Source organism: Manihot esculenta, chromosome 6 (genome assembly GCF_001659605.2).
Source record: "Manihot esculenta cultivar AM560-2 chromosome 6, M.esculenta_v8, whole genome shotgun sequence".
Classification (NCBI taxonomy): domain Eukaryota; kingdom Viridiplantae; phylum Streptophyta; class Magnoliopsida; order Malpighiales; family Euphorbiaceae; genus Manihot; species Manihot esculenta.
In genome coordinates this window covers 23,233,220-23,288,904 of record NC_035166.2, presented here as the reverse complement: position 1 = coordinate 23,288,904, position 55,685 = coordinate 23,233,220, and the positions used below count along the sequence as shown (strand labels likewise).

At 34.1% G+C, this 55,685-nt stretch overlaps 5 protein-coding genes across 10 annotated transcripts; 3 read left to right on the top strand and 2 right to left on the bottom strand.

Annotated features, from left to right (window-relative positions):
- Positions 1 to 353: 353 nt before the first annotated feature.
- On the bottom strand, positions 354 to 18,355 carry LOC110617434 (transportin MOS14). Of its 3 annotated transcripts, XM_021760193.2 has the most exons (27): positions 18,008 to 18,355; positions 16,735 to 16,812; positions 16,496 to 16,558; positions 15,426 to 15,473; positions 15,191 to 15,337; positions 13,863 to 13,994; positions 12,924 to 12,964; positions 12,137 to 12,228; positions 10,746 to 10,873; positions 10,325 to 10,400; positions 10,037 to 10,157; positions 9,862 to 9,961; positions 8,184 to 8,265; positions 7,846 to 7,928; positions 7,077 to 7,193; positions 5,606 to 5,657; positions 5,239 to 5,394; positions 4,090 to 4,213; positions 3,907 to 3,988; positions 3,741 to 3,829; positions 3,592 to 3,666; positions 3,443 to 3,497; positions 2,964 to 3,083; positions 2,786 to 2,878; positions 2,547 to 2,692; positions 1,140 to 1,317; positions 354 to 1,029 (listed from the first exon to the last, which is right to left on the bottom strand). In XM_021760193.2, the coding sequence occupies exons 1-27, from the start codon at positions 18,128 to 18,130 to the stop codon at positions 751 to 753; spliced, it is 2,880 nt and encodes a 959-aa protein (XP_021615885.1). In that variant the 5' UTR covers positions 18,131 to 18,355; the 3' UTR covers positions 354 to 750. The 3 variants fall into 3 exon arrangements, with proteins under 3 accessions (XP_021615885.1, XP_043813517.1, XP_043813518.1); XM_043957582.1 differs by lacking the exon at positions 2,786 to 2,878; XM_043957583.1 differs by lacking the exons at positions 16,735 to 16,812; positions 18,008 to 18,355 and having other exon boundaries at positions 16,489 to 16,558.
- A 4,164-nt stretch (positions 18,356 to 22,519) lies between these two features.
- On the top strand, positions 22,520 to 28,396 carry LOC110617052 (probable myosin-binding protein 5). Of its 3 annotated transcripts, XM_021759634.2 has the most exons (6): positions 22,520 to 22,782; positions 23,235 to 23,332; positions 23,771 to 23,793; positions 25,704 to 26,299; positions 27,043 to 27,921; positions 28,005 to 28,396. In XM_021759634.2, the coding sequence occupies exons 4-6, from the start codon at positions 25,873 to 25,875 to the stop codon at positions 28,208 to 28,210; spliced, it is 1,512 nt and encodes a 503-aa protein (XP_021615326.1). In that variant the 5' UTR covers positions 22,520 to 22,782; positions 23,235 to 23,332; positions 23,771 to 23,793; positions 25,704 to 25,872; the 3' UTR covers positions 28,211 to 28,396. The 3 variants fall into 3 exon arrangements, with proteins under 3 accessions (XP_021615326.1, XP_021615325.1, XP_021615323.1); XM_021759633.2 differs by lacking the exons at positions 22,520 to 22,782; positions 23,235 to 23,332; positions 23,771 to 23,793 and having other exon boundaries at positions 24,579 to 26,290; XM_021759631.2 differs by lacking the exons at positions 22,520 to 22,782; positions 23,235 to 23,332; positions 23,771 to 23,793 and having other exon boundaries at positions 24,581 to 26,299.
- Positions 28,397 to 38,574: 10,178 nt separating this feature from the next.
- Positions 38,575 to 39,390, top strand: LOC110617924. The gene has a single exon (XM_021760922.1). The coding sequence runs from the start codon at positions 38,575 to 38,577 to the stop codon at positions 39,388 to 39,390; it is 816 nt and encodes a 271-aa protein (XP_021616614.1).
- Positions 39,391 to 40,650: 1,260 nt separating this feature from the next.
- LOC110616576 (5-formyltetrahydrofolate cyclo-ligase, mitochondrial) lies at positions 40,651 to 43,542 on the top strand. Of its 2 annotated transcripts, none has more exons than XM_021758993.2 (8): positions 40,651 to 41,088; positions 41,167 to 41,307; positions 41,387 to 41,551; positions 42,233 to 42,274; positions 42,395 to 42,440; positions 42,812 to 42,882; positions 42,999 to 43,122; positions 43,216 to 43,542. In XM_021758993.2, the coding sequence occupies exons 1-8, from the start codon at positions 40,836 to 40,838 to the stop codon at positions 43,232 to 43,234; spliced, it is 861 nt and encodes a 286-aa protein (XP_021614685.1). In that variant the 5' UTR covers positions 40,651 to 40,835; the 3' UTR covers positions 43,235 to 43,542. The 2 variants fall into 2 exon arrangements, with proteins under 2 accessions (XP_021614685.1, XP_021614686.1); XM_021758994.2 differs by having other exon boundaries at positions 43,209 to 43,542.
- A 1,986-nt stretch (positions 43,543 to 45,528) lies between these two features.
- On the bottom strand, positions 45,529 to 48,851 carry LOC110616602 (transcription factor bHLH79). The gene is made up of 6 exons (XM_021759027.2): positions 48,363 to 48,851; positions 47,564 to 47,767; positions 47,288 to 47,353; positions 46,980 to 47,048; positions 46,786 to 46,863; positions 45,529 to 45,893 (listed from the first exon to the last, which is right to left on the bottom strand). The coding sequence occupies exons 1-6, from the start codon at positions 48,660 to 48,662 to the stop codon at positions 45,768 to 45,770; spliced, it is 843 nt and encodes a 280-aa protein (XP_021614719.1). The 5' UTR covers positions 48,663 to 48,851; the 3' UTR covers positions 45,529 to 45,767.
- Positions 48,852 to 55,685: the final 6,834 nt, after the last annotated feature.

Genomic DNA, 55,685 nt, shown 5'->3' with positions numbered 1-55,685 from the left:
TAAAATACTGGACCGATCAACTAAAGAAGGCTCCATGAGCTTTGGGTCAGCACTGTTTTCTTGGCCTCAGCCAAGGTGGTGAGACCGACGGTCATCACTATTTAAATAAAATTATAAGTAAATATAATATCACATCAAAACAAACTTGGCTCAAAGAACTCCATATCCCTAAAGACAACTATTACTCGAAATTAAAAATTGATCCAAAATCATAAGTTGGACTAAGAACTTAAATTTGAAATAAAATTAATCATAGCAGGCAAAGATGGAATTTCATCCAATTAAGCATGCCGATAAACGGTTCAACTCATTTATAGCTCTTCATATGATTCATGACCGCCCAAAAACCTCAATAAGATCTGAAAATATTGAGAAATAACTTCTCAAAGTAAAAAATAAAATAAAATAAATAAGCAATGTGTGTAGTGTGTGTAATTTTTCTTCCCTTTTTTTCCCAACCATTGCACGCTAAAATTACATCTTCATACTGAAACTTCACCCCAAAAATTGAAGCCAGTGCGGTTCAAACCACTCGAGACATCCAACATCTCATCAATCAAAGATACAACAATCACCCATCGTTCTCTCCCAACCAATGGAAACAATTCTCCTAAAAAAATTGGAGAATGATATAAATAATACACCATGAAAAATGAATGAAACAGCTATTATACCTTCAAATAACTCGCATGAACTCATGACTAATAGATGGACCCCCTAAGCAAGAATGCACGTTCGTATAGATCTCCACTATGATACAGTAATCAAATTCAACTCATGCGGCCTCAATGCTCCTTGAACAATCTCTTGCACTGTTCGGTTTCTCCGACAAACATCAGAAAGCTCTTCAACAGGAACCATCAGCGCATTGATATCAATCCCAGATGCTGCATCTGACAACGCTTGAAAAAATCTAGCACGCTCCACCTCCGTGACAGCTGTCAATGGAATTAGTGAAACACTCTCCTTGGCCCACTCCAATGCATTCGCTCCATATGCACGAGTTAGTGCCAGTAAAGCATACATAACCTGGGGAAGAATGGGAAAAAAAAAAGGAAAAGGAAAGAAAGAGAGCTTCATTAAATTTCTTAACGTCATTGTCACAATCCACTATGTACTGAGTTGAGTGTAAGAGCTACCGTTTCTAATCGAGAACTAGGAAGCGCTCCAGTTAATGATGCAATCAAAATTCTACTAATGCTGGCACCTCGGGGAATAATAACACTATCTCTGATGGATAAGTATTGTTCCCCCACACTAGATTTTGCGATGTCAAAGATGTCAGACAAGAAGGTCAGTATGGAATTGGAAGCCTCTCTGCAAAATTAAACAACAAAGTCAGAACAGAATGAACATTTTAAACAAAATAGCTGATCTGTAATTTAAACATTTGGTTGAAATTTTAAATAATTTCATACAGATTTTCAAATATGTAGAGCATATACAAATTTTTTTGCGAGCGTATGTAAAGCATATATTATACACACAAATTAACAACTATTACAAGGTCACGAAATAGCTAGATCATGTTTTTGTCTCTTTCCCCCCTTGAACTAAATGAAACATTTGTTACTAGGAAGCATCAATATTTCAACTCTAAAAGTCTGCTTGCACATCTTTTTGGCATATAGCGCATAGAAGTACCACATTTAATACCGTTGAATCCCACATAGTGAGAAAGGGGAAATGTGCCTCCTGCATATACACTCCTCTCTTTTGAGCTGGCTAGTTTTTAGAGTGAGTTAGGCCTGACTCAGATTTAATATGATATGAGAGCCTCCTACTCATATTGAGCCTCTCAATTCTAGGGGTGAGAGGTATGTTAAATCCCACGTCGGTTTTATGAGCCATAGGCACTACTCCTCCCCTTGAGTTAGCTTGGAATGAGTTAGACCTTACCCAAATTTAACAAATACAATCCATATGTCTCGGTGAATAGTAAACACAGGGATATGGTTAGATGCAATTAGGATATACAAAGGATCTCCTAGTGGACATAATTTTTGGTATTATCAAGTAAATTTATAGTCACATTTTCAGTTCCCAATATCAAACCCAAAAAAAATAGTTTTAGGCATCAAGGAATATAAAAATTAGGGTGATGATGTGTCTTGTGGCAAATGTCAATAGATAAATTATTCATGTGTATGCCGATTTTTGTTAAAAAGGAAAAATATTCACTTTGTACCTCAGTATGCCTTTCTGTTATCTTTGCCCTTTAATTGGTTTATTTTCTATCTTCTTGAACCTATTTGATACTTAAAAATGTTTATGCAAACTGTGGCAGAGCATATGCACCCATCTTGATTATTTTTTCATGTCATACAAAGTAAAAATATGCTTATTTATCATAACCACCCTATCTTATCCACACTTTTCAAAAAAACAGTAAAAATTATCTGTGCTTGTATTTATATCTGCAATTCTATCCATGCTTTCCCAGCATGTCTTGAACTGGTTTGCATTTCATAGAATATTTCTATTTACCACTGAAATTCAAAGAATGAAATTAATGTGGACGTTAAAGAAATGATAATAAATAATACCTGTGCTGTACGGTAATACCAATCATAGAGCAATCAACTAACATTGGAAATACAGCAGATGGAATAAAAAGTTGAGGGCAATAACGAATGCATCTTGATGCCAATAAAAAACAATCATCTGCTATGTCTGGTCTGGCAGTGAACTCCTGAATATGATAAATATAAAGGGTGATTGGAAGTCATGAGACGTAACAGAAATCCAAACAATAAAACACATGCATTGCTTGTAGAACTGAGACCTTGATATTGGTAAGGAGACATATTGTACGCTTGAAAAGAGCTTCAATCAAATTTTTCAAGTAGTATGCACAAGACGGGTCAGAACCAAATATCTGCAGCCCCAAGAAAATTAAACACTCAATTTTGAAATAAACCAATACAAGAAAAAATTGCTCATATTTAGTAAGAAATACCTACCTTTATAACTTCACTAGAGAGATAAAGGAAGCAAGGCTGATGGTGCTGTTGATATAGGGCTTGAATCTCTTCTAGCATTGCTCCAATGGTGATTCCCATGAACCTCCCAGAAGTTCTCACCTAAAGAAATCTCAAATGCATTAGCATCTGGAACTAATGTAGATTACTTGAGAACATGTTCGCCTACAAAACACTAAATCTTTGGTCGATAGAACTTTGCAAATAAAATCATATACAGACTTTGCCAAACCCATGTTCCCCCCACCCCCACCCCTCCTTCATTTGGGTTGACCTTCATGAAGAGCACCTAGGCGAGCCTTGCGCCTTGGTGCACCTCCTGTAGGTCCTCTGCCTTTGGGTTCTTCATATACTGGTGCCCCGCTGAATCTTTGATAACTATGGTTAAGGGTAACTATGTAGTCAAGTACTCTGAAGTTCAGCTATTTAAAATTGCATAAGATCCAACTTTTCAAACTCACAGCATATTTACAAGCTCGACAAAGAGACTCCATTGTCCGCATGTCCCAAGCACGACTACAGCAGAAAAACACAGATCAATAAAAATGGGAGAACCCAGGAATATTCACATAGCAATAAACCTATTTTACAATAGACTGCATAAACTTACATGTCAAAGATTGCTTTAAAGAGTGGCCAAAGCCTTTGAATTGCATCTGCCACAGCTTCAGGATGATTAACATATCTGAATTGGCTTTTTAGTTACACTCTGAGAATACAAATATATTTACAGCTAAAACAGAAGGATGTCAGGCAAACCTAAAGATGTAAGCAAGTCGATCAATATGAACTGTTAACTCTCGAGCAGGTCTCTTCTCCAATATTTCTGGACCTTGATTGATAACTCCCTGGTTGTTCACATTATCAGCTAGCATCAAAAACAATCAAAGAATGAATGAATAAATCTACTAGTAATAAACCTCACTTGTAAAGAATTAACAACTGGCATGCATAATTTCTCCAAAGCCTGCTTAGCCTGGTCTGGAGGAAGTTCTGTTATGACCATGCTGCAAAATAATTTACAACACATCCAAATCAAGTACTCTCTGCAAATTTAATCTCATCATGTAACAAAGCAATTCCCAACGAAATAAGGTAAAACAGATACCTTAAGGCTTCAACCACATGCAAAGAATCTTCAGCAGAAATTCTAAAGCTACCTTCCCCAATTACTGCCCTATGGTATATGGGGAAGAGATCATCGAAATATCCACAAAGCTTTCTCCGACAATCTACAATCAACATAAACCAAATTAATCCAAACTTAAGATGTTGAAAAAATAGCATTGCACCATGGAATTCAGTCACCAAGGGAGAACAGGGTGGGTGGCACCTGTCAGGGCAAGTAGAACATCACAAATACCACACCAAAAATAACAATCTTTAGGTATATCATTTAAAGACATGGTATCAAATCCACCAGCAACAAAATTTGAAGGAACAAAAATCATATGGAAGAAAACGAGTCATGAACAGCTTTGGAGGAAATCATGTATTTAGGAGAACTTTTATCTTCAACTTGGTGGTTTTCTAGATTCATTAAAGTGTCGATCCTGAATGTTGTAGCTTATTTTAAGCATATTCAAATTCTATCAGTTTACTGCTCTGTGCTGTTAGACAACAAAACTGATGTAGAACAAGATCTGATACCAAATGGATGAAGAACCAATAGATCAAACAGAGAAAAACAAATTCTCATTTGGTAGAAAAACACATTCTCAATTTTATTAGCACAAATCATCTGACAAACATGGCAAAATCTACTTAAATATGTAGAGAAACTAGGCCAATATATGAAGTATTCATAATCCTTCTAAAATTAGGAATAGGAACCTAAATCCAACACTAAATTGGAATCATAAATCACTCAAAATCATAAATAAAATCCAAATACAAGTAGTCCTAATAGCTTTAGTATTTCCTACATCAGAAATTAGGAGCTTATCAATTGATTGCAAGCATAAGACGTGTATTCACATCCTTTAAACAACACAAATGAATTAAACTCTGTACATTAAAATGGTACTGCACCCAAACAATCCCACTAATGAAAAGATATGTGTTAATAGTGGATCAAAATCAAGGGTAGAATTCAGGTTATCCTCGAGAGCTAGCAGTTCATATATTCAACTTCAGCAAAGAATCATGGAAGTTTACAATTTCCTTAAAATTATAAGCAGATTATTAGTAGTTACTAAATTCTAAGATTCTGCATCTAAAAAAAGTGCAAATAATCACTCAACCAAGAATTAAGTACCATTGCAGATATGTCTGAATGCCACAGCTGCAGCAGCTGCAGAATCTTCTGATGTCCCCATGCCATGCATGAGAATTTTCATGACTGAAGATAATAAAGGCAATCCATCTGATGCAGCATCAAGCCACTTTGAATATGCTCCAATTGTTAAGCACACTGAAAATGTTGTCATAAATATCAAGCCCAGATTTCACATCAAGAGGAACCGCACTGAGGCAGGTATGAAGCTTTGGGACTCAAAAGACATGAACCACTGTTTTGAGCAGAGATGGTAGTTCAAAATCTCTGCTTCACACTGACATTCATGATCCTCTTAAGGGAAGTATAAGTATAAGCTTAAACAAATATATGATAGAAGATAAATCACCTGTCTGAAGCAGTTGGGGTTGATGTGGAAGCTCTAGCAGTAAAGACATAACCTGTGGAAGCAAACCAACCCACAAAAAGTTATTTCAAATAGTTTGAGCCAAAACAATCTGAACCAATTAAAAAATTTACCAATCACAAAGTATCCCATCAATAACATACATAAAAAGGATTCCAGGAAAGGGCTGGAAAGCTTATCTATAATGGATATCCTACAACTTACGCATGGTCACTATAATGGATAACGACAATGGATATCATAATTTCTACTCATGGTACTCTCTCCCTCTTTTATATATCCTTTGTGTTGAAATTTATAGATGATTATTCAATAACGAAAATATTTTCTTTTAATAAACTGTATTAAGATTTTAATTATATAACTTTGTTATTGAATTTGAATTTTATTTTTTGCACAAATTTAGATTTTAGAAGGTCAATCCCTTTGTTACAAAATAAAAAAATTAAAGTTTACAATTAGCAAAGCTTAAGGATTAATCATTAATCTGCATTTTATGAATTTTTTAAATGATATCATGAAAGATAATATAATAAATCATTTTTAAAATTATAAATTTTTTATTTTAATTTTAGTTAAATAAAGAAAAGATTTCAAAGTTTGATAAAAACAAAGTTGATGAAAATTTTCAATGCTAAATATTCAAATTTTATAGACGATGTTAGATTTTTTCCTTTTGAAATCTTTGATTTGGATAATTGATTTTGCTAATAATTTAATAATATAGAGAAATCACGTTTTTCACCTTAATTATTAGGCATTTTAAATATAGGTATTATTAAGCTCATTTTGTTCACATCATAGAAAATATTTCATTTTTTTTATTATTGAGATATTTAAGTTTTCAATTAATTTACTTTTTTATCTCATGACTATTGACCAAAACTTAAATTAATTTAATTTAATATCAATTTGCTTTGATTAATTTAGTAAAATTTAAATTAATATAAATAAATAATAAATAAAAATAAACATAAAATAATAACTAATCTATTATCAAATTGTTAAATAAAAAAATATTTGATCATTAATTGATTTGACCATCAAAGATGAGAAAATAGAGAAAATAAGTGAGAGAAGTAGAAAGATAATGGAGAGAGGTCTAGACTGATTATTTTTATTTTGGTAGCATGAAGCTCATTAACAAGTTCAAAGTTCCTGAGTGATTTTATTGAAACAAAATTAAATTTGAGCAATGGAAATGAAACAGATTTGAAATTTAGTGACCGCCGGTGAAAATTATCGACCGAAATCTATAATTTTATATTACCATCTCTCTCTCTCTCAAATGGTAACAATAAACTTGATATATGAGCAAAAGGTTGCCCACAGAGATGAATTAAAGCCACAACTTGAAACCAGATCTGCAGCAACAACTCTACACTATCACCTTAGAAAATTGCAAAAAAGAAAATGGTGCTCATATAGGAACTTTTGACAAAAAATTCTATACCTTGGGCATTACTTCAGCTTCAACATCTGAAACATAATTTGATACAGCCTTGATGCAAAATAAAGCAGCTTCTGCTGGACGCCACTCGCTATGTCCATTCCCCCAGCAAGCTTGAGCCTTGAACAGTACACAACAATTGCTCATAATTATAACATACACGTGATAACTACAGAATCACAGAATATTCTCTTGAGCTGATATGAAGCTCAGAAATCCCAATCCTATGCTAAAATAGTTCGGCTCACTAGCATGTGACCAGTTCTTAGAAATATGGTAGTCCACCAAAAGCAACAAGATGTCTGCAAATGGTACAGGTACTCCAGAAATTGTATTCATATTTAAAAGAAAATGAGCATGGTTATTGAGAAAAGCAGATCTTGCATGCTAATGCAGGATTAATGGAAGGAAACTGTAGCAATCTGGCTTTAAAGATATTGTTTCTGCTTCAGCTAAAGCTGTTTCTGCTTCCAATAGCAACGCCGAACTTCATAGTGGAGTATGCATGAAGCAATATCCAATATATTCAAAACCCACCCAAATTTCATGTTTTAAGAAAGAGAGCACTTGGCCATAGAAGCCAAGAGTAAGAATTCTGCTACTGTGACTAGACAACTCTAGAATTAAGCAATTTCCAAATGAAAAACTACTAGATGGTTCTACAGCAGATTAACCCAATGCAAAATTGCAACTCAAGATTTTATAAGGATGGTGCCAAAGGCAATATGAAGGCAACTTAAATTAGTAATGTTAACCATAATGTAATACGCACCTCAGCAAGTTTCACATAAAGAATCTTTAAAGTTGCATCACCACCTAGAACTGATGCAGCGTCAATTAACACATCCGCAACAGCTAGCAACATCACAGAAACAATTAGTGCTGAAGCAGTGGAAGAAAGATGGGAGGTCTCATCAAGGTGAATATATATAAAGGCAGAAAATTGTCTTCACAATTGATAGAAACAACTAATAGTGATTGAGCAATCAGACAATAAAAGCCTTGGCAACAAAAGCAAGTACAAAAAATACTACCAGGCTTGCTAATTAATGTGTACGAAGGGCAAATTCAGCAACAATGTCTGTTTCAACTAATTTGAGAACTGCTCACCATATCTAGTCTGTTTAAAATCCTTGAGGTCTTCAATTGAAAGATTTTGATAATCTTGGGGATACTGAACTCGAAAGCTAACCTGTAAGGAAAAATCATTGCTCTTCAATTTTTTCTATAAAAGAAAATTATACATGATGAGATGGGAAATCATATTTATCTACATGCATATTTTATAGTTAAATATGCACTAGTCTTAACCCTTTTGTACATATGCTTGAGATGACAAATCCCATTTCTTAAAAGGATATATTTATCAGGAAAAGCACATGGTAGCAACCAGAAAGCAAAGCAGCACCAAACAGGGATATTGTGGAAATTTATGGTGACTGATACTGCTGGAAACACACTTAAGCGGGCAAATAAAGCAAAAGCCTGTTTCATGGCATTAAATCACAATCATTTTTCCCAAAGTAATCCTAAGAGGCTAAACATGAGTCCACCGTATATCCATCCATTTCACTGGGCCTTGCACTAAACTATTAAGTGTTTGCCATCACTTAGTCTAGCAAGTATGAGTTATGCTAGGCTAGCAAGTTACAAATTCTGCTCATTGCAATTGCCTCCAGGTTAACTGCTCAGTATCAAACTATCAATGATATGGCTACTTAGTGGAGAATCATGGGGGTGGATCAACAAAACAGCTGACCCACATGTTGAATTGCGCTGGAATTTGGCTTTCCATCACCAAAAGCTTAGGCCATTTTGGTGGCGTACCAATCAAACCCAATTACTGCAAGCCGACCCATTTGTTTTCCAACCCCCTGTGCTCGAGAATCCCAACATTGTATCACAATATTAATCTCAATGACCATAGGTTCAGCAACCAAAAGCACGGGGTTGATCTTGAAGGAGTTAGACCCGTGACCTGAGCCAAAAAGGAACTAGAAGAAAGTGGACCCACGGGCTTGTCAAAGAAAGGCTGGATCTTGAGGTCAGAGCCAAGAGGATCAAGACCCAAGTTAGATGGGTGACCCCGTGACCATGCAATGACAATTGATAATTAGGCCTATATGAAGCCTAAGCCAAATTGCTCCTAAAGGGGAGTATTGGGATATGACTCGTGGGAACAAGTCCGCATCAACCGTGCACAAGAAAATCAAAAGGTATATAAGTTCAAGGCAAACCAAAACTAAGCCATTTTGGTGATGGGGAGCCCAGTTCAGCATGAAACCTGCTTGTTTATTGATCCACACTCCTCGGCCCATAATTTCAATGGTGTTAGAGACAATTATTTCCATGTAAGACTACTATGATTTCCATAACATGATGTGGAACATTCTTGTGCATTTCTTAATATGTAAATCCCACCAAACAAAAGCAAAGAATAAAGAGAGAAAATGTCCACGAAATTATATTAGGTTGCATTTGGATAGGTAGGCAGAAATGAAATCTAAATGTTATTTGTTGGGTGTAGCATAGGTAGATAAATTGATCAAACAAATCTGAGATTTCAGATATCTCATCCAAATAGATCCTTACTGCCATCCAATCTGGAAAAAGTGTCATCAATTTTTGAACCATTTGAAGTTGTTTAATTGTTGATATTGCAAACCCCAATTTTTTTCTCATACAACTCAGCCTTCATCCATATTTTATTGGGGATTGCCATATGGTCATTCCTTCATTCTCCTTGGTTTAAGCAAATTTGAAATTCTGTGCAAAGAAAGCAACTCACCAGAGACACAATTGACTCATAGGCTGGCCGAAAAACTAGCAGCCTCCTACTTCTCTCAGCTTCAATGGACACTTCATCACCGAATGAAATATATGAATCCCTGGTACAGTATAATCATCATGATCAAGATTTCTTTAGAAATCAGCAAGCCTAGCAAAGCTCCATATGAATTCACCTTCTAGTCAAGATAACTTGAAGACTGTGCCAAAAATTAAATGTCATGGAAGCAATGTCATATTCTGGATGTGAAGCAACTTCCAGTAATGCATTCACTATCACCATTGATTCATCAGAACCTGGAAGGAGAAAAAAAATAACAATATTTGACAGTAAGGAGGCAAATCAGAGTAGAAAGTTAGGATTATCATGTGAAGACGAGAATCAATTTAAAGGCACATAAGAGGGGTCAAAGAGTGCCGGTGCTCTAAATAATGGGTATCAATAAATGGTAAAAAAAATGCACCAGTTGCAATAAGCTCAACATATGAATCACCCATGTCAGCAAATAATCGAGCAATGGCCTTGACATCTTCTTCATCCTAAAAGAAAAACAAAAAGAAAATTATCATTTTCAATTTTATAAATTGCATCGCAATAAATGTACAGAGTACATAACATAATAGAAAAGTTCTAACTACTTCTAATGGAACACAAGAAGTATAATCTTATTAAAAGAAACATATAAATTAATCAAATAGAATACACATAGAAGAGAAAGGGGGAAACACTTTATCCAGTAGCACAAGTTGCTAATATTTCCATATTTTGTTGCCATACACAAGATGATAGCAAATCCAAGTAGAGTCACTGCAATTATTCACAGGGCAAATACTGGCCCAAAAAAATTAAGCAACAAGCGTTTAAACACCATACAAGTGATGTACCTTCGATGGATCCTGAAGTTGCTCCTTGAGACTCATAACTTGAGGTACAAGCACTTGAATCAAAGGCATCTGTACAAGAATACCACCAGAGCTTCCTGATGTTGTATAGTGTATCAATTCTGAGACAACTGCAAAGATCAGGAAAACTTTTCATCAGTATAGGCACCAACGAATTCCACCATTCACATCCGTGCTAAGATATTATCCACATAAGAAAAATGAAAATAAAGAAAAGAAGCATAAGGAAGGTAATTTTTTTTAAAAAAAAAAAAAAGAAGAAAAAGGGAAATGTTTCCACATAATTATCATCCTGCTTTATAATGGGAGAATGGTGGGTTGGGAAGATAAAGATATATGCATTAATTTGAAGGAAATATACCAACAAATTCCCAACAGCACATAAGCTACAGTAAGGAAGAACTTAAAAGTAATTGAATCTGGAGACAAATGTTATGCATGAACTTTTGTACAACACTTGGAATTTCTTTGTACTTGCCAGTTTTGTCATTTCTTTGTTTGTAATATCTCTAAATTCAATCACACAATTCCGCATTGGCTAAATATTTATCCTAACACTTCAACCATACTCCACTCAACTTAACTAAGCCATCGTAAAATATGGAATTATTTCCTGCATTTCTACTTGGTTTAGGGCTAAATTTTAAAAAATATCTAAGATTACTAAGCTCTCCTACTTCCCTCCACATCATGTGTCCCAACCCTTCAGTGTTCCCAACCTTCATAAATTAGTTGTAAAAAATTACCATTTTTTGGTTATGAACTAGATATAGTGTATATAAATCATAGATTCAATAGCTTTACTTGATGCATTTATGCTGATCAGTTAGTTGCATTTCTTAATTTTAGTAAACAACTTCAGTGTCAGTTTAATGCATCTGAAAAATTTTAATGACAAGGTCACTACCAATTCAAAATGGCAGAGAGAGCCCCATTTCTATGCACAATTTAAATACAACGGTGTGGCCCATGTCCTATCAATTTAATAATAATGTTTCACTTGACAAGCTCTTATTATTCCAAGATAATTTTCAAACCCCCTTCTTGAACTCCTAGAAAATGGCAATTCATTATGTTACTGTGCACAATCAAAATTTGAGATAACGTCATTATTGCCCATTCACAACATGACAGCATCTCAACCATGATATCTGCACAGAGGTCTCAATCTTAAATCTCATTGATGGAACTTCAAACAACAAACTGAACAAATTACAGGCAAAACATGTTCTTATGAGTCAAACAAGCTAATAATACTCCCCGTGTATGAAATTTTAGAAAATCTCAAAATATAAGCAAATGGTAACTAATAAAAAATAAGACTTGAAAAGTAGCAAACATGTTTTAAACACAGTTTGTTTCAACTGCAATACCATTTACAGCTGCCTCTGAAAGTAGCTCAGAATTCAAGCTTGAGAGAGCTGCAACCACTAATGGGTGAGAAGCAAGCACAGATCCAGGGATCCTGAAACCAACAGAAGTTAAATAAATATCACAGAATTTCTAGTGTATCCATTACTTCCTCTCAAGAGGAGCACATTAGAAAAAATCAATAAAACTGCTAATGAAATAATGGCAAAGGGCCATTCTAGGACTACAGTATCAGAAGCTACAGGCTTTTCTAAGCAATTGCCATTGCCAAATTAGCTGCCAGTGGAACTCTTCAAGAACTTACTCAAAACACTATAAACAACTGCACTATGTATTAGAATTTCAATGCAAGCCACAGGTTTTCACAATCCAGAAACCAACCCAAAAATAAAAGGATACGGGAAAAATGAATGAAGAAAACTAATCACTAAGTCAAGAGTGTATGTTAATATAAGTGTTAAAAATATATCCTTAAATTGCAGCTACTTCCATGCTTAACCACTAGCAGCAATTACCCCATTGTGCCTTCTTTTTTTTTATTTTTGAGAACCAACAAATTATCTCTTTGCTTTAATGACAAGTAAAGGACACTTTATGAGGTAATCTCAACTATCAAAAGGTTTCACATAATTAACTAGCAGGTACAAGTTTCTAAAATTATTCTCTTGCAGGCACCTGTTGTTATCTAATCAGGTGCTGTCCACCAAACAAATTTCAACATATAATGTCCAAATTCTCCAAAATTAATACTATACAAATATTCTAAAATAACCAGAAAGCAACTCATACCCATGCCTCAGTCGAAGCCAAGAAGCAAATGCCTCTAGAACCTGAGAGAAGGAATGCCAAATGATCAAAGCCTCATTAATCAAAGCACACATGTTAAACATCCATAGCATCAACTTAAAATTTTAAGAATGCTCAGGAAAGAAACACATATAAGGGGAGTCCCCCCTCCTGGTTTCTAATTGCTCTCTCAGGAAATTGTCAGATTTTACTAGTGAGAAGAGAAAGGCAAAACAATGAGATATATAACTAATGTCAACAAAAAATTGAAAAACACATTGAAATGGCTCAGGCAGGTTAAAAAGACGTGACTAACAAGTAACAACTCTTGTCAAATGTGCTCGATACAGAAATGAATAAAAATGATCAAGACAGTGTTCACATTTCCATTACTCATGAGTTAGGAAACAGTTTGGTATAAAGTTTCCAATATCAAAAATCTCATTAAATACATTATTCCTAACTGAACAACCAAATAGATTAACAACGGACAAGCCACCATATACATTGCACCCATTATGCACCAATGCAGTTTGCTATTAGGGTCCAGACATTTTTCTTAAAAAAGAAAAAAAATCCAAGTAATGAAATATTTTATCAGTTTCAAAAAAAAAGTTCATGATATTATTATGACAAATTCCAGACAAAAAATATGAAAAAAATATTTCACCATCTTCCATTTTTCTGTCAACAACCTTAGATTGGAATTCAGACATCACGCACCAGCAGACCAAAAATACTTTATTTGAAAAGTGGTGCAACTGAAGCTACGTCTTTGTAAGAACTTCATCCATATATTCAAAAATTAATTCCTTGACATGCAATCTTACAACCTTTTGTAAACAAGCTACCAAAAGAGCACATAATAACTGAGATTTCACATGTAATACTCATAAAATAAGTATTAGAAGTACAGTACTATGGCATAAGATATGTGCCCACCTGCTCCTTGAGTTCATTAATTTTTGAGCAAGCTGTCAAAATATTAAGAGCAAGCTCCATTTGAGAAGTCAACTCCTTTTCAAATTGGCGGCGCCTTTCTGGACGAGCAGCTATCTTATAGTTGTATACTTCCTGATGTGAAGGTACAAACACTTGTAAAGACACTTAAAAGGAAATGCAAACAAACGACCGACTAAAATCCATTTTCTTACAAGATCACTGTGGCTTTTGAGGGAAATATAACATGCACACAGGAGAATATCCCTTAGTCACACTCACTATTTTTTCAGTTAACATGGAAAGTTTGTATGTTATTCTACACCTCTTGTAACCTTTTAGGAGAACAGAAATTCTTTAAACCCATTTATTTAGCAAATCAATCCGTGAATTCAGGGATGATGATAAAAATTGTTGATGTCCTTTAATTGAAGTAAGCTGGAACATGCACATTGCGAGTTTAGCTCTCGTAAATGAATGTTAATGAGGTTCAATTGAACAGAGATCCAGAGTCAAAATGCAACCAATTCAAAAATTTAGGTTCTATCATCCAAAAAAAGAAGAAATAGATGAGAATGGAACTTACAGAATCAGAACATAAAGAGTGAAATGGAGAAATGTGAAGAGTGTGCTATGTGATGGTAGGATCCTTGACAAAGTTAAAAATAAGTTCTATGGAACAATCGTCATACTAGCCATATTGTATGGAAGTAAGGGTCGGGGATCTTAAGTACCATACCCATGAGTGTGGAGAAAAAGGTGAATATGAAGATGGATATTTGATAACATGATGATGGATAAGATTAAGAATGGCATTCTCTTTTTTTTTTCTTTTTGAGAAGTAAGAATGGCCATATTCACCATAGAGCGCATGCAGCAGATATTGGGGGTAAAATGAAAGGTCAATTAAAATAGTTTTGCCATGTCAAACATAGAGCATCAAATGCATTGGTACAAAAGTGACAGGTTAGCGGTGGAATAAATGAAAAGGCAAGAGGGAACCTAACATGACTAGGAGGGAAGTAGTATTAAAAGATTTTCAATTTTTGGATTTCGATGTGGAATTAGTTTCAAACAGAGTGGAATTGCCAAAAAATTATCCTAGATGATCCTGCCTAAATTGGGTATCAAGGCTTTATTGTTGTTGTTATTGCTGTTGTTGTCCTTTAATTAAAGCTAGAATTGCAGGCATCAACACTCTTAACTCTTGTCTTTAGATTTTTAGCCAAAAATAATCCTTCTTGCACCCAATAGTAGGTTTTAGTTTTAACAGGCATAACATGTCCACAATTCTACTCATCACATAATTCGCAATTCTTAAACTTACATACCTCTGGCAAAACTGAAAGTAGCTCCAAGAATCCTGGTATATATTCTGGATGAGAATTCATCTCATCCCTAAGCCAATTCACTATGCCACCATCTCCCCAATCCTCTGCAGGAACTTGCACAGCCAAGGCAGCAACAGCAATGCTAATCTACAATTCAACTATCCAAATATCATCATCTTGGGATCAAGAAGTTGCAGTGCAAATGTGAATTTGTGCAGGAACTATCTTATCGTACCTGAGTCCTGACTTTAGGGGGGCCGCTGTGAAATTTTTTCAGCAGAGTCTGCAATTCCAAAGCCAACTTAAGTAAATAGTTAAATATTGTGATTGTATTCATGTGCATCATGCACAAAACAGATAAAACCATTTCCGATATCCCCATACTTGTATATTGCTTACACTAAGCAGGAGACAAAAAATCATATGAAAAATTTCATTGAGGAAAAAATAAATGACACAATTGAAATAGTTTCTGAATGAATTTTTTTAAGCGCCAGGCAGCTAGCAAGACACGACAAAAATAATGCATGTAAATGGAATGAGATTTCCCTAAGCCAATTATAGGAATTACAATCACCTTTCCCCTTGAAAAAATGAAGTTCTTAAACATGCACTAACAGATGTCATCAAATTGAATTTAGTATATCCATTTATTTAGCTCTTTTAGATGTTGAGTAATTTACTCAAGGACGGGGAGCATCTCTCATCACCATCCTTCTCTCTTCTTCATGATAAACAACATGGCCCAAGGAGCACAACTACAGCATGCATGAAATATAAAAGAGGCACCATGGGTGCCATATCATTTCCCCCTAAAAATCAAATGGTTAGCCACTCCCTCATGGAACCACAAGCAAAGAAGCATCAAATTCAAAAGAACCAAAACAAAAAAAAAAGATGAATATCAAAACATCAACATATCTATTAAATTTTCTTCCTTCTTTCCAACGATGCAAAAGCACAGCTTAGAAAATCGTGTGACGTTCTAAGGAGAATGACTAGATATGCCACAGAATAAGTGCTTAAAATCTTTTAGTTAAATTGAATCATCATAATTTATATGCTACTCAAAATGTATGAACACATACATGGATTTAAAGAGCTTAATGAAGCACTATCAGTTTTCATACTAGCAAAACTAGTATAGTTATTCTGGAATAACTATCATATCCAGTTTGAAAAGCTCATCAATTATACGGAAGGAATTTTAAGTACACACAGTGATGCTAAATTGTAACATATTAGAGAATAAATATGAGCTTCTCCAATTATTAAAAGCACACATAAAGACCACTGACCACCCACATTTAAGGAACTTCGCAATGGTCTAAAGGCTTCAGAAGGCAGTTCTTCAAAATCTCTTTGTACCTAATGAAGAGAGAGAGAGAAAAGAAAGTTTCAATGATTTAAACATCAAATGGCACATAAACAAAGAAAGAGAGAAGGGGGAGGCTATGTTAAAGAAGCAATTAGCAAGGCAACAAAAACATAAAGATTTACAACTGTAAAACAAAATTTGCCAATTAAATGGAAAATAAAGTTACCTTGCTTCTAAGAGTTTGAGAACAAAAGATTAAGGTTTCCATATTGCTAGTGGGATCATGAAGCAAATTATCAGCAACCTAAATGAAACAAAGAGAAATTGATAAGCCAATAATGAAACAAATCAACGATAATGAGCTTTGCTCTTCTTTGTCAAGAGATGGTGGAACCAAACGTGAAGTGAAGAATAACACCATACTATGTCCAATTAAAATAGTTCAACTTGTAATAGCTTCCAAATACTCAAAAAAAATTATAGAATCTGAATGGGTAAGAACCAAAGAGAAATTTCAAGGAATAGAAAGAAAAACATAATTTTCCTATCAACATAGACATTAGCCATATTCCTTGAAACTTTGTCTAGGATGCACTTTACAAAAGGATTTCCTTGCATTACAAAGAACTGAAGGATGTGGTAGATGAAGAGAATGAATAATGATTGAAAACACCATAATCAAGTAAAAATTTTATAAATCAAATTAAATATATATATATATATATATATATATATATATTCAAATCCAACAAGTTCTAATAAACAGCCCCTATAAGACAAATGAGTCAAGCCTGTATCATGGGGAGAGAGCAAGGGGTCAGAGGTAGGCCCCTGCTTAGTAGGGACAGAAATGACCAAAAACTATAAATTTTCAACTTCTGGCTAAAACCTGCAACCCAGTTTGGTGCGCAAAATTAACTAATTTTTGGGTCATCACCAATTATCTGTTCTATACACACTTAAATAGATTATATCACTATCCAATTTTAAGCTAAAATAACAAATGCATAATGTCTTCGTTCCATGTAGTAAATAAATCTGATTTTAATGATTCACATTTGTTTATTTTCTCTGTGTTGCACCACAATACATCGATTTTGATTTTCGGGCAAATTAGGAAACAGCAACAGCAGAATGGTAGTCGTGATAGACTGATAGTAATCGAAAAAGTTCCTAGTGCAGTGGTAACTCGATGCTATTCGAATTTCAAATAAGCTCAGTAACTCAACCCCCCCCCCCTCCCGGTTCCAACAAAATAGAAATACACACAAAAATGCTGAATAAACATAAATATGTTTCTAAAAAACCTCAGTTGAATTCAATGCTAACACTCTCATAATTCCCACATGATTAAAATCACAAAGGTATAACACTAAGAAAAGCTAGAAAATAGTCGAACTCAAAGTTCTCGGAGAAAATCCAAATATGTGAACTCTCTACTTATTCCACTAATCGATCAATAATGCATTAAAATTTGAGTCTCTAGAAGCGTAGAGTACCTGCCAGGCGTCGATGGAGCGTTGAATGCCTTGTAGATATTCATCTGCTTTGGAACGAACCTCATCTTGCGGGTGATGATACAGTGCGTTTAGGGCTTCTTTCACTGCATTCTGATGATCCATAGCTTCGATTAAAAACCTAACAAGCCCGCACAGATAAATCGATAGATTGAAATATAGATAGAGAAAGGGAGAGATAGGAATGCGTTTGTTGATTTGTATTTTTCTTTCTCTTTTTTTTATTTTTTTTTTTAATGGAATGGGGTTTTTGGCGCCCCCTTACAGTGAAAGGCGGATTTGGGAGATTTTGGATCAGGACGTGAGAAGATTGGAGAGCAAATGAGAAGTTTTGGCCGTCTGATTTGTTAATTTGGGTTTTTGAAACTTTGTCAAATTTGGTCAAAGAATGAATAATCGGACACGTGGCGCATGATTTCGACTGATTCGGGGGTTTACTTGGGACCACGGCACAGATTGTCAATGTGTAAAACTTTGTTGGATTGATACATCTGATCTGCACTTCAAGTACCCTTTCGAAAACTTCTTAGTTACATACCTTATAAATGAAATTAATATTAATTATTTAATTTTTATATTTAAAAATCATTAATTAATTCATAATTTTTTACCGTATTTTTATAATATTTAAAATTCTTGATAGGGCAGTACAATTAAAAATGGATGAGAATCTGAATTCAAAACTCCAAAATCAAATCCTATATCTCTTAGCTTATGGAACTAAGCCACCTAGTTCTTATCTTTTCCAATCCATATACTTATTTAAGTCACATAAAATAATTAAAATATTATTATTTATATTCATTATAATTTTTTTCGGAATAGTGATTTGAAAATATAAAAATTAAAATTTTTAATTTAAAATTATTCATTCATATAATTTTAAATTATAATTATTTAAACATCTATAAATTTACTCCGATGGTAATTACATTAAAATTAAAATTAAAAATTTATAAATTCGATCTCTCCCTCCATTTATTCTTGGTTTAAAAATAATTATAATTATGTAATATTTATAATTTATTTAAAAAATTAATAATTTTGTTATAATTTTTTATTTTTATATTAAAAATATTTTTGTTTATTTGATATATGTCATGCCTTTGACGGTGACAAGAATTGGTAGAAAAAAGTGTACTCGACTTATCTGTAACTCTATCCAATCATTCATGCTTAAGACTCTAACCAATTATTCATGCTTTTATGGCTTTTATAAAGATAAACTGAAATGACCTTTGCTTAATTAACTACCATATTCGAATATATTTATACAATAATGTCCATTAATACTCTAAATAATATTAATTTTTTTAGTTCAATTGGTCATGTGGGTTGTTTATGTAAATACCAGTCTTAATATTTGAAAAAGTATGCTCTTGTTTTTAATATTTAAAGATTTTAGTCAATTCCATATATTTTGCTTTTTTTAATCTGAATTCATTAATTTATAGTAATAATATTAATATAATTCAATAATTATCGTATCATTCTCTTTTGACTGATTAATGTTGATACTGTTATTTTAATTTAAACCATTAAACTCGATATAATTTTAACTCGTTATTAAAAATAAATTTAATATTTATTATTTAACCGTTGATATCGAGTGAAATATAAAATTTTTTATCGACTATGCAATTACATCACCTTCTCTTTCAATATATACACAATGATGAAATAGTCAAAATGGTTTATTTAGAGGACATTAATATAAACAGTGTAAGATAATTTACTTTCTTCAATTATATTGTTCATGAAACTTATTTTTCATATATAAATAACGGATTAAATGGAGTTAAAAGTTTATAAATTTTAATTCCAAGAGCAGTATTTATGATTTTGAGTTACTAATTACTTAAATTTTAATTATTAATTACTAATTAAGTAAACATTTATTTGGAATAGCAAAATTTTAAAAAATTCAAAAGAAATAAATTTTTTTTCTTAAATTTTTGTGTTTAGCAAAATCAATAATATAAGAATTCAGTTCACTTAAATTCAATTTCCTTAAATTCTTATGAGAATTAATTTTAAATTAAAAATAAATTTTATCAAAATTATTAAAATTTTATAATAAATGATTTCACTTAAAGTTATTTAAGTTAAAATTATTTAATTAGTCATTGATTTTTTTTTATTTTCTTTTTCTTTTACCTTTAATTTTAAACTTATTTCTTATTTTAATTAATAATTACCCTTAATAAAAATTATTTTAATTTAATAGTAACTATTAATATTTAATAGATTTATAATTAATATTTAAAAATTTTATTATATTATTTTATTAATTTTAAAAAATAATTTTTATATTTTAATAGTAAAAAATTATATAAAATTTAGTTAACAAATATTAATAATGATCTTTCAAATTATTTGTAAAAATAAATATTTATATTTTATTTAAAAATCATAACATATGAATAAATTAAATCAACTTAAATTTTATTATTAATTTATTTAATATAAAATAATTCAATTAAATTCTATTATATTTAAATTATTCTCAAATAAATAAATTATTTCATGAATAAAAATAAATTAAATTTTTTATAGAATTCAATTATTTTCTAATAAAAATTCAATATCAAATAAAAATTAAAAGAATTAAAGATCCATTACAAACACATTCTATTGTCTAAAAGGAAACCCAAGACTCATTAATCAGCCACAGGGGTGAGCATTTAGTCGGTTCGGTTTAAAATTGAACTGAATCGAATAAATTGAAAACCAAAATTTTAGTGTTTATGAAAATCGAATCGAACCGAACCGATCTGATTCGATTCGATTCAATTTGGTTTGTTCGTTTCGATTTTTAATAATTTTTTTATTTTTTATATTTTATTTTTAATATTTTAAAATTTAATTAAAATATTTTAGTTTCAATATGATTTAATTTTTCTATATTATTGAAAAAATATATTATTATTACTAATCGGTTTGGTTTGGTTTTTTCAATTTTTTTCTGATCAAAACTGAATCGAACTGAAATAACCGAAATTTTTAAAATTAAAAATCAAACCGAATCGAAATATATAAAAAATCGAACCAAATTTTTAAATCAATTCGATTCTGTCGCTTTTTTCAATTTGAACCGAATAATGCACACCGCTACATATATCCATGCTAGAAGAGAAATAAAATGGCCACAGCCTTAAAGAAGAGATACGACATTTATTTTCAAAATTTTTAGTTTTAAAGGCGATTTCAATTTTAATAATAAATAAACATATCGAAAAGAAAAAAGCATGCGAAACCTCAAAAAGGAAGGGAACATATGGGGCTGGAAAAAAAATAAATAAATAAAAAAAACAATGATGATTAACACAGGAATACTTTGAATATAAATCCTGAGTATATAAAAAGATCAACCTTAAATTCCAAATTTCCAACAACCTTTTTATAAAATTGAACATATTTGCCCCCATTGCCTTTCCACGTCATGCAAAGCACTCTCTAGATTAAAGTCCTTGTCATTGTCAAACCTAATACTCATTCAAAATATTCTGAAAAATATTTAAAATTTGTCATATGGGTAACTTACAAATTAGGGTTAGTTCAAGTTTAAATTTTTGTTAAAAATCATAGTCGAATTAAATATAATCATTTTTTTTATTTTGGTTTTTTGATGTCTTAACTTGATTTATTATATTTAATTGGTTTAGTTATTGACGGTCCAATTTTGATTTTGCTATTTATTAGTTGATGATTTCATATGTTGTAATTATATAATTTGAAATTAAATAAGTCAAATCATCTATTTTTACCTTCCCTTTTAAATAAAAATTTTCATTAAAATTAATTTTTAACAATTTTTTTATTTAAAATAAATTAATTCAACTATTTTTAATTAAAAAAATAATTACAAAAATTATTTTTTTGGGGGGTCGAAATGATGTTTTTGTTCGATTTCTATTTATCTTTTTTCCTTGTTAATTTTGCAAAAAATTATTTTTGTTATTTCCAAATTACTAACAGTGAATCAGCGATCTCATCAATCAAGGTAGGTACTATTGTATTGCGAGGTTAAATGATAAAAGGTTAATATTTGTAATTTCAAACGATTGTCGATCATTGTCATTTAAAAATCACAAATATTTAAATTTATGTAATTTTAAATTATAACTCTCTAATTTCTAAAATTTCAAAATAATAATAATTTAATTATTATAATTAATTAAAGAAGCTAAATATTTAATATTTGACTCACATGCACAATTTAAAATATTTTTAAAACATAGTAATTATGTAGTTAATTTTATTAATTTAATAGTATTTTTTAAAAAGTATATATTAAAACGGGTGTATAATCCGACCCTGTTCACACCGGTCGACGCGGAATACGAATCAGACGAACCGCCAGTACGAGCAGCGGCCAGGTGTAGAGTCTGAAGTTCACTCGTGAGCTGGTTGTCCACTTGAATCAGCGTGAGATTATTCAACGTCACGCCAATACCAACGCAAAATACATGTATAAAAGTCAGTTTCCAAACGCCAGTCGGAAAGCACACAAATAAAACAAGAGAAATCCCAAGTGTGCAGCGTCCACGTAGAGATAAAAGAGAATGCTATGGCTTTCATATCAGTGACGGAACACCCGACACCGACCGTACATATACCGGAGGAAGGGGCAGAGGAGCACGCACCATAACGTACTATTCCGCTACTGCACCCCGTCCTATTGCCTTAATCTGTGGAGCCAAAAACTGTGGCAAAACCACTTTCTCTCGCTACCTTCTCAACATTCTTCTTCAGAGGTTTAAATCGATTGCTCTTAAACCCGCCCTTTAATTTGTATTGTATGTGTAAAATTGAGTGTTTCCGGTGTCATTTTGAAGCACCTGAATTTGTAAATTGGGTTTCTGGTGGACTTGGGTCGTTGTATTTTAGCTGTTTGCTTCGTGATTATGCATTGAATTTGATTGTTTACAGATATTGGTTTATATTTATATTAAAGCTGCTTTTTGTTTGGTTGCTTTTACTCTTGAGCTTGTCCGTTGTTCATGGAAGAAAGATCAACTCGTCTTGAAGCGTTCCCATGATTGAAGTTCGTGTTTACATGCGATATTGCATTTTTGTTTACAAAGACTCTCAATATATGCGCAAGTTATTCTATGTGCTTTTGCCATAATTTAATACATTATGGCGACAGAATTTTTCTCTTTACCTATAAATGACTTCGAAATTGTTGGAATTGCCTTATTTGCAGATATAGAAATGTATGGTATTTGGATACAGATGTTGGGCAGCCTGAGTTTCCTGCTCCTGGTTTCATATCCCTCACCATGTTTGATAAACTGACCGCAGGTAATTTTTTAAATTTTTTTAATAGAGGCTGACTTTCTCGGCATAGTTGAACTTTAAAATAAAAAAATTATTACTTAATTCGTGAAAACTTATTAATGAGAATTTTAATTTTAAAAAGTGTATTAAAATATTTTTAATATTTTAAAATTTTTATTAATTAATCTTTTCATTAATGTTGCTATTTTCATTAATGTTACTATTAAATATTTTACTATTAATTTTTAAAAAAATTATTAATCAATTTCTTAAATTTTTAAAAAGTTAAATAATTATTTAACATTTTAAATCTTTTAACAACGATTAATGATAAAAAATTTTAATATATTTTTTTGAAATAAAAAAATTAACTAATAAATTTCTCTCTGCTTTATAATCTTGTTTCAACCTTCTGTTATTGCTAATCGACGATTTTCCATTTCATTTTGTTCCCGAAATCAGATTTGACAATTCCCACCTGAAAGGTATGAGTTTTGAACTCATCGCTGGTACTTGTGATTTTTTCCCCTTCTAATAATGCAAGGAAATTGGAATATTGCTGCACTTGTTTTGCTATGGTCATTGATTAATCATTTGTTCTACAAAATCTTTCCTAATCAGAAGTGCTATTAATTTTTCTTTTATTTTGAAACCGTAAAGGAAACCTCTGTAAAAACAATATTTTCTTTTACTTTGATAAAGCTAAAAATATCATGATTAAATTATTTATTTTTAGAAATAAAAGAAACGTAAGTGTTGATTTTAATATAATTTAATGGCTAAAAGAAATTATATCTTAAATATATTTTAATCATTTCTAAGATAATTAATAAAAAATAAGACAAATGGAGTTCTAGCGAAACTAAAATATAAAAATTAAATTGTGTAATTTTAAAAACAGAGAGATGTACTTATAATTTTAATATAACTCATAAATGTAAAATTAATCTATCCTTTATAAAAATGTATAAAAATATATTTTTTATTTCATAAAAGTGATACATTTTTTTCAAAGTAATTTTCAATTAAATTATCAAGTTAATAAAAAAATTATACTTTGTATAAATAAAAGAGAAGCATTGATATTATATATCTATCTATATATATATATATAATAAATAATTTGATAAAGTATTATTTTTAGTTAATGATAACGTTATAATATTTTTATAATTAAATTAAACAATTGATTTCATTGTTATTAATTAGTATAAGTTTATTATGTCAAAATATTATTATTATGCATTGATACAATATATTTTGAATAAAGTAATTATTCTTGAAAAAAATAAATATTACCTTAAATTTATGAGAAAAGAATAAAAGTTGCATAAAGTTGAGATTTTATTATTGCAAACAAAATAATTCTATTATATTTTGTATAAAGTAACTATAGAAATGAACCCTTTTCAAAAAAAAGAAAAGGAAAAAGAAAACTATAGAAATTAACCAAGTCATATATAAAATACGTTTTCCTAACATCCGGTTAATGGGTTCTAAGTAGTAGCGGGACTGAATTGGCCATGGCTGGATTCGTGTACATCAACAGTGTATATTTGGCACTGTTTTATCAATTGCGTGAAGAGGATGATCAAATTTTTTGACGTTTTTTCGTTCGAAGGAGGCATATTTCATCTTTTCAAATGAGAGACTCGAATTCAACCGCTAATTCAAGTGGACAAATACCAATCAAGTTAAACTAATCAAAGTAAACGAATACCAATCTGCTTATCTCTTGATACTAAAACTAATTTGCAAAATTAAGCATGCAGTGATCCACGTAAAAAAATTAATTTATTTATTATTTTATTGACATGAGATAATCCCAGTACTTGTGGTCTCGTGTTGTTGATTGATTCAGTTTGCTGAAAAGTGCTTGATAGACCGTTAATTCAGGTACATGGTCTGCATAAACACCTCAATTCTCCTACAAACTTGTCTTCCATTTATAGCTAAAAGCAAATGACCATCCAAAATTTGATACCTAAAAGTGGAACCTTCCCTTTTGTTTCTTTCCCTTCCTTCTGTTCTCTCTCACTCAGATACGCAATGGGCAAGGTCATGATCTGGCTCCGGTTCATTCCACAACCAGGGTCATGATCTTCCATGTTTTACCTTGTTAGCTCCTTTCTATTTCGTTTAACAGCCTGCTGAGTATAGCCAACAATAAAAGATTATATAGTTCTTTTCCATAATCCACACCCATTTTTTGTTGTTGATTGGGGGTTTGGAAGAAAAAAAAAAATACTATGGCTAAAAGATCGTTTAAACATTATGTGGAACAAGAACTGGGAAAGTTCCCACTCTTTCTGATCTATGCTGTACTCGAATGGTTGTTGATAATTGTGCTTTTTATTGATGGGTTTCTTGCATTTTTTGCCAATGAATTTGCTAGATTCTTTGAGTTGGAAATCCCTTGTTTGCTATGTACAAGGATTGATCATGTTCTGGTTGATAGAGCGGACGATTTTTATTATAATGGATCCGTTTGCCAGTCTCACAAGAAGGAGCTTTCGTGTTTGGCTTATTGTCACAGCCACAAGAAGCTTTCTGATATAAGAAAAATGTGCGAGACTTGCCTTCTTTCATTTGCTACTGAGAAGGCAACTGATTGCTATACTTATAAGTCTCTTGTTGGGATTTTGCACAAGGACATTGAAATGTTTGTTGATAATGATCAAGATCATCATTTTACGCTGCCTACTGCAAGAAAAGATGATTCAATGCATGCTGAGAGGATAATTCGCAATCCATGTTCTTGTTGTGGCGAGCCATTGAAGGCCAAATCCTACTTTAAGGGAAAGGGATCGAGCATGGTTTCACAGGCTCCTACCCCTTCCCCAAGAGCACCATTTGGAAATTTGAAAAATGAGGATCATCGCAATATGGAATTGCCTAACATGCGATTTACAGAACTCAAGTTTTCAGACAATGAATCTGAGCCACATGAAGATGACGATGGCCAAAATACATCACATGTTGGTAAGCAGTGTGAGTGTCACTTCAACTCTGCCCTTATTTTCTCTCAATTTTGTAGCTTTGATTTGAATTCTTTGAAATGTTTAAGATACCTTGCATTTACTCATACATAATCGTTATGCTTGTTAAATGCAAGATTTATGAGTTGATGGTGGTGGACACCAAATGAAAATTCTTGCAATCTATTGCTTAAATCGCTAATGGTGCTTTGTAATTTCTGCTTGCTTCTAAATTTTGCCATGAAACCTGTAAAATTGGGACATGCCAGTTATGTTTCCAGGTAATTTCTTTTTTCCTATTCTTTAACCTGTTGGAAAATAGGAACTCAAGCTCTGATATCAGCAAAACAGAGGAAAGGGAGTTGGAAATGGTTTTCAACCAAAAAGGGGGCAAAAACCTCAATAACACATAACAAAAGAGGCAACTCATTGCTCAAGAACAGAGATACACAAACAGAAAAAACTGACAAAGACTCACTTTCCTTTTCTCTTTATTCTTTATTTTCAATTCGCTCTCCAGCTAACCTCAACTCACTCATCTCTCTTCCGCAGCTCCCTTTTATAGGCAAAGGGTGATTTTTCAAGTAAATTAATACATTTACCTATCAGACAAATTTCTACAAAGCTTGCTTCATAAATGGAGAGCCATTCTTTTGCAACTAAGCACATTTCATGTTTCATAAAAAAATTGACAGCAAAATATCTTAACTCCAAGATAACATCTAATATATTTGGTGGATGGATTTTGTGCATTAGCGAGGGAAGATGTCAAAGCTGCCACAGTGCCATCGCTGCCGGAAGCTGAGTATATGAATGAGGATAGAACTCCTACGTTTGCCCGAGGAAACAGGTTTTTTGGAATTCCACTAACAGATTCAGCTACCTGCAGCCCTAGATGGACTAATAGGATCCCAAGGAAATCACCACTTGAAAAAACAGAACTTGCTTCAGAGTCCACGGAAGGGAGTACTGTACAAAATGAAGGAGATGGTGACTTGACTTTGCACCATATGAAGGGACAGGCTCGACTGGATCGCAAATCACTGATGGCTTTGTACATGGAACTGGATGAAGAAAGAAATGCTTCTGCCATTGCAGCTAATAATGCAATGGCCATGATCACCCGGTTGCAGGCAGAGAAGGCGTCTGTTCAGATGGAGGCCTTACAGTATCAAAGAATGATGGAGGAACAGGCAGAATATGATCAAGAAGCCCTGCAAGCAACAAATAATTTACTTAGAAAGAGAGACGAAGATATTAATGCTTTAGAGGCTGAACTTGACGAGTATAGAGAAAGATATGGTCTCTTAAGGGAAGAAAGTTTTGAGGGATCTGGAGACGAGTTTGATGAGGGTTACCTGGAAAAGAACGCACAGTCTATCTCGTCTGAGAATATCAGCCCAGACTACAGTTTCATCGATGGGTGTATTAATGAAGAAAATCTGCATAGTAACAATCAGTCTTCATCTATGTGGGATGTTAATGGAGAGGGGACCCCAAACATGTTAGACAAAGGGGGTAGATCCTATCTTGGTCGGTTGAAAAGCTTGGAAAAGAGAATTCACCTTCTGTCAGATGATGGAGCTCCTTTCTTACAGGCCATCTCCAACAATATTACCCACGATGAAGACACAGGTAAGATGCATTAGTTTCTGTAAGCTAGTGTAATAATTCCATCTATAAAGCATCATCTAATCAGCTGTGGTTTGATGTGACAGCACAAGAACGCACATTAATGAATGAATTGTTGCAACTTCATGAACGGGTGAGGGCTCTTGAAGATGAGGAAGTCTCAAAGCATGCTGCTGGTGATACAACTCAAAGTGATACTGAAAGAGAAAAACTGTTGACAGACATATGTGATAATATTCAGCAGCTTCGTCAATTCATTTCAATGCCCTTGAGTGAAGGTCAAGATGCATGAGTTTCTTCCTAGTCAATTTTATGGTAATGTCTCTGTACATTCATCGGATAGGTATCTCATTGAAAAGAAATTACATACTGGATTAGTTTTAGTGAATGTATGTAATGGCTACAAAGCAAGTGTTTTTGAATTTGAACTACTACATTCTTTGATTACTCAATGACAATATTTTATAGACATTGTTTCATCTATATTGTGTGTGAAATATTCACATTAATTATTTTTCTACAATTACATAAATTATCTCCTTTATATGCTTTCTCTCCCTTTAAATTCTTTGGTATGTCAGGAGGGCCAGTTGGGGTTAGTGCATCCCTTTTTGCCTAACACCATTCCTGGCTAATAATGGGACTGCTCAGCACCTCCCACTTCCTGCAGAATTGGAGGAGTAAATGAGCAAATGGTGGGTTTATAAACTTATTTTTCAAAAGGTGTTGAATTGAAATGTATTCAGTAAAAAGTGATTTTTTTTAGCCTAAATTGCAATTGGACTAATATATCATATTCGAGTCATAACCAATCCTATTTAAAAAAAATATTTCTGGACTAATATATCATATTCGAGTCATAACCAATCCTATTTAAAAAAAATATTTCAGAATGGACGAAATTCAAAATCGCGTCTAACTTTCTTTTACTTTATAAACATTTTCAATTCGGATTATCTCTATATATATTTTTTAATTTATTTTTATTATTATTAATTTAAAATTTAAATATAATATTTAATACATTAATAATTAATATATTATTTTTTATAGATTTATTTTCTTAAAAAATTTTTAAATAAATAAATTCAGCTTAGAATAATCTTTTATGAACAGCTCAGTAAATTATAACAATGATGTCAGTTTTTTTTTTTTTTTTTAACAGGGAAGACAATGATCCAGATATATTAATATAGAAACTATAATGACTTTAAAAACATAGGATGAGCACCGTTGTTGAGTTGTGAAAACTCTTGAGTAGTCTATACACACATTTTCTAAAGTGTGTGAGAGAAGGATCCACTGAAACTTTTAGTTTGACTGCTTACTCCTGGTCAGGGTACTAAGAGAGGGCAGTGACACCAAACTATGAAAAGAGTAAAATGAGAGAATGAGCGAAGAGTGCTGTGATGAACTCAGTTTTGAATACCAGCTCATTCATGTACTTCTAAATCCCATATACACGAGGTGCCGACAGATAACTGGCGACGTCAATCAAGGTAAAGAGGGAGAAGCAAGGGTCTCCATAGTTGATGACCAAACTCCAACATTATGGACAACGTCAACTGTGATTTTTATTTTTTTTGCTTTTTTGCCGAATTATTGTCATGCTGTTTTCCTTTTTGTTAAGAAGAAAAGAAAATTTTATATATTTTTAATCAAGCTAATTTGAAATATTTTCTCCAAATGGGACAAAATATATATATATATATTTGCCCCTTTATCAACACCAAAAATCCCCTATTCTGTAAGCCAACTCTACAAAATCATGACAGAGATTAGAAAAATTGCCTACTTGAGAGCACGCTGTGGATTAGAAAAAAAGCCAACTCTACGAAAATCCCCCTCAACGTGTAACAAATCCATATAAAGCAAGTCATCAAAAACATTTCTCTCCACACTTAAATATTCAAATGGCAGATAATAGAGATTCAAATGCTTTCCTAACGGACCCTGTTGGAAAGAATCCTCTATCATAATTGTAAATAAATCAGCGATCAAGTCTTACCACTCCTAACATAGCATGATTCTAGGACATAATTGAGAGCACAATCAAAGACTTAATTGTTCATATTATGCACTATATAAACCCTGTAACTTACTACACAAAGTTTAAGAAAATAAAAACAGTTTTCTTCCTATAATTTCAAGACTTCTTCCTATAATTTCAAGATGATATCAGAGCAGGTTTCGGTCTAAAATATAGCTGTCCTGCAATCATCCTTTACCAGATACCTTTCCCGACCTTTCCTCACCAAACCAGCTTACCAAATACCTTTCCCGACTTTTTCCTCACCAAAACAACAATGGCCGACCTATCCAACCCGGCTGACCAATCCCAGGCAATCATTGATCCAATAGCCGACCTGTCATAAAAACTCTTCCAGTTAATTCAGAATAGCCAAAATGGAAATCAGAAATCAGCAAACCAATTTACTCTTGATTCAGTGCAGCCACCGTCCAACATAAAATTGAATGACTCCAATTATGTTGTTTGGGCAAAGATGATGGAGATGTTTATCACAGGGCGAGGGAAATCAAACCATCTGACTGGGATCCCTCCTCCTTCGGCAGAAACAGACCCCACAATTTACCTGTGGCAAACTAATGACAGCATTGTCCGAGTATGGCTAATCCAGACGGTAGAGTAGAAGCTCCGTCAAAATTTATTACAACACAAGACAAGCAAAGGGCTCTGGGATGCTCTCAAGATCAGATTCAATGCAGGTAGCAACAAGCTTATCATTTACGAGTTACAGTCTAAAGCATACAAATTAACACAACAAGAAAGCACTCTGGAGGATTTATACAACGATCTTCAGGTCATCTGGGCCGAGATCGATGAAAGACAACCAACCAAAATCGAAGGAGACAACAATATCCTTATCCGAAATCAGGAAATCCAGGAGGAACGCCTTTACCTGTTTCTGGCCGGAGTACAGTCAGACCTTGACCCAGTCCGTCGAGAAATTCTCAACGAGGAGCCATTGCCGACCTTGGACAATGCCTACTCTCGACTCCGAGGTGAGAAGTTGCGCCGTGCCATCCACCTTCCTCTTCCATCACTAGCGATAGTAGGTTCTGATCTCGTGGGTGCCGGTCTATTGGCTAAAAATCGGTCAGACACAGACAAGTCATCACTCCGGGATGACAAATCGGGCTTAAAATGCACCCATTGCGGCGAATCTCAACACACCCGGGACGGATGCTTTAAGATCATAGGGTATCCGGAATGGTGGGAGGAAAACAAGACCCGTAAGAAGAAAGGAAGGGGACAAGGAGTAGGGAAAATGGCCGCGGTCACTGCCAGCGGCAACCAAAAGGCCGCCTGCGGCAACAATCTGATCGGACAAACAGAAGAAGACTCGGGCGATGGACAGAGCTTAGGGGTTGCAGCGGCGCTACAAGGAGCCAAGAGAGGAGGAGGCACGAGTGTCCCTTATGATCGGGAAGGAGGTATTTTAGGGTTAGAAAGGAGGACAAATGACCTTTCTACCCCTGTATAAATCCAAATGTGCCCCTGCTTGTTTCAATTCCTATAAAATTAAATCCCTTGTCCCGGATGTTTTAGATAAGTTTGTTCGTAATTTCAAAACTGAATCGTTAGCCCTTAATTCTATTGGTCATGCTAACAAGGTACAGAATACTAGTGGGTGGATATTTGATTCAGGAGCCACAGACACTATGACCAATGATATTTCAGATTTTGTTTTGTCAGCCCCACCCTCAAAATCCAATATTCTAAATGCTACCGGTGGCTCCTTTCCCGTCATCGGTGGTGGTACCGTTTCTATAACCCCCACTTTAAATGTCTCGAACAGCCTCTATGTACCTTCCTTATCCTGCAAATTACTCTCTGTCAGTCAGATCACCAAACAGTTAAATTGCAAAGTACTCATGTATTCTCATTTTTGTGTTTTGCAGGATATTCATACGGGCACGGTACTGGGCCATGGTACTGAGAAAGATGGACTGTACTATGTGGAGGAGGTCTCAAGTACTGGGTCAGCTCATTTAGCTCAAGGGTCCTCAATCCGACAGTTATGACTCTGGCACCGGCGCTTCGGCCATCCTTCAAGTGAATACCTTCGTACTTTGTTTCCTGAGTTTAAATCCATTGATATCCCAGTTTGTTCTTCATGTGTGCTTGCTAAAAGTCATAAGAGCACTTATCATATATCCACAAATAAATCTGATACTCCCTTCTCAATAATACACTCTGATGTATGGGGGCCTGCCCCAGAAACTGTCTCACCTGATTATAGATACTTTGTGACTTTTATTGATGATTGTACTCATGTTACTTGGATTTACCTGTTAAAACAAAAATACGAAGTGGCTGAGAAATTTTGTGATTTTTTCCACATGATTAAAACCCAATTTCACAGGACCATTCAAGTCCTTCGATCTGACAATGGGGGGGAATTTGTCAATAATCATCTCCAAACCTTTTTCCAGAACAATGGGATTCTTCACCAAACTACTTGTCCTTATACACCACAGCAAAATGGGGTTGCTGAAAGAAAAAATCGGCATATCCTTGAGACTGCCCGAGCCCTATTGTTTGAAGCGCGAGTTCCTCCTAAGTTTTGGTCTGAAGCAGTTGCCACTTCCATTTACCTCATCAATCGACTCCCGTCTCGTGTCCTTAATTTCCAATCTCCATTGCATACCTTGTCTTCTCATCACACCATCCCTTCTCATCTCAACCTTCCACCTAAAATCTTTGGCTGCATAGTTTATGTTCACATTTCTAGAACACACTGCACTAAACTCGATCCATGTGCTCTTAAATGTGTTTTCTTTGGTTACGGTGTCCATAAAAAGGGCTATCGGTGTTTTGACCCATTTCTAAATAGCTCTTCACCACCATGGACTGCACCTTTCTGGAAGAGGAATATTTTTTTCCCTCGCCAACTAGCAGTGAGGGGGAGACAACGGCAGAATCACCACCACTGCCAAATTGGCTTAGTCAGGGGGAGCTAGAACTTGATCATTCTTCTCTTCCTGAGTTTACACCAGAACTTGGAGAAACTGACCATTTAGTACAGTTCTCAGCCTCAACGTCACAACCAGAACCTGACACCGTAGAATATCCTGAGGAACACACAACTGAGGTATGTGAACTTTTCCCTGTTTCTAATAACCTTACCACTGAACCCATTTCCCTTGAGTTTCCTGAAACAGGCTACTATGTTCTACCCCCTCGAAATAACAGAGGAATTCCACCTAGGAGATATGATCCAGAATTCGAGGCAGCCAGATCTAGATACCCTATGGCAAACGTTACCAGAGGAGAAAGACTATCACCTCAGTTGGTCAACCTACATAAAAACATTTGCTCAGAATGGATACCAAAGGATGCCACAGAGGCCCAGAAGGACAAGAGATGGGTTGAGGCAATGGAGACCGAGATGGATGCCTTGGAGAAAAACAAAACTTGGGAAAAATGCTGGCTACCCAAGGGAAAACGACCAGTGGGATGCAAATGGGTGTTTACCATAAAGTATAAGTCAGACGGAACGGTGGACAGATACAAAGCTAGACTCGTAGCAAAAGGATACACTCAGACTTATGGAGTTGACTATTCTGAAACATTCTCTCCAGTAGCAAAAATTGATACAATACGGGTCCTATTTTCTCTAGCTGCAAACCTAGACTGGCCACTTCACCAATTTGATGTAAAAAATTCTTTCTTGCATGGTGATCTGGAAGAGAAAGTATACATGGATGCTCCACCAGGGTTCACGAGTGGATATAGAAGGGGAGAAGTGTGTCGATTAAGGCGAGCCTTGTATGGGTTGAAACAGTCACCCAGAGCATGGTTTGGGAGATTTACTCAAGCAATGAAAAAATATGGATATCGACAGAGTAACTCCGATCACACCTTATTCTTGAAGAGGCAAGGAAGGAAGATCACGTGTTTGATTATATACGTGGATGACATGATTATAACAGGAGACGATGTGGATGAAATCAAACAACTGAGGGACAACTTATTCCAAGAATTTGAGATGAAAGACCTGGGGATGTTAAAATATTTTCTTGGAATTGAAGTTCTCAGGTCAGACCAGGGAATTTTGATATCACAGAGAAAGTACATTCTTGATCTGTTAACTGAAATAGGAATGATAGATTGCAAACCAGTCGATACTCCGGTAATGGTCAATCACGAGCTGAGCAAGGACTCAAAAGAAAGACCCGCAGACAGGGGAAGGTACCAGAGACTGGTAGGAAAGCTGATTTATTTATCACACACCAGACCAGACGTGGCATATGCTGTGAGTGTAGTAAGTCAATTCATGCACGATCCAAAACAAGACCATATGGAGGCAGCATTGAGAATCGTTCGATATCTGAAAGGAACAGCTGGGATGGGCATGTTGTTCAAGAAGAATGGTCATTTCAGTATCAGTGGATATACAGACGCAAATTGGGCAGGAGATCTTTCCGACAGACGATCTACTTCAGGATACTTTACCTTTGTCGGAGGAAATTTGGTAACATGGAAAAGTAAGAAACAAAAGGTGGTGGCACTGTCAAGTGCTGAAGCAGAATTCAGGGGAATAGCAAAAGGACTTGCAGAAATTTTATGGATCAGAAAGTTGATGTTTGAGCTTGGATTCTCATCAAAGGACGCAGCTGAACTCCGTTGTGACAACAAGGCGGCAATCAGCATTTCTGAAAATCCGGTTCAGCATGATCGAACAAAACATGTTGAAATAGACCGACATTTCATCAAGAAAAAGTTGGAGAGTGGTCTGATATCTTTACCGTTTGTTCAATCAGAGGATCAGTGGGCGGACATCCTAACCCAAGCAGTAGCTGGACGAATATTCCATGATGTCTTGGGCAAGTTGGGCATGCTAGATCCACATGAACCAACTTGAGGGGGAGTGTTGGAAAGAATCCTCTGTCATAATTGTAAATAAATCAGTGATCAAGTCTTACCATTCCTAGCATAGCATGATTCTAAGACATAATTGAGAGCACAATCAAAGGTTTAATTGTTCATATTATGCACTATATAAACCCTGTAACCTACTACACAAAGTGTAAGAAAATAAAAACAGTTTTCTTCCTATAATTTCAAGACTTCTTCCTATAATTTCAAGAGACCCTTATTTAGAGCCATGGATAGGGTGATGTGTGACTACAACGTAGTGAGAGGAAAAATAAAATGATTAGAGTTGTGTAAGTGTAAAGAATAAAAAGTAAAAAAAAATAAATAATGAAATAAGTCTTCATTAACTCATACTCTAAAACACATTATTTTTTATATGATATAAGAGTTCATACCTGTAAAAACTTAAAATTGTAAATGGTGATGTATCATATCATATTACTTGGAAAGAAGATTCTTGATTAAAAAAATAATTAAAAAATAAAAAAACATATAAGTAAAATGAAAATATGAACAAAAGGAATTGGCTTTGTAAGCGTCGTGGGTGTGTAGTTATGGGCATAACAAAAAATACAAATATTTCTATGTGAGTATCTTAAATGAAATAAGCACCCTCAAAATAAGAGAATAAAAAAGAAAAATCTAGGCAATCAAAGAAAATCAATTTTTTTTTATTTGAATGAAAGAACAAAGTAAAAAAATAATAATAATAACTAGAGGAATAAGAGAATAAATAGTTCTAATTTATAGTCTTAGCTAGACTTTATTTGAATATCATGACCATCAGACAATTAGCATTGAATCACTGAAAGTGATCTCCAAACCTTGAATCTTTTATAAAATGGCTTGAGAAATACTTGTTGGAATGATAATTTCAAACTATATGACGTGCGATTCTTATTTTCAAATGGAGGCGGTTGACCGGGCAGTGATTTCAGTTTCACTTTTATTCCCGCTTCTTTTAAACAATCATAATTTTCTTTTATTTTCATTAAGCTGGATTTTTTTAAAAATTCTCACAAAATTTAGTATTCAACTCATCTCTATATTCTAATTTAAGCACTTGTGAACTAGAGGTTTACTGGCATTCACTCTATCCACATTAAAAACATCACTAGGGTGTTTCAAACATTAAATTCAATGATTTTCCCGTCAAACTCCATGGTGAGAGTGTCATCATAACCATTTATTTTCGTTCTAGTAGCAGATAAAAAGGGTCTCCCTATCAAAATATCAAAAAATTTTGAGGATTTATTATCCTCTATAGGAACAATGTAAAAATCAAAAGGGAATATCAAATTATATACTTGCACTAAAATATCATCTAACACCCCATCAGGATAAATAATAGAGCACTCAGCCAATTGAATTGTAACACCCGTTTCTTTTAGTGGACCAATATTCAAAAATTGAAAATCTGATAAATGTATGATATTTATTAATGCACCTAAATCACATATTACTTTTTTTCACACCAATATTGCAATTTTAATAGAAATAGTAAACATACCTTGATCCTTACATTTAGTACGAAGTTTTTTTTGAAACAGAGCATAAATATTTTCATCCATACAAACTTTTTGATAACCTACCAACTTCTTCTTTTCGGTGCATAATTTTTTTAAGAATTTCATACAGCGAGATACCTATTTAATTGCATCAAACAATGATATATTTATCTCTACTTTGTGAAATTTCTCAAGGATCTCTTTTTCTTATTTTTCTTTCTTTGATTTAGCTAGCCTTTATGGAAAAGGAAGTTTAATTAACTAAGTATTAAGTTCAGCAAGTGTAGGTGTTGGAGCTAATGTATTATCTGATTTATGTACTGCATTTTCAGTCTCCAAGTCTGCACTTTTGTCATGCCCATGACTTACCTCACAAGGATTTTGTGAGAACTCTGAAAAGAAAGAAGAAGAAAACTGTTTTTCCTTTTATTCAAGATGTAAAGAATCGTACAAAGATACATGTTATCACTGTGATCTGTTTAAGAAGGGTTACATAACCCTACAGGTCACATGACCTCTAACACGTGAGAGCAAATAAAGAAGTAAAAACTCATCTTTACCCTTACAGAAGACAATTACCCATATAACCCAGGAACATAAACACAATAACACAATATAACAGAACATCAGCTATCCTGTATTCTCTACACGCCCCCTGCAAGTTGGAACTGGGATGGAAACCAGGGGCAACTTGGAGCACAGCCGGTGATGGTGATCTGAAGATAACGGTTTGGTGAGCAGGTCTGCGAGCTGAGCTGTGGTGGAGACATGAGAAGGACAGATGAAACCGCGTTGAAATTGCTCACGGACAATGTGACAATCGATGGCAATGTGTTTGGTGCGTTCGTGAAACACCAGGTTAGCGGCAATGTGCAAGGCAGCCTTGTTGTCACAGTGGAGGGAGATTGGCAGCTGAATAGGTACCTGTAAGTCTTGAAGAATATAAGAAATCCATAATAATTCACAAACAGTACTGGCCATGGCACGATATTCCGCTTCAGCGGAGGATTTGAAACAGTAGGCTGTTTCTTGGTTTTCCAGGAAACCAATGACGAGCCAAAGAATATGCAAAACCCAGTAAGTGACTTTCTGGAGAAGGGGCAGGCAGCCCAATCAGAGTCACAGTAAGCTGTGAGAGGCATAGAGGTACTAACAGGGAAGCACAGGCCTTGATGAAGAGTGCCCTTCAAGTATCGAAGGACATGCATAGCAGCCTCCCAGTGAGGCTTGCGGGGTTGATGCATGAATTGGCTCAGATGCTGGACAGCATAACTGAGGTCAGGCCTGGTGAGATTGACATAAAGAAGCCTCCCAATCAAGCGCCTGTAAACATGGGGATCAGGCAGAATATCTCCTGTAGCTAGAGACAATTGCAAGCCTTTTGGTAAAGGGAAGGGGGCTGGTTTGCATGATTGCATACCAGCATCCTTCAGAATGTCAGATATGTATTTCGTTTGGCTTAAAAGAGTGGCAGTAGAAGATCGGGCCACTTCAAGACCAAGAAAATATTTGAGAAATCCCAAATCTTTAATGGTGAACTTAGAGTGTAAGGCATGTTTGATCTCAGTCATAGCAACAAGAGAAGTACCAGTAAGAAGAATGTCATCCACATATATTAATAAAGCAAGAAAATAATCAGTAGTGCTTTTAACAAAGAGACAATAGTCATGAGCAGACTGAGTGAAACCGAGAGATTTCAGATAACTTGTGAATTCAAGGTTCCATTGACGAGAGGCCTGTTTAAGGCCATACAGAGACCTTTTAAGGAGACAGACTTGCCCTGGCAAGGCCTTATTATACCCCTGGGGAGGATGCATATAAACTTCTTCATCTAAAGTGCCATGTAAGAAGGCATTGTTTATGTCAAGTTGAAACACAGCCCATTGTTTATGAGTGGCAAGGGCTATCAGAATCCGAACAGTAGCCAATTTGGCAACAGGAGAGAAACGGTCTTTATAATCAAGACCTTCAATTTGATTGTAGCCCTTGGCCACCAACCGGGCTTTGAATCTATCAATGTCACCATTTTGTTTACATTTAACTTTGTAGACCCATTTACAACCTATGGCTTTCTTGCCTTGAGGGAGGGTTGTAAGGGTCCAGGTGTTATTTTTTTCAAGTGCATGCAATTCATGTTGCATTGCATTAATCCAATTAATGTTTTGGGATGCTTGACTGTAGGTAGTTGGTTCAGGGATGTGGGAAACATTCAGAACATAGGTTTGGTAGGAAGGTGTAAAACAGATGGGTGAGGGGGAAGGGGAAGCAGTAGTGGTGGCTGAAGCAACAAAGTCCTCTGATTCGTATGAACAATGGAAGCGGTGTGACTTTATGGTCACATCCTGGATTTTGAACTCTATATCCAGAGAGTTGGTAGATGGTTTCATTTACACAGCCTCAGCCAGAGATCTCTGGCTTGAAATCACAGAAAGATTTGGTGAATGTAATGGCACCATGATCTATGAGCTGAGAAGGAAAATATCCTTGATATCTCAAGACAATGCCTCTGCATCTGTCTATTTCACAAAATTAAAGGGGCTTTGGGATGAATTGGGGTCAATGGAAACTCTCCCACCATGCACATGTGGTGCATCAAAGGCAATAGATGAGCTGAATAATAGAAATAGGTTAATGCAATTCCTTATGGGATTGAATGATGCCTACGGGACAGTTAGAGATCAGATCCTAGGCATGGATCCTTTGCCCTCTGTGAATAAAGCCTATTCTATGGTACTCAAATTTGAGTCTCAGAAGGACATTCTGGGAAGTATAAATGGGAACACTGAACCTTTAGTCCTGATGAATAGGACACAGAAACAATATCAAGGAAGGCAGAAAAGGCCTGACCAGAAAAAGGGACACTGTTCCTACTGTGACATGGATGGACATGTCAGAGAGGGTTGTTTCAAGCTAATAGGATACCCTGAATGGTTTAAGACAAAAACCAAAAATAATGGACAATTCTCCAAAACAACCAGAACCATAGGCCATGACAAGAGAGTTGTGGCAGCTGTTGAAGCCCCCCCAAACAGAAAGGACACCCCCATTGACATGCTCTGATACCATGAAAAGAAAGAAGAAGAAAACTGTTTTTCCTTTTATTCAAGATGTAAAGAATCGTACAAAGATACATGTTATCACTGTGATCTGTTTAAGAAGGGTTACATAACCCTACAGGTCACATGACCTCTAACACGTGAGACCAAATAAAGAAGTAAAAACTCATCTTTACCCTTACAGAAGACAATTACCCATATAACCTAGGAACATAAACACAATATAACAGAACATCAGCTATCCTGTATTCTCTACAAACTCTTTTTTACCTCTCAATGTAACAGCACTTACATTCTCCCTTGAGTTGACTATTGTTTGGGAAGATAATTCCTCTTGAGACTCCAATTTGCTTAAGGACGCAGCTAGTTGGCTCATTTGGATTTTCAAATTTTGAGTCTTTTCTCTCGTTTTCTGCTGAAATTCTTAAGTGTTAATTGCTAAACTTTTGACAATATCTTCAAGAGACACACCTGAATTTGATGAAAATGCTAGTCTTTGAGGATTTTGGGAACAGATCAGCATCGTTCCATAGTTGAAATTTGAATGATCTCCCCATCCTTAATTGCTAGTATTCAAGCAAACATCATATTGTCTTTGAGGAGGACCATAAAATTCATGCATTGCATTTATTTATTGTTGCAAGTTTCTTAGACCAATACTTTAAACTAAAGTGGTCAATTGTAAAAGTTATGACACAAGAAAAAAAAAAGAAGAAAATTCGGATACATTATCTTGCCGCAATATATCCCTGTAAGTAAATCCAATATTTAACTATAAGATTAAATGCACTCATAAGTTTAGTTTGGTGGTAAGTGTATCTAAGTAAATCGGAGAGGTCTCAAGTCCTTATTGCAATAATCGATAGAATAATAATAAACACTAGTTACAGAAATAATATAAATATCAAGAACAATTAAAGGAAGAATAAAATCACATAAATCTCACAACTAATCAAACTGAAAACTTAATTATCCTTTAATAACTGAAACTTTAATTATATTTAGCGATATATGTTCATAGCTGAAATACCATAATGAGAAGAATATTTTCAGCATCCTAAACTAATTAATAATGAGAGATGAGAGATCAAATGATCTTGGATGTATCAGAATGTCTTTTTTTATAGTGTTAGGAATTCTAACTTGAAGCATATACAAATAGGTAAAATAAAAATTGAATATATTTTGACATACTAGAGTTATCTGAATTTTTATATTTATTTAAAAAAATATATTTTATAAATGGGAGTTATTTTCTTTACGATACTCAAAGCATTTACAAGGCTCATTACAACAAAATTATGGAAAATGGAGTTGAGAAACTCGATTCATGACTCTGAACCATATCCAGGGATACTTCAGCCATCTAGATAGGATTTGCTTTGCGAAAATTGATTGTTGGTGTGCGCATGCATAAATTGGATAAACCAAAGGGCTAAAGTGAAAAAAATGTGGACAAGATGGCTTACCTCTTGTCCAGCGCCAAGGGTCAAGGCTGCGCTCATGATTCAACCAACTTCACTGCTCCAGCCACTGCCGCTCCTCCCCTCCCGCCCCGCCTGTTTCCGGCCAAACGTCACCATGAGCAACGACCCTGATCAATCCACCAATCTCGACGAAATATTCAAGCAAAAACGGATTCTCAGAACCACAGTCCGCAAGGCCCTCAAGTCCATGGATCCCCCCCTCCGATCACAAGAAGGTAATGTAAAAAATTCTATCATTAGCTCATTGTTTCGAGACCCTTGTAATTAAATCTCATTTGGGTTGTGTTTGCTAGACAATGCAATCCAGAGTATTATCTTAGAAGCTCCATGGTTCAAGTCTAGTCGGAGTTTGTGTGCTTATATAAGTTGCAGCGCTCTAAGGGAGGTTGATACGTCGAAATTGTTAACGGAAATTCTGCGGAATCCGGTGAAAGGTTAGATCTTAAGAGTCAATACTTGTAACCACTGTGGAGTTCTCACTTCTCTATGTTGTATTTCTTTGTTGAAGTATAGAGGGCTGTACTCAGACTAGAAAAAAGCTTTATGTTCCGCGGGTGGAGGACAAGCATAGTCATATGCGAATGCTCAACATCTCAAGCATGGATGATCTAATTGCAAACTCTATGAATATTTTAGAACCTGCTCCAATTGATCATGTTGGAAATGCACGGGAAGATGGTTAGTGTGGCATCCCTTTTCTTTTATGTTCCCAAAATAGATAATGACCTCATGGGATGGTTGATTTTTTAAAATTTTTGTTTGGTCTCCCTTTGGTTGGATGTAAGAACTAAGGAAGTATGAGTATAAAAGATCTCTTGTCTAGCTATATCTCTGTGTTTTGCTAATTCCCTTCTAATAAAATTCTTGTGACAGATAATTTACTTCTGAAAATTCTTGATCTTTTTGTTCTTCTTGTGTATGCCATCCTACTCGTGTCTTTGTCTCCCTTAATCAAGAAGTTTGAGTACTTAAAAGCAATGACAGACAGTTTTGTTCATTCTCTTCAGAAATGACAAAGCAACTTATCAATGTCTTAGGATTTGCCCTTTGTGCTGCTAATTGACATAGTCATGTTCACAAACTACTCATTGTTATGGAACTAATTGCCAGATTGCCAAATACATAAAGAGACATGTTCTTTGCTCCCTTTGCCTAAACATGCATCAGACTTGTGTGATTTATGCACAGGCATAGTTTTGTATTCATTTTAAACACAGTTCAAATCCAGTTAGCTATTATATTTCTTGTTTACATCATCTCTAAAAATTATAATGCTAACGATTTAATCGATTTGTTCATTTCCTTTTTTTTTTGGATTTCATATAATACTAATAGATAATTATGATCTGTAATGTGCAGTAACGCTGGCAAATGACCCAGTTGATTTGTTCCTCCTGCCCGGTAACTGTTTTATTTTTTTATTCCTCGGTCGAAGTGTGTTGTTAAACTCCATAACCGTTATGTTTGGAAACTGGAAACCCAAAGTTCAATAGGTAGCACTCATTTTTGTTGCGCTCCCAGGACTAGCATTTGACAGATCTGGAAGACGCTTAGGCCGTGGTGGAGGGTGAGTTCTCGCATCTTAGCCTAAGCTTCTAATATTCTCATCAGTAACCTGAACCTTTGACAGGTCTTATATTCTCACACCAGACACATACACACCCTCTGCTTTTTAGTTTGTTTCCAACCCATAACTTGATGCTTGAAGTAACCTGCAGGTTCCAATGCTTGTGGATATCGTGCATTGTTATTTCCCTAGAATAATTAGAGAATTCACTTAATTTTTTTGCACATCTTCTATTGGTCATATTTTCATAGCCACTGAAGTTTTCTAATGCTCTGATTTTCTATTGTGCCAATTACTTTTTCATAACTTCAGTATACCCTCTTCTATAATTTGTGTGTTATCTTCTTAACATATGCAATGCAAAATCAAAGTTACTACGACACCTTTTTGAGGAAGTATCAAGAGCTAGCAAGGGAGAGGAATTGGAAGCAACCTCTCTTTGGTATATATTTCTTTTAATCTCTTTCTATTATGGATGCAACAGATGCTACAATCAATTATTAATTAGGTCAAAATTATATTATTTTCTATATGAGACAACTTGCTTTTGTTCTGCAGTTGCACTGTCCTATTCTCTGCAAATCATGGATGGCGTTATACCAGTAACTCCGCATGACGTATTGGTGGATGCTCTTGTGACTCCATCCGGCATGATTCCCATTAACCCATCTGCCATAGAAAGGTTTTGCTAACTAGTTGTCTCTTTTATTTTGCTATAGATAAGAATTATTGTTTTTCCTGGTTAAATGATTATGTTTATATTTGTAGAATGCAGATTTGATGTTGGATGTTGAAGCCACACTTAGATACTTTCTTGAATGGAATTCTAAGACTTGATTTTGGCTTGTAAACTGACAAGGAGGATGACATGTTCTTAAGTGCTTGTAATATTAGGTTGGTGCTATAAAAAAATTCTCATATGCCATTGCAGGAGGCATAACTAATTTTTCAAGTAGCATGAATCATATAGAAACAGAGCTTGATGTGAAACAGGTTTGTGTGATTTGTATTTGTTGTATGAAGCATCTAACTTGGATCTATTTTTAATGTGGATTCGAACAAAGGGTTTTGTTCAATTTTTGATTATTTTAATTTTCTACAAGTTCTTGGCCTTCTTGCATCATAAAATGGAACTAACTGCAATTTTTGAGTTATTGTAGATACAAAATTTGACCATCAGTGATTGTCAATGAATGAAGTCAGGCCATCTTTTTTTCATTTTTCCAAGGGTCAATTTCCCTTTTAGAACCTCTAAATTTTAGGTTGCTGCTCATTTTATGGCAACAACAGTGATTCTTTACTGGTCAATCAGTAGTCTGTTGCTCTTGGCTGCAAAGTGCAGACTGGACTTAGGATTGGTTTCTCAAGGCTTACCTGCAGATGCCTTGAAATAATTTAGGGACTCTAACCAGGTTCAATTCCTATCAATACGTTGGAGAGCAATTGCTAATTTTCAGGGGAATGATTCTGGACAGTGACAGCTATGTCCAGCTCTAAACGCCTTTGTAGCAGTAGCTGGAGATTTCCTATGTTGGAAGAAGTTTTCCCAAGTTAGCTTTTAGAATCAATGGATGGATCACTCATACCTCCATTCTTTGCAACTACTCCAACAATAAACTTCCCATTAAGCTACATCAGACATTCCACAACTGCTTAGTTCCCCAGATTCCATTGGCTTTAACTAGTCATAAGCACCTCCTATGGAAAGTAGTGAAATAACCCTCGTTTATCATTATCTGGACTCAAAATTAAAGAATCTGTAATTGTAATTTGTCTTTGACAAAGGTTATTTTCATCCGTTCCTCCTGATGTGCAACTTGGTCATTACTGTTAATGGAGATTTGAAATAAATTAGAGATATACATAGAGAAACAATCTCTACCAGCGATATTCTACTCTCTTGGCCACAAGGTTCATATACACTATGACTTATTTGCTCTCTCCCATTCCCCCGCTGGGTAGTTTGATAATGTTGCTGCTTCTTCCTATGCATGTCAACTCAGCTGACCCTGACTGCAGATTTCTGTGTTGCCAACTTAAAAAGCCTCTGCATCTTGCAAAATTGCAGCAGAAAGTCTACAGATTATCTTGGTTTGAGCAAAAACGGTGACACGATATTGGGTTGGTCTATGACTTCAACTCATGCTTTTGCATTTCCTTGATGCACACAAAAAATCAAAGAAGGAAATACTAACACAGAAGAAAAGAACTCGGGAAAAATCTCAAGATTCATTCAATTCATCACAAGTAACTGCAATCTAGAACAGATTGTCTTTTATGTTGATTTGTGTCTAATGTTGATTAGTGTGGTTGTTAAGCTGTTACAGTAGTTATAGAGTCGTTAAGAGCAGTTATATGGAGAGAGCAGAACTCTATGTAAGCTCTATATAAGGGATTTAACCGAGGGTATGCTATGATTGAAGGAGAACTCTTACTTTCTTCTCAAGTCTCGAATTCTTGTTATATTCTTCCTTCTTCCATTATTCTTTCTGCTGAATTCTTCTTTGGTTGCATCATATGTCTAACAACGCTTGCTAATCTCTCTAATATATTCTAACAAAATTGCAACAAATCTTAACTACTCAACCAACTCTGATTATATCACATCAATGGCCTCAATACTCTCGGAATTTCAATGAACAGAGTAGACTTCGCTCCATGTGGGCTGAACCCCCCTCACTTGTATCCTCGTGCAAGTTAGACAGGGGTGGTCGTAGAAGGTGAGCTCTTCGTAGCATTCGTGATAACGAGCAATGTTGGAGAAGGCCAGGCCGTCCCTTTTTCTGCTTTCAACAGTCACTTCCCTAGATCTGTTATCGCCCCAACAACTCTTTTTTGCTTCTGCAGCTTCAATTCAGAATCAAATTTTAACAAAGGCCAACTAGGGGAAGATACAATCAAAACCCTAGAATCCAAGTTTGGTTCTTAATCATTCTTGAAAATTCCCCCCGAGCACTGAAATCGGTGATTCTTTGACTCAGGACCAAGCAGGGCTAGTGAAAATGGGTTTCGGTTGAACGCCAGAGATGTGAAGGTACAATAACAAGGATTGCAATTTGTTCATTTTGCTTTTGATTTCCACGTGTAATTTATCTTTCATAACACACTGAATTTATCCATTCAATTTTTAAACATCTTCAGTTCAACATCTTACAATCTTATCCTTAGGACATTTTGTTCAAGATTGATGCATTTTCTACAACCGATATTGAATTACAATTTCAACAGCAATCATACATATGAGCAACACATTTATGCACCAGATGCGGAAGCTATAATGAATTTCCCTCCAAGTAAAGAAACAGAAGAACAGTTCTTGTAGTTTGATTATGTTCTTTCAAAGTTTCCGCCAATCTGCATATGCAGCCATTCTGATTGTGATGCTTGAGCATAATCCCTCGCTGTCTGGGAGCCAAAGATCATTCCAGCAGCATCAAATGGCTGTGCACCAACCTACAACAAGAAGTTGACTCGTCAGAAAGATAGCAACAAAATCGTTTTACAACAAATGTTTAGAATCTGACTTTAAGAAGAGATTATCTCTCTTCAAGATGAAACAAACAATATAAAAAGGATAATGGTCAATATGGTAATCTATAGTATAACATAATCAATATAATGTAAACCGATGAACAAATGATAAGCTGAGGAAAAACAAACATGCGCTCTGCAAAGTACGAGGCAGTTCCCACATGTGAGAAATTGGCATTCTAAAGCCCACTCATTGCCAAGCAGAAGTTTGTATTTTAGATTGATTAAAAGCACTTCCTGATTCCCAAAACCCAACACCTTCCCCTCCCCCCCCCCCCCCCCCCCAAACACAAAGGAAAATAGAACTTAAAAGAAAACTGGCAAGTGGTGTTTTTATAACCAATCGAAAGCTAAGCCATATTAAACAGAATGTCAGCACGTAAGAACTTTTTCCTTTTCACTTGTATTATGATATGCAGAGTGTGATGAAAAAATTTGTGAAGTGATAAACAGATAATAAATTTGCGATACGAAATAGAAGATTATAATAGTTGAACAAGCATAGAAAAATGAATAGAAAATACATATAGTTACGGAATCAGGTTGTTACTTCAAAGATATGCAATAAAGACAAACTTCAAACGGTGTCTTGGACTGCTGTAATCATAAAATGAGGCTATTTTGAAGGGGACAATAAGTTGAAAATTCCAAACTGACAGCTCCAAGTTCCTTAATTTCTTAGAAGTCATCATTAAATAAGGAATAAAAATGCCAATGTGCCAGAAACTAAATCTAAATTGCGACAAATCTAAGTAGGTAATAGCCTGTATGATGACAAAAATGCTGAAGTAACCCGCCAGTATAGTAGACTTACATCTTTTGGATGGAAGCCTTCTAGTGCAGGGTTCACGTTCATTCTTGAATTAACTGCTTCTAGCTTCATAGACAGGAACTACAACAATAAAGTGAAAATAGCAAAGCTCCAGGTTCAGGTTCAGCAGAAGAGAAAATTTGAATTGTCATATAAGTGACAGTCAAATTGGAAAATTGGAAAAATTAAGATACTACCTCAACTTGGTGCTGTAGTGATTGGATGTAATTAATTATCTCATCAAGAACAAGTGCTTTACCAATTACCTGGTTGTACAAGGAAATCATTCCAAGTCAAATGAGACTGAATTAGGAACTTGTGTGACACCCCTAGATGTTAACAAATGTCTATTACATACAAATCTCAATATTGGCTTACAAAACATGAGGTATAATATAAAGAAGGTGAATCCATTGTATATCCTCTTAGCCTAAATTAGGCAGAGTTTATCTGCAACAGTACAGAAACTGGGCTAAGATAAAACCAAGTCGACAAGAGTAAGCACCTTATTACACCCAGGAACCAAATCTTGGAGCATCTTCATCCTTTCACTTATCTTTTCTCTCCTTGCCTGCCAAAGCAGAGGTTCAGTAAGTAACCTCATTATCCAGAAGGTTTTATTAAGCAACACATCTCAACCTTGAATCGATATGCTTCTTTAACATAAAATGATACACTTCTATATCAACCTAGCCTACATTTATAACCACATTAAGTCCATTATCTTAGACACAGAGAAATGACTAAAAATTTCAACTTTAAGATGATTCAAGTGAATTACTCTTTCTGCTAGACTGTGACTATCAGTCGCTTGACCCCTTCTTGCTCTCACATGAATATAGTCTTGATTAGGGGGCACAGATAGTTTGCTGCTTTGCTCAGACTTCTTCTTATTGGCAACAGAAGTTGGTGCTACTTCAGCCTTCGAATTACTGCTCTCATTCCTGGATCCTGATATTTTAATCCGCTTACCATTTGAATCGTTCTGTTACAAACTCAAAAGTATAAGACGAATGGTTGTAGGATTTCTTTTGTAAGTGATAAATTGTCACAAAATGAAAATACATAAATAACAATATCAGGTTTAGAAACCACTCCAATCTAGCCTCTCAAGATTTAATTATACAAAGATGGATATATCACACATATAATAGTATAACAGTTATAAAATCCATTTTCATTTGAAAAGAGTTCAGAGAAATTTTACAGATCGAAGGTCACAGGTGGAGTAAACGTCTCAAAAACTCATAACCAACCAAATAGTCAAATTGCTGAGAAAATATAGCACGAAAATACAAATTTTAAATTTATTTTAAAACCCAAAAACTCTTTACTTTCTCTCCCTTTTTTTCATAGAAAAGACCTTCACTTTCGCACAAAATTTTGAATATCTATCAATTGGGACCAGAAAAATAACAATTCTGTCAATTCGAGCCACCCTTAATTCCAAATACAAACCAACAAAAGACAACCGTCACCCAAAAAATAATATCACTATTCTTCCATTTTCTTATCAACTATACAGAATGAGAGAGGGAGGAAAACCATGCTAAAGACAATAAATTTTGTAAAGAACCAACCAATTCGTTGCCACTGCTGGAAGTAGAAACCATCTTAGATGAATCGTCTTCTAAGCTCAAATCCCTCCTCTTCCTTCCATTCCCACCGCTCCCACCAACGCTTTGCTCCGTCACGGTGGATTCCTCCACTGACCCATCCCGCTCCCCAAATGCCCCAGTCAAATTCCCCATTCGGAGACCCAACCCACCAACACCAACCGCCTGTCCATTAATTGCAGGACAAGGCCAAATTTCGGTCAAAGTGTAGGAAGATGGATTAGCTGCAGAGAAGGAGGTCTCATTTATCAATGGAGGATCCATAATCTTATCAGTGATTGGGTTTCATTCAAAAAATTCAGGTGTTCTGAATTGAGATAGAGAGATAAAGGGTGAGTATTTTTCTGAGTTTGGATAGAGAGCGAATTAAAACAGTGAGAAAGCGAGCAGAGCCAGAAATCAAGTGATCTCTTTTCCACTCCACTTGAGGTTGGGGATGGTGTGCGCACTACGCCCGCGGCGCCATTTATCCTCTTAACGGCTTCAGTTGGTCCCTTCTATCATAGGAATATAGAATTTTACTAGTTTATCCTCATCGTTAAAATTTTACCATTTTAATTTTTGAGATAAAACACACCTCCATAAATTTTAACATAACTAATAAATTAATTCTCTTATTTTTAAAATCGATTATTGTATTTTTATTTCATTTAAATAGGAGATAATTTTATTCTAAAATCTATTTAAAAAAAAATATTTAAATTTTATAAATACATTTAGTATGCGTCAAAAGGTTTACATTTCTTTTCATCCTTTTTAACTTTTTCTGTTTACTTTTTCTGAGAGATACGTAATGTACTCATCATCTATTCATCAAATCATGAAGATTTATCTAACCGGCCCTTTTTATCTCCAGGATGAGAAATTTGTCTCCCAAGAGTGTTAGATGGACTGTCGAGTCCGTCTTTGGATCCGACAACATAATCCGCCTCAAGTTTTGCTATGATAAATACCACTTCTAATCGGACTTTTTTTCTCAACATGACTGGTCGTAAGGTCCTCCAGACTTAGAAGGAGGCAAGTTAAGCTCAAGACACATTATGAAAACTTCTTGAGAGCCAACAGAGGGCTCTTGCCTTGGAGAAATTCTTTGACTTATGATATTTCATGTAAAACTGCTGCTTAGAATTGGGTTCTTTGGGATATTGATATTGTTGAGATTCAAGTGAGATCTTTGCATCAAGAGAAATCGAAGTCGCAGCCCATCTCCCATTCAGATTCTTGGGACTTCGATTCCAGTTCACTCTCTTTAATCTCCACCATATCTAGCACTTTTACTAGACAAGAAATTTGGATCTCCAGCCTCATCTTCACGATTTGGTGAATAGATATTAGTAATTTAGCATTGTATATCTCTTTAAAAAAAAAGTAGGCAAAAAGAGATGAAAAGGATGAAAAGAAATAGAATAAGCTTTTGATGCATAATAAGGGAATTGAAAGTAATTTCAGTTTAGACAGAATAAAAATATAGAGATTTAAGTGTTTAATTCTAAAAGTAGGGAGATTGATCTATTAATTATTCTAAAATTTAAATGTTAAAATATAATTTATTATTTTTTAATAAAATTAATTATTTAATCTCATTATATTTAAAAACATATTAACTAATTTTATAACTGAATAATTATAATTTTGATTTTAGATAGTTGAATATTTATGTTTTTAAGTTACAATAGTTGTAATTTTGATTTTAGTTAGTTGAATATTTATGTTTTTAAGTTACAAGGACCCAATTGAATTTATACGAAAAGTTAGTGGAATTAGGTCAAGAGAAAAAAATAACGAATGCAAGATTATGGTTTTGCTCCGTCGACGGAGAGCGACTTTATCTTTTCTCCGCTCGGTGATATCTAGTTTTATTTGCTTTTAATGAGACTTGTCTCTTTTTCTTTACATTTTATTTGTTATTGTTGGATTGTGTCGATTTTAATCGCTGACCGGTGGTGAGAATTCGGTTTGCGAGTCTTCTTTTTGCCCGACTATTACATGGTGATGACGGCAGTTTAAGACCGGGCCGATGCGTCCGGCAATTACCATTTCCATGCCAGCCCTATCGCTTTACCTCCTTTAGATAGTGTTTGTTTTATGGGAGAATCCTGTGTTTGCTTGTTTGGCTGTGAGTGACTTTTCTCTATATCGTTGTTTTGAAGTGTTTTTTATTTTAACTCCTCCTTTGCTTTCTATTTTTTTCATTACGTCTGATTATTCTGTTTGACTCGCTATTTTTTTCATTACGTTTGATTCTGTTTGACTCAATGCATCTCGTTGCTCGTCTGTGGATTGCTTTTCGGCATGTACCGGTCATCTTCTTCGCTTGTTTTTCCTGGTGAGACTGGCAGTGCTTGGTAGTTTCAGGCAGTGGAAGTGGTGCAGTGGTGGAGCTGGACAGACATGCTCTTGGGCTCTGGGCTTTGCATATGATTTTGAGTTGAGCTAGGGTTTGTTGTATTTGGGTTGAGCTTTCTGTGTTCTTTCTTGTATTTGCTAGCCCAATAGACTGTAAGAAATGCGATGAACATTTGCAAAAAAAATTACAAGGACCAATTATAAACCAGATGGTCGTTATATTTAAAAGGAAATAGTAATTAGTTAATAATTTTAAAAAATAAAAACTAACTAATGCAATTTTTTAAAAATAAAGATAAAATAATTAATCACAATAAATTATAAAAATTAAATAATAAATAATTAAAACATAACAAACCTAAACATAATTTTAGACCATTAAAATAAAACTCAATGGAACTGATTTTTGCAGAATCGTTATGAGATTTATAACATTCTGAAATATTAATTAATGAGAAATATTGTTCTAAATAAAAAATCATTTCATAATAAAATAATTTATTTTATATTGTTTAGTTATAATATTAAAAAATAATATTAACAAAATTAATTTCTAAAAAATATTTTTTTGATGTAGAAAATATTTTCTTTGTTTAGTATAACTTAGAGAAGTTTTAAATTTCATTTGTTTCAGTTTAATTATTTAATTTAATAATTGTTTTTTCCTAATTTTAAGGAAATGAATAATTTTATTATTTAAGTCTTTCATCTATTTATTTTAAAAATTATTATTTTTTATATTACTATAATTTATCATGTATTATAATTATTATGGTCATTAAACTTGATCAAGTAAAATAGAAATTACTGAATAACCTATCAATCTTTAATAGATATTGAAATATGTTGGATTTTCTAATAAATTTAATTTCGTAATATAGTTTAGATCCAAAGAAATGCCATGTTAGATATATAATTATGTGAGTTAGTGGCAAGTGAAAGTAAATAGTTTCAATATATAACCTATTTTTGTTACTTAATTATAATTTAGAAAATATAATAATAATAATAAATTTATATATAGTAATTTTAATAAAATTTTTAAAATATAGACTGATTAATTATAAAAATACTTTACCTTAATCAAAGGTAGCCTTAGCTTCTTTATTGTTTTGAGAGAATAGCGAATAAATTAGTTTTACATCGCAATCAAGAAAGATGAATGAAGTTAATCAAGCTTGGCGCAATAAATATTTTGAAAACAATGCCAAATCGAGGGAAAATAAATAAAATTTATACGAGAAGTTAATTTGAATTGAATTGAATTAATTTAGTTGATTAATTTTTTTATACCTTATTTTAATATTATAAAATTAAATTAAATCACTTCAAGTTTTTAGAATTTCACCTTTCTATATTATTAAAATAATATAATGTCATTAATTAATTGATTTATTTGATTTCATTAAATTTTTTAATTAAAATTAAATTGAATATTTTTTTTAAATTAAAATAAACTGAAAAAAATATAAAATAAACTAAAAAATAATTCAAAATCAAACTGAATTTTTTAATTGATTTGATTCAGCCAACCATTTCAATTTAAATAAAATACTATATGAATATAACAAAGTACTAGCCAGAAGGGGATATGAATCTATAATACCAGTCTTTTTGTCAGTTAGCTAGAGAAGTGAGAGCAGAGCATTACTGCTTCCTAACCCTTGTGCCCTTCCCAGTCTTCTTGTCTTCTTTAGTTGTTAGAGATTAATATTCAAAGAGTTTTTCATAAAGCAAGTGGATCATAAATATATGAAAGCCTCTTCTTTTTCATGCCTAACTTAGGTTTTGAAATTCTATTATATGCTGTATATATCACCTTCACATCTTCTCAATATAACACTTTAGGTATTTCCTTCTTTCAAAGTACATCAATGGATGTCACTATCATCTACCATGACAAATTATGAAATATAATAAAGGGACAAGATATAAACATTATTCAATAATATTATTTATTTGAGTAGCTATTAATGTTTTAGTGGTGATTAACAAAAAGTTAAAGAAAAGTTACATATTATAATTTTTTTTAACTTTTAAATAATAATATTTTGATGAAAGAAAAATACTTAATATTATAACAATCGAAGAGTTCTATTTTTTTTTAAAGTAAATTTATTGATTATATTAATAAAATTTCATCAAATTAAAGAGAATATTATTTCAAACAGAAAGATAATCTCTAGTCAAAGTATAAGCAGTTAAATAGTATTACGACGAACTTATTTAATAGAAATATCAGTTCTATAGACTAACAAAAATTTAAAATCATTCAAAATCAAACCCCTACATAAAATAACTTAGCAAAAATACTCCTCAAGCGCCTGTCTAAACCCTTGCATAAGATAATTTGGCAATGATACTCCTCATTCTTTCGTATCTTTCAAACATAAATCATTAAAATCTCCCGAACAAAGTCACAAAAGAGAGTTTATACGAAATAAAACTCGAATAAGATTCTATGACTGACATCGTCGTTGCGATTCCGGAAACCCATAATAACCCGTAAAACTCCATTGAACATTATTTTTCGAAACAACTAAATTAATAAAATTTAAAGAAAAATCAACAAAAAAGTCTCCTCCCAATAATTGTTTATTGACTGAGAAGCAACTGTGAAAATATAAAAAATTACGATTTCCATATGAAAATTAAGAGTTTTTGTTTTCATAAAAAATAAAATATCCGACTTATAATTAGCAACTAAATCCTTCAATGCATTAACGGTTTATCATTGACGTAGATAATCTTTCATGAGGAATGAAAAAAAAGAAATTAGATTTAAAGAAAAGAAAAAAGTAAGAGTATCGAGATACAAAAGAATTATTCTATTAAAAGTGTACAAATGCTCAAAATCATTGTACCGGTTAAAAATATAAAGAATTTATTCTTTATGAATTTTATGAAAAAGGTAATGAGATATAGCATTCAACTCAAAATCTTAAAATCTATGGATGTTTTTGTCTTTTTATTTAAAATTTTCATTTATTTAATTATTTTTTGATATGAGAGTTCTGATATATGCATGATCTTAACAATAACTTTCGAGAAAATTGCCCATTTTTTGAAATGAGGGTTCGTCAAGCATTTCTTACAAAATTAACGTAGAGTTAGAAATTTAAATTCAATTATATTATATATTACCCAAGACTGATAAGATAGATCCTACTATAAATATAGCTTTCTTTTTTAATTTTTTTTTTTCAATTTTTACCATAAGTGAATCGTGTCTACATGTCATCCATGTTTTTTATGGAGGGGAAATGAAAGGTCAGATGATCGATAAAAAAAGAGATAATAGCAGAAAATTGAAAGTGGGGTTTACTCAGAAGGTCAGAAGTTTCTTTCGGCTATACTTACCCAACAGATTGTGCCATGCCAAGAATGATGTCTCTCGCCTACTAAAAAGGCCTAAGGCCACCCAACTCACTACTCTTGAAACATTTCACATTACTCTGAGGACTTTCGAGAGTTCACATTGCTGAAGCTTCTCAATCATACATCCAAGTGGGAGTGATGATTCATGACTTTTCTCATACTTCTGAATGAAACTTTGTACATTTTTGCTGCTGAATTAGCAACCACTGTTTGGAATTTAAGCCTGATTTATTGGTAACTAAAAAATTAATGGTATATACATTTACTTTCATGATCGCGGGTGGCTAGCATTAAATTGGGCTCTGGTACAGGCACCGACTCAGCTTTTGGGTCCAAATTGTTCATCATTGCTCTTGCTAATCTGCAAGACATTAATGAGAGTCACAAGAAAGTGTTGTCCACTTGTCCTGCTGTCGCTTGAAGTTGAAAGGTACCAAAGGCTCCTCTCACCAACGAGACCGGTCCCAGTCCTATGATCTTGAGCAGTGAGCACCTCCACCTCGTGCAATTAATATTGGATAGAGCCATCCTTCACTCCTCTTCAAAGAACGGAACAACAAACAAAGCGAAGGCCCCATTTCTCCAGGGCATTACTAGAACTGGCAAAAGGTGTTTGATGATGGTCCACTGAGAGGCCATCAATAATGCAAACATCTAAATGAAGTTTTCAGAAACAGGGTGTGTCTATCTCCTTTTACTTTTTTAAATGCCAGTTTTTGACCCAACAAGCTTTCCATTTTGCTTATCAAACCCGGACTTCGAATGCCTGTGTCTGTGAAAATTGCATTAACTACTTAAGAAAATGGCTTATATTATAGAGTTCGGTGATCTGTATTTTCAGCATGGTTGCACCATTTTCTTGTACATGTACGAGCATAATCACTTGTTATGATACAATCACTTGTACAATTAAGCTGCCCCATACCCAGAAGCGAAACATGAAATTAATGGACGAAGAGCCCTCTCCAGCTAAGTGAAGACTACTTAAGAATCACTGCGGTTCTGGTCCCAACCCATGCACGCCACACTCCTTGCTCCAACTGCCAGTCACACCTACATCCTTTAATAGTTTCAGAGTCGAGTGATCCCAACGAAATATAGCAACACTTGGCGATAGCAGTGTGGGCTGGTCAATGAGGCTCTCTATTACCAGGACCTGGAACCCAATTGACTCGTGTCTTAAAAGGCTAAGACCACTAAAAAGTGAGGTCCATGAACCAGAGAAAAGGTAAAATTTCCATATCATATATACTGCTTTGCTGAGCAAAGCCAATATAAAGAGAACATTTGCTTTTGAACTAATAGCCTCATTATACTAGAAATTTCTGTTGATTCCAGTTGTGAACGTCCGAAGGATGATTCCTGCGGCTCTGCCGCCACCTAATGAAGTTGTTAACCTCTTAATATCAAGCGCAAGGAAGGATCCTGCACAATTCCATGCTCATCAAACTATGACAACCACAACATCTTGTAGCTTTTTATGTATACTCGAATTAAAGTAGCAGGTTCTTAACAAATATAATATTATTTTAGGTGAAATTTTGGAGAAGATTTCAAGAAACA

Excerpts from the sequence above, each read along its gene's own strand:
- LOC110617052 (XM_021759631.2), top strand. The coding sequence starts at position 25,558 with ATGGCTAAAAGATCGTTTAAACATTATGTGGAACAAGAACTGGGAAAG. Across the intron at positions 26,300-27,042 it reads ATCACATGTTGGTAAGCAGT|CGAGGGAAGATGTCAAAGCT; the intron begins GTGAGTGTCACT and ends TTTGTGCATTAG. Across the intron at positions 27,922-28,004 it reads TACCCACGATGAAGACACAG|CACAAGAACGCACATTAATG; the intron begins GTAAGATGCATT and ends TTGATGTGACAG.
- LOC110616602 (XM_021759027.2), bottom strand. The coding sequence starts at position 48,662 with ATGGATCCTCCATTGATAAATGAGACCTCCTTCTCTGCAGCTAATCCA. Across the intron at positions 47,049-47,287 it reads TGGTTCCTGGGTGTAATAAG|GTAATTGGTAAAGCACTTGT; the intron begins GTGCTTACTCTT and ends TTGTACAACCAG. Across the intron at positions 45,894-46,785 it reads AAGGCTTCCATCCAAAAGAT|GTTGGTGCACAGCCATTTGA; the intron begins GTAAGTCTACTA and ends TTCTTGTTGTAG.
- LOC110617434 (XM_021760193.2), bottom strand. The coding sequence starts at position 18,130 with ATGGATCATCAGAATGCAGTGAAAGAAGCCCTAAACGCACTGTATCAT. Across the intron at positions 4,214-5,238 it reads ATTCAGACATATCTGCAATG|ATTGTCGGAGAAAGCTTTGT; the intron begins GTACTTAATTCT and ends TGTTGATTGTAG. Across the intron at positions 2,693-2,785 it reads GTCTCCTTACCAATATCAAG|GAGTTCACTGCCAGACCAGA; the intron begins GTCTCAGTTCTA and ends TATCATATTCAG.
- LOC110616576 (XM_021758993.2), top strand. The coding sequence starts at position 40,836 with ATGTGGACAAGATGGCTTACCTCTTGTCCAGCGCCAAGGGTCAAGGCT. Across the intron at positions 41,089-41,166 it reads CCCCCTCCGATCACAAGAAG|ACAATGCAATCCAGAGTATT; the intron begins GTAATGTAAAAA and ends TGTGTTTGCTAG. Across the intron at positions 42,441-42,811 it reads CGCTTAGGCCGTGGTGGAGG|TTACTACGACACCTTTTTGA; the intron begins GTGAGTTCTCGC and ends GCAAAATCAAAG.
- LOC110617924 (XM_021760922.1), top strand. The coding sequence starts at position 38,575 with ATGGGTGAGGGGGAAGGGGAAGCAGTAGTGGTGGCTGAAGCAACAAAG.